The 60,948-nt window shown below is 41.0% G+C and overlaps 1 protein-coding gene across 1 annotated transcript; it reads left to right on the top strand.

Annotated features, from left to right (window-relative positions):
* The first annotated feature begins 6,570 nt into the window (after positions 1-6,570).
* On the top strand, positions 6,571-54,106 carry SHC3 (SHC adaptor protein 3). Its single transcript, XM_063128585.1, has 12 exons — positions 6,571-7,176; positions 21,954-22,024; positions 27,776-27,839; positions 31,277-31,396; positions 34,320-34,373; positions 37,996-38,047; positions 40,796-40,922; positions 43,835-43,988; positions 47,153-47,249; positions 48,097-48,291; positions 50,275-50,570; positions 53,800-54,106. Exons 1-12 carry the CDS (start codon positions 6,655-6,657, stop codon positions 53,926-53,928), a joined length of 1,881 nt encoding a protein of 626 aa, XP_062984655.1. The 5' UTR covers positions 6,571-6,654; the 3' UTR covers positions 53,929-54,106.
* The last annotated feature ends 6,842 nt before the right edge of the window (positions 54,107-60,948 follow it).

The raw sequence follows: 60,948 nt of genomic DNA, 5'->3' as shown, positions 1-60,948 counted from the left end.
GAACAAGCACACAGGAAGCAGTGGAGATTGGATGTACGTAGGTGTGGAAGGCATGCATTTTTATCCAATCACTGAATAAAGAGCACATTATTCATGCAATCTGGTTCATTCAGTGCTACGTGACCTGAACCACAATGGGAGACTGCAGCATCCAGGGCTGAAATGAACTGCATAAAGAGGAAAAGAGGAAAGGACTCTAACAGTAACCAGCCCGGTGCTTCAGACAGAACAAAACACAACACTGTAGATGTGCACAAAGCCTGTTGTTAATAGTATGCTGATACAAGCTCTTGAAAATATATATTGTTTGTTAATGAGCGTTTCCCCCACCCCATTGCAGTTCGAATAAAGCCAGCAAGTTTACCAGAAAAAGAAATCTCACTTTCTCTTTTCCTCATGTTTACAATTCTCTCGTATTCTTTAATTATTATTTTTTACATTTATATTCCACTTTTGATATAATCTCACTAGGAGCCTTTAAAGTTGTTGACATCATCAGTCAGTCTGAGAGGGGGCAAATAAATAAAATAAAAAAGAGATGGTATCTTCTGACAGAATTGAATAAATTGTGTTAGCCTGGAAGTATTGATCCCTCACCCCCAACAAACCAGAAATGCTCTGGACCTCCTACTGCATTTCTTCATATTAAATTGTTTCCTTACCCTTGCTGGGTTTCTCTCCTCTCTTTTTCTCCCCCGCATTCACTGAAACTGTCCACAGTACATCATCATACAACATAAAACACTATAAAGTAGTATTTATATTTATTTAAATTAATTTGAGCATTTAACATCCCAAAACATTATGATAAATAACGTATTTGTGACTGTTTAAAAGTGATGATGATGATGATGATGATGATGATGATGATGATGATGGAAATGCTAAAGGAGAAGACTGCCACTTGTCTATGTAATTCACACAAAAATGAACCAATGCTAGCCAGTGTTGAATAACCAAAGTAGTAACTATAAAATCATATGAATGCTTCAAACATCATTTTCATAAAGCCTCTCCCCTTCAGCTGCTATTCGTGTTACTCCAAGCTCAAGGCATACCGGCTGGTAAGATAACGTTGTTGTTTTCCAAAGAAGCTACTGCACAAACAGGACAAACAAATCGGAGGCCTGTTAATAAAGTTTACAATGCTGATAAGAACAAGAAAACAATAAACATAACCTCATATTATAAACTTAGTTTACACGGTTACTATACTGATGTCATCACCAGCACTGTTTTGTGTCTATAAACTGTGACTGTGGTTTTGATTGATGTATATCATGCATTAGAAATTATTTATTGTAAAAAGGTGTATATGATTGCATCAGGAGTAATTTTCATGTACAGTTTTGTTAAGCAACCAGTAGTTTGCCATTGATGACCGTGCAGGTGGATGCATCAGTTTTATCTGTGAATAAACAAGGTTAATTATCACTATCCATCCCTGAATGTATACCTCGTAGTTGTATGCTTTGGGCACTCTGTATATATCAGATCATTCAACTACTGCCTTCCTTTTTTTTGAATTCAAAGATGGCAACTGCCATTGAAGCCCTCTGCCGGTGCTGTGCTTAAGAGACCTTATTGTGTCAGGTGGTGGCAGGGAGGATAGTGGTGGTTGGTACCTGCCCCAGGTGGCATCAACTCTTTTTGCTCTCCCCCCTACCCAGGGGCAGCAGACATTATCTCTTGTCCTTGTCCAAGTACTATTGCTTCCAGCATGCAGCTACAGGATCCAGTGCAGCCCTTGTGTTCCCAACCAGAAGGTTCAGAAGGGAGCAACTAAAATGATCCAGCGCCTGGAGCAAGTACTCTGTGTGGAAAGGTTACAACATCTGGAACTGTTTAGCTTAGAAAAAAGGGGAGTGTAGGGAGACATGTGATAAAGGTGTACAACATTATGCACTGTGTGGAGAAAGCGGACAGGGAGGGGTTTTTCTCCCTTTCTTCTAATACTAGAATCCAGTGGGGTCATCCCATGAAGCTGATCGGTAGGAGATTCAGGACAGGTAAAAGGAGGCACTTCTTCTCACACAGCAGAGTTAAACTATGGAATTCACTACCACAAGATGTGGCGATGGTCACTAATTTGGATGGCTTTAAAAGGGGATTAGACAAATTCATGGAGGATAATGCTATTCATGGCTACTAGTCATGACAGCAACTATCATACTCTATTAGTAACTTGAGAGAGAGGATGCTATTGCACTCATGTTCTACTTGTGGGCTTCCCATGAGCAATTGACTGGCCACTGTGTGAACAGAATGCTGGGCTAGATAAATCCTTAGTCTGATTCACCAGGGCTCCTCTTATATTCTTAACCACCAGTCCCTTCCTGCTCTCCTCTAGCTCCTAAAATATGGCCTGGCAGGTCATGACCCCTGTGGGACTGCAGGTATCCCTAATTCATTCAGTTGCAATCTCAGACACCCCCTTGCAAAGGCTTTCTTCCCCATATGTACTCAATGAGCTCACGTGTGCCCATCTACATGGCCCATTCCTTGCCTTGCTGTTAGAAACGGTGTTTGAAATGGCAGGAGAAGAGGATCCACACATGCTTTGTTTCTGGGGGCTGGATCAGGGGGATGCATGCAGTCGTTAGGTGCCTCCATATAGTGGAAGCCAGTAAAGGAGCAGACTGAATATGACCTCAACCCATATTTTCCCTGAGAAAACAGGGCATATGTGGAACCTTTGTACCATACTGTGTGCAAATATAATGCATAAGAACTTTGGTGGATCAAATCAGAAGTTCATCTAGTCCAGCTTCCTGTATCCCACAGTTCTTGTCTTCGTAACAACTTCTTTATTCAGCCTTTCAGTATTTTCTTTACCGCAGTGTGTAGTGTTCTTTATTGACCCCTCTGGTAGGTTGAGGGAATGCATCCATGACTATTCCTACATAAGTATCATCACACAGGGAAAAATCGTGTTTGCTTACCATCACTTCTCTGTCCGCACGTTTGTCCCTCATTACTTCCTCTTTTGTAAACAACTTCCACGTGGCCCATTCAGTGGGCCGTTTTGATCCCACTGCTTCTCCTGCACACAGCAGGAGAAAGAGGCAACATCCGTCTTTAAAAATAATTCAGACTTACTGGGGTTTTTTTGTCGCGTGAAGAAGGCTAGAAGGGGTGGGAACGACATTGTGAGAGGGACCCGCAAAAATCTGTGAGTGCCCAGTAACGAGCATGCAATAAAATGCTCATCTGATGGAGCTCTATATTACAACAGTGACCAACCAGCTTCCACTTGGGCAGCCCACAAGCAGAACGTGAGGGCAATACCCTTCTTCTGCTGTTGTTCCCCAACAACCAGTACTAAGAGACACAGCACTTTGGGCTCCGGAGGTAGCATATAGCCATTCTGACTAATACCCATTGATAGCCTTATCCTCCACCAATCCTTTTAAAGTCACCTGAGTTGGTGGACGTTATCACATTGTGGCAGTGGCATCCATAAGATAAAGATGTGCTGTGTGAAGAACGTCCTTTTGTCTGTCTTAAATCTCCCACCAATCAGCTTCATAGGATGACCTGGGTCCTAGTATTATGAGAAAGAGAGAGAGAGAGAGAGGTCTCTCTATCTGCCTTCTCCACATTAGGCATAATTCATAACTCTTGATTGTGTCCCCCCCCCTTAGTAACCATTTTACTAAACTAAAAACTACATTTTTAGAACTACATTTTTCTAAATGTAGAAAATGTAGTTCTAAATGCAGAACTACATTTTTAGTTAATCTATTCTAAATAGTGAAGGCTGATGGCTCCAATGTCAGTGGGGCAGTGAGTCTGCTCCAGGTTTCAGCAAGAACCTGTCAGAACTCCAAAGGAGCCATCCAAGGTGCTATCCAAGGTACTTCACAATCAGAACTCACAGTCAGCACTCAAAGCGCTTCACACCTTGAAGAGTTTTGACTGGTTCTGACTGAGAGCGTCATCAGACAAGTGTTTTATCGCACGCTCGCTACTGCCCGCTTATGGACGTTTGTGTGTCCTTTAGATGTCGACGTCCGCCTCCCATGTGTCTCCCGCTCCTTCTGCTCATTTTTCCATTGCAAAATAGACCCCTTTTAATCTGACTTTTGTTTTTTAAATGGAATGTGCCACCATTTCCTGCTGTGTGCAGGAAAGGTGGAGCAATATAAACGCCCCCTGAATGGGCAACGTGGTCGTTTGCTGCTTCCTCTTTCTCTCCCCGTGTAAAGAGACTGTTGCTATTGTGGGACAACAGCAGGAGGCCATAGCGACAATAGAGAATCACGAAAATCCACTTGTCTAATGATGCTCTGAAACCCAGAGCAGATTCACCACTCCACTGACATCAGAGCCACCAGCCCTGACTGCTTCTAAATGAAAAAGGCCCAGCATAGAAGCCATGCGGCTTGTAAACCCTGGATTGGGCCCAATGTACCTGCCCATGTGAATTCACAAGCATCAAGTTATGTATGCGCATGTTCCTATCCTCAGTATGCATAAACCAACTCAATGAATATTTGGGGGTTGAAATGCATCATCATTCAAACAGCTCAAACACACACACACACACACACACACACACACACACACACACACACACACACACACACACACACACACTTGCTTTGGAGACTCTGTATTTATCTTTGGTAGTTTCTGTGCATATATAAAACCCACCTGTGTGTGAAATGGAATCTTCCACTATTTAGCAAGCCTTTGTTGAATGAGTCATCCAGGCTGCATCTTATTGGTTCAGATAGTTAGCATCCAAGGGATTGCCTGGCAGAGGCTGCAAGGCCCTGCTTCATTCACAGAAATGCTGGTATGTTAGCCAGCTCTTTCATTCACATATACAGAATTCCATTCACATTTTTTCTGTTCTTTTTTTTTTTTTAATCAACTTCTAATGCAGGGAATCATTTCTGAATGACAGAGATTTTGGCTTATTATTGAACACAAGAACAGAAATGATCTATACTATGTATATTTGCTGTTGCTAGGGTAGCAGGAGGAAGGAAAAAATGAATGCAGCGTGGACGCTGTAGCAGGTTCGCAGTGTGATGAAAGGCTATTCTGCAGATCACTAGAAACCCGCTTTTACAATGAATAGGACATTTTCATTCATCACTACTGGGATCAGAGGTGCTGCCTTCATTTATATGTCAACAGTTCTTCTCATTAAATACCTGAAATGAAAGATGCTATTGTGTGATTGCTTTTTTATACTTCAGCTTTTAGTAGTGGGGGAGAAGTCTGGGATACCCTCCAGAAAATTTATTGACTTGTATATTGCAGTTTTATTTGCTTTTTTAAAAAGTTGCAGTACCATTATTCTTAATCTGTCTTCTCATAGTATAGTTACTCAAATTCATAATTTGCAGTGTACATCGACCTCAGTCATTCAGTATCATTAGGATTGGATTTCTAGGCAAATAACGAATTTTGCATGCTTGCAACAAATAGGTGATGTATTATCTATTTTTATTTGTTTGTATGTTAGTTGCTACATCTTTAGATCAGAAATTGTTAGTGTATTTTATGATTATTGTGAACTGAAGTATTTATTAGTGGATTTATTTTCATTTTTGAATCTTAGACATCAGCACAGTGCCTCTAGTGCTTTTAATAGCTCTCTTGCATTTCTTAGATTTCAAGATTTAAATCAAGAATTGAGTCTTCAAGTTAAGATCTCTTTTGCTGTGGATTGTTGGAGTGAAAGGGATGTGGTTTCAGGAGCTTCTAACCATTGCCATATATCAAACAAGTTTGCTCCCCACACTCACCAGCCATAAGTTCCTCATGGAATGCAGCATTAGAAAAAAAAAACTTTGGCAGTGGATAAAGGAGACATACATGGGCATCATGAATTTCAAAGCAAAACTGTAATGTGGTGATTTTGATGAGGAACAGCTTTGCAGTGAAAAGCGCTATTTGAATGGACGTTCAATTTTCTTTAAATAAATACTAGATTCTTTACTGTATCGTTTTCTCACCCCACATTGGATTTTATAATGCTCCTGTGCATTTTGGTTATCTGAAAGGTATTTGTATGATGGGTCTTGTCTGGATTTATTCATTAAATTGTTACTGTATTCTTCCTGCCTACCCATGGCAGATTTTATAGAATCAAAGGATTAGGATAGAAATAGTAGTGTGTGTGTGTGTGTGTGTGTGTGTGTGTGTGTGTGTGAAGTTAGCGCAGTTACTTACAGCTATTGCAGGCACTCACCTATGGCTGAAAAAAAAGATAGAAAAAAAACCCTGTGAATTAAATATCTGTTTAAGATAGGAAAAGGAAATTTGAGAATTGATTGGTGGTGGTGTGCTGTAAGTGGGTGGATTTTTCCCCCCTACAGGAAGTGATTTGCAGCGTTCACTGAGCCTTTTGTTGAAAAGGGTCCTTCTCATTTGTGTGAGTCATGCTTTTGCTGTGAGAGACTTGGCAGCGCTGAGCAGGACTGGGATCTTTCTCTTCCACAGAAAACTGTCGCTTCACCTAGCCTAACCATGGAACCTTAAGCAAAATTCCTTTGAATTTCTTTTCTTAAAAAAAATATCTTCCCCCATAGCCATTTTTTAAATAGTGCCCATCTATGATATTCTGAATCGCTTGCTATGTTAGCACAGGAGTATCCTGATTTGCCAGAACATATGCAAGGTTCCAGATAGAAGGGCATGCGTCAACGTACCAAGTATAACCGCTTCAGGAATGATTCGGTGACATCGGTTGATGATCTGATCCATAATTTTTCCATGAACAACAAGGTCTCATCAATTGGTACAACTCCAACGCCATCACCGTACCTGGTCTCGCCCGAGATTCTTCAGAAGGACCAAGATGGACCCACCACCCTTTGCACTCTCATGCATAAAGTGTCCCACTTGAAACTTTCCCACCCAGGCAGCCTTTTGGCGATCAAGAACCTCTCCTCTGCAGTGAAGGAGCTTGCTGTCTCCAAGTTGCAGGGGAGCTCAGCAGCAGAGGCTTCAGACAACATATGTAACCTTGTCTCTGCCACTCCGTCTTCTCAGCAGGACAAGAGCAAGATGAACACAGGCAAAAAAACATGGTCGGAGGAAATGCACCTGGGAGGGGAAGACTGGAATCAAGGTAACAGTATTGCCAACAAAGTCTCCCAAGGGTGGCTGCATTCAAATGAGAAGATCTTGGGACCTGGAGTGACGTACATTGTGAAGGTTGGTCTGCTTTCTTTCCCATTCTCTAATCAATGGAAACAATCTTTCCATTTCAGCAGCTGGCTAGAAAGATTTCTATTTGAGCATTTCATTTCTGAGAGTCTTATGAAGACTGTTAAGTATAAAAAGGCAATGTCAGAAATCCATGTTAATTTGTTTTAATTAAGGAAACATGTATGCTGGCTCATCAGTTAATATGATTTAAAACAGTGGAAAAGGAATATTTCTAAAACAAATGGCTTAGGTCCCCATCCCCCCCGGAATAGTGCATGTATTTTGTACCTATTTCTACTGTGTCTGGTGCATCCTATAATATACAAGGTAAGAGTAACACCTTTATGTGTGATGAAACTGTGTTTATCCATCGCCATATTTCAAGCTTCAAATATCTCCAATGATGTGTGTGTGTGTGTGTGTGTGTGTGTGTGTGTGTGTGTGTTCGTTCTCTGGTGGGCAAAAGCACAGCTTTAAGAATTTGTCTTATTTGGCAAACACAAATATTCTTTCTCCAAGCGGTGCAGACAAAATGCAGTCTTGTTTTACATAACAACCTTTAAGCCACTTTAACAGTTTTTTTTTCTGTACACAGATAGTTTAGGTACAGAGCAAAAAACCTTATGTATTTCTAGGTCAATATGGCTAAGACACATTTCAGTGCTCTTAAGGTAGATTCTGACCAGGTGAACGTAAGGCTTAAAGGTGAGCTTTATTTTGTAGCAATGAGAGTTTTCAATGTGTGCTCAGCTACCTGGTTCAAGAATTATGCTGCTGACAATAAAGGCTTAGTCCCCTAACTGAAAAGATGTTTTAGCTACATTAATCTGCTGTATCATAAATGGTAAAGCAGAAGTAAGGTACATTTTAATTTATTGATAAAAAAAATAGGCTTGGTGGTTTTAAAGGGGTGGGTGGGTTTGGATTTACAGTGTTCCAAGTAGTGCAACAGTGAGCAAACCTTGAATCCTCACTTAGTTCAAGTTCCATTGGCTATTATTTCATTTTAAATATCTTGTTAAATATCTGTTTTTAAAAGGGTGCTTTTGGCAGATGCGAGAGACATTGTGATTGTATAATGATGGTAATTACAACAGGTGGTTTAGTTCAAGGACTATGGGTTTTTTATCAAGTGGACCATGGCATGTAAAGTGAAATAAGATCTTCATTGCTACCTTCCAGAACATAGTATGTGCTACTTGACAATGAAAGAGCCATTTAAGTTGACGTTGAATCTTAGAGTAGCTGCTCTCTGTCATTATCTTATTAATATTCTGGTTAAGAAAATGTTGCCCACAAAATTTATCCAACACTGGAAACTTGCCAAATATTTGTATTGTGAGATTAAAATACTATTGCTGGTAGATAAATGGTAGGGTGGTAGCCCTTGATAAGTTGACTTCTGGTTTTATTATCTATGGTTACTGTATATTCTAAGCTTGCGAATTGATATGTAGCAGTTTGGTTCGCAGCTGTACTTCAAAAGGGCGATGGATGCCACTATAGGCAAACAGAAGACAACATCAATAGAGGAGCTTTAGTGATTATTACACGGACCCTTAAGGACTGAAAAGTAAACAAGAAATATACAAATATGGCACCATATAGTCTAGTGACATATACAATGTCAGGTCAAATCTAAGTCATGCAATGAAGACCTATTAAAACACAATTTACTAGCTGGCTAAGAGCTGTGGCCCCAAGTGGATGGACGGAAATGTTTGCATTGGTCATCTGCTAATTCTAAACACTTAAACATGATCCTTCTTAAGTCATAAATGGACTTCATTAAGTCTTTCTGAAATTTCAGCAGTAAGTGTAAATTAACAAACATGAGAGTAGAAGTGCAGTTCTCACATTAAAAAGATGTTTATACTTTAGGGATGATGTGAAAGCCGTACATTGACAATGCAAACTAAAAAGGTTAGATATGTCATGCCAATATTGAATATTAGAGGCTCTTTCATCGTGGTTAGACTGGCGTGCCTTGCAGTGTATTCATTATGCACAAAATTATGTTCATTATTAACCATCAAAGCTGCTGTAATTTTACATGTGAGAAAAGAATAAAGTAATTTATCAGAAAGATATAAATTCTGTCCAGAAGATGGTAAACTCTTTATCAGTGACAGAATGGAAGAGAATGCAATATGACGCAAAGTCAAATAAGCATTCATGATTGCACCCTCTCCAGTCCACCATGCTGAATCGATATAATCACAGTACAAAAAATGTGGCCATTTTCTAAAAGGTGCTGGTTGTTTTGGTCATATTTTCTTGTTTTTGAAAAACTTTGTCAAATAGATTTGGAATTTGATATTGGTTTGTGACGAATGAGAGTTGTATTCCCCATGCATATATATGAGGAAATGCTAAAATAAAAGTGTTCTCTCTCTCTTTCCTAACCATTTTCGAGGAAAGATGTACTCACGAGCATGTTAACAAGATAGTGTAATAATGTAACACCGTTTCCTAGATATTAACTCTAGGGATTCATGGGCTGCTGTTCCATTGACTTTAGTTGGTCTGCTAAGTAAATTGCATCAAGGCTATCAACATTTCTCTGAAATGGTGATGTTCTCTTATCATCTGTGTTGAATATTTTGTATGTGTGTATGTGTTGGTGGGTGTTTTAAAGAAAAGCACAAAGAATGATACAGCTTGTATCAGTCCATAACAATTTTGAATCGTTTCTTGCTTGCCTACCTTGGTATTTTTTTTGTCACTGGAGGAAGGGTGTGGTGTGCAGATGATCTAGGCATAGGACAAATTGGGGAAGAGAAAATTGAATGTGACTACTCTTCTGGTTCTTCGAGCTCATTGAGCCTGTGAAATGGAAGCATTGTTTTATATAGTTTCGACACTCTCTGCTTTCTACTTTTCCAAGAAAACCGCCATTTGTTTCCAATGCATACTGATTAGTTTTATTATTAACCAATAAGGGTCAATGCTAATAAGGGGGAGCAACTAGACAGTTTTTCATAAATTTATAATGCCATAGCTCCCAACAATTCTATAGTAGGGGTAAACAAAAAGCTATATTCTAGGATTTTCTGGTCAGGCCTCTAGAATGCTTTGTGCAATACAAGGTACTAGTTCATATGATACGCAGGGGCGAATGCCGTACTCCAACAATAGCAATCTATTTGTGGAACCAGCCTTCCACACTCATTGCCAATATGGAAGTGGATTCACATTTGGATGTATATCTCCATCCACATCACAGTGCTTATATAGATCCCATTGAACTGGATGTGCCTTTTGATAAAAATGGCAATGTGTGTTTCCATCCAAGACAACCCATTTTTATGTTGTGACTAGTTGCCTATAATTAGCTCTGATCTAGGGACAAAGAGTTTCGCCGAAAATGCACACAGACATAGTACATCTTTTTTTTCCCTTATCTTTTTTTTTTTTTTTTTTGCAAATATGGAGTGTGTGGGGGGAAATAGCTTAGATACCAGCCCCCAAATATTATTTTTTTAAAAAAGTTTACACTCTGCTTTTGTTCTTTCTTTTTGTACAAATATGTCAAGCTAGAGATATTTTAAACATTTTGCCTCCAAAACTGCACCCAGTTAGATGTGCATACATCCTGCTGATTTCAGTGGTCCTGATGTGAATGTAGGTTGCTTGTTTTTTTAATTAAAAAAATGGTTAAAAACAAATCTAATAATCAACAAATAAAGTAAATGATCAAGTAACTTTACCAACCTGCAGAGTAATGCTGGAATATGTAACTTTTAAGAAATATGGCTGTAACCTAGGGGGGTGTCTTCATTGTGCCGAGTTGGTGATGCCTTGCCCCCAAATCCTGCAGGTTCACTTACTTGGGGTGGCATCAGGTAATCCCAACACCAAGGACAGATTGTGGGTTTCTGGCAGTCATCCAGGTACTGGAGCCATCCCCACCCTCTTCCTGGATTCTGGCGACCAATCCCTGATTTTCTTCCACCAGGGCCACCCCCCAGATAAGCCACAGAGCAAGGTCAGATGGCAGAAGAGCCAGGGTGACCTCGCTCCCACCAAAAAAGTCCCCAACTTTTTTTCTGCGCAGCTTCGCAGGAAAGCCCCATCTGAGAATCTGTAGCTGTGTCATATAACTGATGCAGCGCAGATTCACAGCCACCACAGGGCTTTGACCACATTTAGCCAGCCCCCTATACACACACTTACCTGAAAGAAAACCTCATTGAACTTAGTGGGACTTTCTTCTGAGTAGGTATGCATAGGATTGCAGGTAACGCTGTAAGTAGTCTGGCACTTATTGTTGAGACACAATAACATTTCTGAGATGCGATATATTTAAAGTAGATGTAAATGAGGGAGATGCATATTAAAATCCATTAAAAACCATCTTAGAGAAGAAGAAGAAGAAGAAGAAGAAGAAGAAGAAGAAGAAGAAGAAGAAGAAGAAGAAGAAGAAGAAGAAGTGCAATACCTGATTTGCAAAGTTAATTGCTGAACGTTAGCATCCAGCCTAGGTCTGAAGGGAAGCCAATTATCTTTCATTATCACTGTCTTTGATAAAGGCAGGTATCTTTTCATAATGGACAGGAATATGTTGATCAGATGCTATACATACATATTTAATGATGCTCATCATCACTAAATATGCCTTATATGAGTAACTTTACATGTATTACAAATTACAGAATTAGTATACTAAACGAGGTCCATATAATTTTCCAGTATTTCAGTGCATGTATTTTGGGTTGCAAGCGGGCTGTAGATTTTGTATTGGCTCTTGTAGTGAGGAAGCCTGGTGATACTTTTTAGACCCAGACTTAACCAAGCTGGAAATATTAATTTAGATGCTGTTTTATTTTGCTGCTTATAATTGGGAATTTATTGTTGGCACATCTATTCTTTTAACTTAAGGTTTATTTTTGGTCGGTTTGCTGTGGTGAAAACGTTGATGTCTTTGTGTACTTATTTATTTATTGCATTTCTATGCCATCCAATTGCCAGAGCTCTATCAACACGTCAGATCAACACACACACTCACTCACACATTTGTCATTACCCTGAAATCTGTGCATGCCAGAACCACACGCATATACAGTTCTTTGAATCTACTGCAGAAGCTTCTACCTCACCAAAATAAAGCCATTCCCTGTATACGAGATATCAAAAGCAATTCGTTGATCAGCACAGGGGTTGCTGCAGTGAGAATTAAGAAAACTGCTGTTTTGTATGTTATGCATCCAGTATATGTACTTGTTGAACTATAAGTAAGGTAAAAGCCTTAACTGAATTATTTTTCTCCTTCAAAAGTTATGAGCAAAATGTGAGTGTTAACATCCATTTTATTTATATATTGGTGCCTTCCCATTTATTATTTTTACAGTGGTTTAAATAAAACTGACAAAAGTCTAAAAAAAAAAAAACTTTGTTTAGTAGCACTCAGATTTTTGCATATAGTTAGAGAGGGTACTGTGAAATGCTCCTCTACACAGACCAGTAAGGTCTGAATGGAATTTTAAATAGAAATGTTGAAGCAGTAAGCATTACTGAGATTACCATTCACATTCAGGCAAAAATATCTCCACTGTTAGTCTCCATGCTGTTCTCCAACCCTAGGGCCCCTTTAAGATAAAAGGCCATAGTCAGCGTGGAGCTGGGGCAAAGTAGCCTAAATGAACCCAAACATCATACCCTGAGACTTCAAGGAAAACTCCTACTTAAAGCTCATGGCTGATCTGCTCCTTGTTGGAGCAACATACAGACAAGCTTGTCAAGCTTCTAGCCCCAGCATCACTCTGGGCTCTTCGTTGTGCTATCCTCTTCTTCTTCTTCTTCTTGCCTTTCTGGGAAACCTGGCTTGCTGAAAACTCTGTACAGACGCAATCCATTGTGGAATCCTGTAACTCAGGCCCAACAATGCTCAGTCCTCAACATGATAGGGACAGAACAGAACACCAAGTTATTTTGGCAGCTGAGACAGAAAATCCCTCAAGTGCCTCTCCCTGGAGTAAAACTGTAATTATAATCACAATAAAGTAAAATGTAACAATTTTATGGAACTTAAAACAAGCTGTGAATTGGCAAGTCCCACCCCCTCCAGAGAGACTTGGGGGTACACAAATGGCTGGAGGGGGATGAGGGGACAGGAAACTGAAGTGAACATTATCTTAGGATCCAAGCCAAAGCAACCTTGTGTTGATATAATTATATGTGCTTTTGTGGCCTCTCTCTCCCTCTGTGTACATATTTGTATAGTAAGGGGTTTCCTGTTAAAAACAGCCTATACATTTTGAAAATAAATCACATCAAATAAATCATCAACTTCCGACGAAATCTGAACAGTGAAATCTTAAGATCTGTTTGAAGTGCAAAGCTTCGTGTTCCAGCCACAGACATCGATCAGGAAATTAATTGCAAACAGTTTTGAGCTATTTAAACAAGAGCCTAAAATAAAATGCACTGATTCACAGCCACACGGTGGAATTCTAAAACATACTGTGATCTCTGAGGATATATGCACAGCGTATACACACAAATATATATCACTTCTCAGTGTTTCTATATGGAAACTTGTTTTTCATATTCTCTTGAGATAGTTGAAGTAAAACATTAAGACCAGATTTAAACATGTCTGTGCATGTGTTTTTAAAATCTCCTTTATGGGTGCAATGTTTAGTGAAGTCATTGCATATTTCTATCATGATATTCAAATCCAAAGCTTCTGGAATTCCTCTGTTTTCCAAAAAGGCGTTTGAGGTTACTGCAAACCATTCACATGCCACTTTGTATTGTACATATTATATTACTTTGTAGTCTTTTTCTAGGGTTACTTCTCACCACAATCCTGTAATAAAGCAGGCCAAAGCATGCCCAGTGAGTCTGTGGTTAAGTGGAGATCTGATGTGATGTCTTCTGGGTCCTATATTTGAGCCACCAGATCATGCTCATTTTAGCCATGATTTGAGCAGTGACCCAATTAGTTAAAAGCTGTATTGTTTAAAAGAACAAAGTGCACAAAGGGCTGATTACAAGCTGTGCAAAAAATTAGAAACAAAGCTCTAATGCACTGTGGAGGCAGACAAACAAAGTCTGTGCACAGTGGGGATTGATTTTTTAAAAAGTGATTTCTGGAATGGAACTCATCCATTAAAGATTAGCATCTGTGCCTTCAGTCCATTTTAGGGCTAGTGTTCTCCCTAAATGTACTTGTTAACCAACAAGGGTGAAATAGTAATATGGATGTGTACAAGATCCAATGATTGATAACTCCTGGGACAACAATCCCTGTACTTTTCTGAACCTAGCCTGTTGATCATATGAAGCTGCTTTATTGTGAATCAGACCATAGGTTTATCTAGCCCAGTACTACCTGCATTGCCTAACTGGCGGTGGCTCTCAGAGCTCCATCACACCTACTTTTTTTTTTCCTGGTATGCACCCCTGATTTTGACTTCCGTTTCATTAGTGTGACAAGTGCTGGTCCCTTTCATGTTTGTAGCTATACTGGGGGACTCTCTTTTCACTTGTTTGCTCTCCCGTTATTGTGCCCGCCCCGCCTCGCCACATCTCCTTCCCCCTCCTCTTCATTCGTTCTTGTTGGGTGATGGATGTGGGAGCCTCCCGCCTCCCCCTACTCTGGCTTTGTTGTCTAGCATTTTACCAATTCAACATTTAATCAGCTGGGTGCCATTTCTGCAGGCAAGGAGGCAAGGAGGGTGGGGTTGGAGCAGTAAAAGCCTGTTCGACTGGCTTAGTTTCTTCGACACGGTGTGCTGGAGGAGGAGAACCGCCCTATCCTCCTCTTTCGCCAGCAAGCACACGTTCAAAGCACTCATCCCCAACAAAAGAAAAAAATGTGAGGACAGCAATACACAGGGGTGGAAGGGCGCTTTAATCCCACATGGAGGAAATGAACCAGACCTTCCCTCTCCAAAATAAGATGGAAAAGGAAGGGGAAGAGGCGAGATGAGTGCAGGATAGTGCAAATGTCATGTGAGTACTGCGTTGCAAAGCCACAAACCAGGCATGACGAGAGTGTGATAAAACGCTGGTGTGATGGAGTTCTCAGAGTCATGGGGAGAGATGTTTCCCATCACCTGCTACATTATCCTTTTAGCTGAAGATGCCAGGGACTAAACCTGGGAGTTTCTGTATGTGACGCATGCCCTCTACCACTGAGCTTTGGGCCTTCCCTGTTGTTTGTTCGTTCAGTGGGTTGATCAGAAGAACCATTTAGGATACAATCAATGGGCAGCTGGAGTCAGAATGCATTACTGACTCTCCATCTCATCTGAAATTAAGGTTGCTCATATGCTTTAGAGATGTGGAGACTAGGACGAGGCTCTTTTCTATGGTGGCACCCTGTTTATACCCCACAGTCTGAAACAGATTTGCAATCTGGTTTGGAGAACAAATGTGAACTAGCAACTATAGTTGGTCTGCACCATATGGGTAACAGGAAGCACAAGTCAATTGTACACCCTACTCCCCCTGCTTTTAATAATCACTGACATAGTCTACTAGAGGCAAAGTTTTCTTGAAGAAGTTTAAAAGAAAACAGATAATATAAGAGTGCAAGTTGCACCAAACAAACTGAAATGTTTATTCTAATTATTTATTCTAAATTGCCACTGTTTCTTTTTTTTCCAGTGTGCCTTCTCACAATAGAACACAACCCACAGTAAAAGCCTACGTCTTTTCCATAATCAGTTTATTCATGAACACTTATGGCCTACACATGTTATTTTTAAAGTCTAGACACTGTATAATATTTTAGATGTAGATCTGAAAACATAGTGGTAATGTTTATGAGCAGGGTGCTGGGGTTGGCTGCAGCTCTACACGGCATGTGGGAAAACTAATAATAATAATAATAATAATAATAATAATAATAATAATAATAATAATAATATTTCTTACCTGCCTCTCCCTCTGGATCGAAGCGGGAAACAACATCAAATACAAAAATACTATAAAATACATAAAACTGATTAAAATATATAAAACTAAAACATTATTAAAATAACAGCCAGACTTCTTAAAATTCGACTGGGTAGGCCTGCCGGAAGATATCAGTCTTTATACCTTTTTTAAATTCAGAAAGACTCTTAAGTTAACAAATCCTTCCCAGCAGGCCATTCCAGTCTGGGAGCAGCAGAAGAAAAGGTCCTCTGGGTAACGGTTGTCAGCCTAGTTTCTGCTGACTGAAGTAAATTCTTCCCAGGCGACCTGAGTGTGCGGGGTACATTGTACGGGAGAAGGCGATCCCGCAGGTAAACCCAAACCATGTAGGGCTTTGAAGGTAATAACCAACACTTTATACTTCGCCTGGAAACTAACTGGCATCCAGTGAAGTGATTTTAATGTTGGGGCAATATGTTCACCCCTAAGTATACCGGTGACCAACCTGGCTGCCATATTTTGAACTAGCTGAAGTTTTTGAACTAGGTAGTGTGTTTTCTGCAGTATGGTTTATCAAGTTGTCTGGATGCAGCATGTTTTCAATAGGGTGACTTGTTAACCATCCAGTGGGTTTATTTTTTCTCAAACAAGCCAGCTTGTTGTTGGGTTGTTCATAGTGGTTAACAAGCCACGCTGCATGGTTAATGAGCCACCTTGTGGAAGATACACTACATTCAGACAACATGATAAGCACCCTGCAGAAAAGTGCTGTGTTCAGACAACATGATTAGTCACCCTCTAGAAAATGTGATATGTTCAGACAACATGATAACCCATGGTGGGTTAGTGGGATGTGTGAACCCAGCCCATGTGTACAAACAGTGAAGTACCTGTAGGCAGTCCCAGCTTCTTGTTGCAAATACCTGTATGAAACAGGTATTTATTATACAGGTATTTGTAAGTAGGGGATGGGACTGGCTATGGCTACTTTACTGCATGCACGCATGGTAGTAAGCATGCTCTTGCCACCATGAAATGGGTGCAGTGTCTCTTAGCATTTTAAAATGTTTTGCATATCCATTGTTGTTTTATAAATTAATTACAAAGGTTAACTTGTGGCATGTAATTTGAAGTGTTATATCGAGCACTTACTCCATGGCTTAAGAAATAAACAGATTTTTTATGTGTCACCCTTGCTTTTCTTATTATCTGTTTGAATCAATTCACTAAATTTAGTAGCTTGTACTTAGCCTTCCAGTTTTTATTGTGCCAAATTAGGGAAGTACACAAGTGTGTGTGTGTGTGTGTGTGTGTTAAAAAGTACTTCTTATCAAAATATGTTTTATTGCCAGATCATAAAGGGCATCTTCCTTTTGTTCAAGTACCTTTGGTATCTTTAAAAGGAAGCAGTAAAGGAATTCTGGATTTCAAGTGTGGGTTGCTTCTGAAAATTGAGTTGTAAATGGGTAATTGTAATGGACTTGTCCAATTAGCGTAGGACAAATTCTAAGACCATTTCTTCCCCCTTCTCTGAAGATGAAGGGAATCTGTTCACTGTAAGCAGGAACTAGAAGAACACAACTACATCTAATGGAAACCACCAGAAGTGAACTTTTGTAGCAGAGGAGGACCCAGCTTCAGAAACGCTAAATTTCAGGGCATGGTTTGAAGGCACATGATGTGGTGATTAGGAATGCTTGATTAATTTGCTATTTGCAAATACCAAAACTAACTTCACTGATCCACACTTTTCAGATGAATGCATGAATCAGAATGTGTGAATCAGAACGAATGTGTGAATTGGAAAATTTCACACTTCTCAAAATGTTGTGATGCAGTTCTCAGCTTAAAATATAACCTATCAGAATGCTTTAAAATGAGCATTTTGACATAAAAGACATTTATAAATTCGTATTTTGAGATAAATATGTTTAGAAATGTATATGTTGAGAGAAAATATAAATTTTAAAAATGTATTTAAGTATGTATATAATACAAACTTTTGTGTAGATTTCCAGGAAGTGTGGATCAGTTCAGTTAGTATTGGTGTTTGCAGAGATCAAATTCCTGAAGTATTCCTAATTGCTGCATCATGTGCAGAAATGGGACAGAATGGACTTAAGGATGAACACATGCGAAAGTATCATGGACCAGAAATAGATGAACTCATCTATCTATAACAACAATGTTTTTGAAGCAAAGCCAGCCTCTGATCAGTTCCTGAATGGGAGGCTGCTACAGAACCTTATATATACTGCTTTAGGCTACATGGATGAAATGTTTAAATATAATAAATAAATGCTCCATGAATAAGGACTGTTCCCAGGTTTCTTTTGCCTTTGCTTTGCCATTCACTCATAATTATTTATTTAATTAAATTTATTTATTTTAATTTTTTTTATCCTGTTCCCCAGCCAAAAAGGCTCCCAGAGTGGTTTGCAAACAATCAGTTAAACAAGATGCTTGCTTACACACTAAAAGGTCACAACATAAAAGGAAAGGAGGACAGGGAGGGAAGAGGGAAAAAGTCTTTCAGCCCCTCTTTCCCTCTCATTTCCCTTTGTTACAACCTGCTGGAATGGCCACTACTAGTGACAGCTGAGGGAAGAGAAGCCTTCGTGGAGGTGAATTTTAAAGGAGCAGTGCCTATAGTATGTTTAGACGAAAACTATAAATGTTTATGCTCACTAGCTTCTTGTTGTTTGACTTTCTATAATAGCTAGATGTCCAGATATGTTCCTGCAAGTAGTTTCTTTTCTTTTCTCTAAGAGGCTAGGGTTGTATCTGGCAATCGTATCGTTGCTCAAGCTTAGGGTGACCATATGAAAAGGAGGACAGGGCTCCTGTATCTTTAACAGTTGCATAGAAAAGGAAATTTCAGCAGGTGTCATTTGTATATACGGAGAACCTGGTCAAATTCCTTCTTCATCACAACAGGTAAAGTGCAAGAGCTATACTAGAGTGACCAAATTTAAAAGAGGGTAGGGAACCTGCAGCTTTAACTGTTGTGATGAAGAGGGAATTTCACCAGGTTCTCCATATATACAAATGACACCTGCTGAAATTCACTTTTCAACACAACTGTTAAAGATACAGGAGCCCTGTCTTCCTTTTCATATGGTCACCCTACTCAAGCTGCCATGTGACCTAGAAAGATCATAATGAATCCTAGTCAGACCATGGTAACTAGATAAAAGCAAGATGGCATACATGTTTCCAAAGACTTTGTGCCAAGGTACAATAGGCATCCAGGGTTGATGGGACTTGAAACATTTGACCTCTGAGCAATTGCACTTGTGTTCCTTCAATAGCTGCTTAATACAGCCATCCCCACACCTGGTGCCTTCCAGATGTGTTGTACTACAATTACAATCATCAATGGTCAGAAGCCATTGGCCATTCTGGCTGGTAATGATGGAAGTTGTACAACTCAGTCAATACCTAACCCCCTTTCTTCTTATTTTAATTTAAACAATCCTGTAACCCCTAAAGGAATTTAATGCATTTCTCCTGTTCATAGTTCTATTGTTTCTGCGGTCTAATAACAGGAAATAGTAACCTTGCATTTGTATGACTAGTTGGATAAAGTTCTGCTATGTTTACGCCTCATCCATCAGAACGTAATTCAGATATGGGGCTTGTTTTAAGTGATCTTTCACACATGGAAATATTTGAAACAATACATATTTATATACTTCCCTTGTGTACAATTAACACCATGGATATTTTTTTCTAATAAAACCATTTCTACGTTATCACATTACTGTACAAGTAATCAGTTCAACATGAATAAATCTTGGCATGTTTTTGAAGACGGGCTTCTTTTCCTCCAGCTAAAACAATAATAATGCAACAGCAAGACAGATTGTATTTCAACAGCCAGAAATTCAAATGTGCCTAAGTAAGAAATTTCTAATTTTGTAGTCTTATTTTTAGAATAGTGGATAGATGGTTGGCTGACAACCAGCCTTTTCAGGGATTTTCTGTGCCAAGGTTAGAAACAGATCTGAGCACGCTGTTTGCATCATCAAAAATCTTTGACCCAAAGTTTCTTATAATGTTAGAATTATGGTTTATTACTTTTTCATGCATTGAAATGTCTAAAACCATACTGCAACCACTTATCCTATACTTTACCCAGGATGCCATTTCAGATTTCAGCGTGTGTGTGTGTGTGTGTGTGTGTGTGTGTGTGTGTGTGTGTAATTCTTATGAAAGGTTTAAAGGCTCTTCTTGGATATATTCAACATTAACAGTGCAATCGAATGCGTGTCTACTCAGAAGTAAGTGATATTTAGTTCAACGAGACTTACTCCCAGGTAAATATGTGTAGGATTGCAGCCAAAATTGCAAGAAAAGTACAGTAGCTTAGAAGATTTAACCCTTATCTGCTATGCATGTACCCAAAGGGGGACTGTATGTTTTTTTTCTTCTGGGTGCACTCACTGCTGTTGTATCATACCCTATACTGGGTGATCCCCCAAACCTCAAAGTCAGAAGGCATGTGTGTGTGCAGGTGGGGTGGATGGGAAGCCTACTGTGGGGGCAGACAGCCCAAAACATTCTGATGGAAGCAACTTTGCAGTTCTTTTGTTCCCAGGCATTTTAAGATCATTTGTTGTCTGTATTTACTACATCAGAACTATAGAATTGTTATGCTCCTGTACCCCAGTCCTGAGTGGTGTGAACCTTCAGGGGCTTCAGCACCCACACAGAATTCGGTTTCCTAGAAGGATGGCAGTGGAGACTTGTGGCGTTCCTTTTATTTGAAAAAAGGGTTTATTTACACTGTGCTTAGGATGAATCCTTGGTCTCTTTGTATGCAGAGGGACTGAATTGTAAGGTATCCCTGGAGGTAACTTAGACTGACCCTAAACACATAACAATATCTTCATTGATTCAAATCTAATAATTATTTTTATAAATGTACAGATTTGTGCCTTCAGCACGCATACTTAGTAGACAGGCCCACTTGGTTGTTTAGAATGTCATAATAGTTCCCAGCATGTAGATCCAATGAGTTAACTAGAAATATAGATGTTCTTGAGGAATAATCACAAATGATCTGAAACCTGGTGGGCATGAGGTAGGGAGCAGAAGGGATAGGGAGAAAAAACAAGATTGACACATCACTCTGCTCCTCCAAAGAGCTGCATATGCTCTTTGAGCTTTTCTTAATGAGGCTGTTCAATCCACTGTTTTGACTTCCTGTTCATTGCAGAATTAAGATCAGAGAACTGCATGAATTATTTTCCTTTTCTGCCTTTACTTACATAACTTTTAGGTGGCGCTGTGGTATCATGGTATAAGACAACTACACTAGTGGGGACTAGCACTTTGTTTCACTTTCACAAATAATACTGGATTTCCCCTGCTCCAAAACCCTCCATGAAATTACTTTTGAAATCTGGAAGTGAAATTGGATGGTGACAACATCATCTAAGGCACCCATATACAAGCATCAGTGAGGATTTATGAGTACACAATAAAGGCATCTAGAAAAGCTCTTTGTGTGCATAACGTGAATGAGAAGTCTGGAGAGATGCAAGTCAGTTGATCTCTTTGTGTAGAATGTGGAAGTGTCACCATTGTTCAAGTAAAAGCCAGTGGTAGGGGGCAGAGGAAGGACTCAATAGAAGCTCCCAATTGGGATTTTTGTTTCTGCAGTTCTGTGATTTTAATATTGATTGTCTATTCGGAGGGGGTATTATACTGCACATTTACTTGTTTTGGAAGTTCTTCTTTGGTGGGAATGTGTCAATATAAATATAAATCCATATGGAAGTTCCATCCTCCACCCGATGAGCTGTATTTGAGGGAAAGGATGGATTGTGCCTTTGTTTTGTATTTTTAACTTCTGCTGTAAAGTTTCTTATAATTATGCTTATATACACATTTCCCTCCCCTCTTTGTAGTACTTAGGATGTATAGAGGTCTTACGCTCCATGAGATCCCTTGACTTCAACACTAGAACACAGATTACAAGGTAAGATATTGACGGACAACCCTCCCTCCCTGCACCCAGCCACTGAAATAAAGAGCCTGCCTGTGCCTGACTCAGGTGTAGAAGCTTTCTCACTCACCATGCTAGCCAGCTAGCCAGCCCAGCAGCACTTTCACACTGTGGAAATGTGGATGATTGACTTCTATGAGTCAGGGCAGAAACACTCTCCTTCCTTCCCCCACCCCACAGCCAAAATCAGCAGCCAGTTAGTGTTTCCCACTCCCCCAAACACTGAGATTGGAAGAGAACATGGTCAGGGACAGCGCTGTGGCTATTCCTAATTTGTTAGCCACAGAAGTCAATATCAAAGCTACCCCTCACCCCACTCAGCATCTTCCAAATACGGAGATATTCAATTTAGACACACAGACACACACAGCAGGATAATTCTGGAGACTTTAGAAGCTCCAATTGGGCACGTCTCTGCTCTGATATTACTTGATGGGTTTGGAAACGGCCAATCTCTGCTCTGGAAGATCGAATGCTCCATGGATGTTCACGGTTATCAGATAATTCCAGGGCGGAGTGCACACCCCTAGTTGCAACCCACCATAGGTCAGGCTGTGACCCAGTAGTGGGTCCTATCTCAGCAGCTGAAGATCAATCCTGTATGCCTTACAATAGAATTGGCTATGGAAAATTATTGTGTAAGTATATAATGCATTTTATACCAACAAAATAATAACTATGCCATGTTACGGGATGATAATAATATCATCTACTAGACAGAAACAGACTAGGCAACATTTGAAATTCAGCATGTGGCTCAATCTAGAGTTTACCCTATAGCTATTTTTTGCTAAGTAAATTTAGCATTAAACAGTGCTCAGCTGGGATCGGGCTAATGACATTATGTAGGATGTAAAATGATTTCCTGATATTCTTGTAAATCACTTTCTCATATCAAGCAAAACCCGCTTTTGATGAAGCGAGCCATCCAGAGCATATTCAGAAAGGTGCCACAGTGCATCACAAATTAGGGGAGCATCCTTTCCTTATTGAATATATAGCAGTTGTGTTGAAGTGGCCAGCATACCTGCACTATCAAAATGGATGGGATGGTCCTAGCTCTTGAACCTGGCCCCATTTTGAATGACCAGCCATCTTCTTCCTAACTGTCAAGCTTGACAGTGGTCATGATTGATTTTATATGACCTCTTTTGCAGGGGGTTTTTTTAAAGCAAATTTTCCAACTGCACAAATGCCCTGTCAGACCCCCTCCCCCTGCCCAAGCCAAACACATTATTTCTCGTTCATAACTGAACAGATTATCACCAACACTAGTAACACCTTAAACTTAAACACAGATTGACAGGGCCGTAAGGATACCCAGGAAGGCCAACAGACCAAGAGAAGTACACCACTGGTTGTCACCTACAGCCCGCAGTTGAAACCACTACAAGGATCATCAGTGAACTCCAACCCAGCAGCACAGACACTTCTCTCTCACAAGCCTTGGGAGGCAGACCAGTCCTGGCCTACAGACAACTTCCCAACCTGAAGCAGATGCTAACCAGCAACAGTACACAGGACAGAGACAAGACAGAGGGACCAGACCATGCAATAGACCCAAGTGCCAACTCTGCCCCCACATCTATTCAGTAGGGGTGTGCACGGACCCCCTGATCCGCTTCTCTTCCAGATCCGCAACTTCCGGATTGGGTCCGCTCCACTTGACCTATAGTCCACTCTGGTTCGCTGCAAAGCTCCGGATCCGGATTGGAGCTCCGCTTTCCCCCACCATAGGCTTGCATTGAAATCCAAAAAAGCCTACAACTTTTTTTCTGTTAAAGTTAGAAACCTCAAATTCGGCACCATGACACCTCATGCGTGTATACACATGCATGCCAAGACTCAAGCCAATTCAAGCCTCCCCTGATTTTTGGGGAATTTATGAACATCGGACACCCCATTTTCAGACATGGACTGTTCTCCGACATTTTGAAAGATAAAAACTTGGAAGCAGGCACATCCGCATTCATGGCAAGTTTCAAGCAGATTCCATCATCCCCTGATTTTGGGGGGGGGCTTTAACCTCCAACGCAGCACCCCTAACCCCAATTCACACACCCCTTAATATATCTGTCAATTTTCACATTAGAAACCTCAAATTCGGCACCATGACACCTCATGCGTGTATACACATGCATGCCAAGACTCAAGCCAATCCAAGCCTCCCCTGATTTTTTGGGAATTTATGAACATCGGACACCCCATTTTCAGACATGGACTGTTCTCCGACATTTTGAAAGATAAAAACTTGGAAGCAGGCACATCTGCATTCATGGCAAGTTTCAAGCAGATTCCATCATCCCCTGATTTTTTGGGGGGGCTTTAACCTCCAACGTAGCACCCCTAACCCCAATTCAAACACCCCTTTCTATATCTCTGTCAATTTTCACGTTAGAAACCTCAAATTCGGCACCATGACACCTCATGCGTGTATACACATGCATGCCAAGACTCAAGCCAATCCAAGCCTCCCCTGATTTTTGGGGAATTTTTGAAAATCGGACACCCCAGTATCTCATGGATTTAAAGCTGCAGACAGCTCAATGGGGCCATTTCAAAGGAAATCCCAACATGCCATGAATTGGGGAGTAGATAAACCTAAATATGAATCTTCTTCCACACTTGAAAAATTGATTTGGAACTTCAAAAAGTCTAAGTGAGCGCAGGAAGGACTTATCCCCTGAGTCAAAGCAAGACACACACAAACCATCCCTGCAAGGCGGGCAGGGGAGGAGGGAGGGAAGGCAGGCAGGCAGCAGACATTTCTGGGGGCACAAGGAAGTGCGGCAAGGATGGCTTGTTTCTTTCTAAGCCAGCAGTAACACATTGCAAACCAACCCTGCGAGGTGGACACAAGGAGTGAGCAAAGGATGGATTGTTTCTTTCTAAACCAGCAATAATGCATTGCAAACCAACCCTGCAAGGCGGGCGCAAGGAGTGAGCAAAGGATGGATTGTTTCTTTCTAAGCCAGCAGTAACACATTGCAAACCAACCCTGCGAGGTGGGCACAAGGAGTAATCCAAGGATGGCTTGTTTCTTTCTAAGCCAGCAGTAACGCATTGCAAACCATCCCTGCGAGGCGGTCACAGAGGAGGAGGACAGGCGGGCAGAGAGCCAGGCAGAGATATGCCATAGATCTAGTATGGGGGAGTCAGTCCCGGCAGATGCCCCACCACAGCAGCACCCCGGGGGGAAGGCAGGCAGGCAGCAGACATTTCTGGGGGCACAAGGAAGTGAGCCAAGGATAGTTTCAAAGCCAGTAATGCAAACCATCCCTGTGAGGCGGGAGCAGCACAGAGAGATGCCTTTTCTTTTGAATCCCATAACTAGGAGGCTAGGAGGATAAGAGTAAAGCTTTGTGATCCTTGCTTCAGAGTTGATTGACTGCACTGTGATCACAGCCATTATTAAACAACAACAACAATAGTAACGTTAATAATAGCAGTACTAATTAATATTAATAGCAATAATAATAATAATAATAATAATAATAATAACAACAACAACAACAGCAACAACAACAATAAGGAGTTGAACCACAATGAAAGCCTGCCTGACTTCACTGAAGAGGAAAAGCCAGGAGAGCTTGGGCTATGGGGTGTAAATATAAAATGGAATAAATAAATAAATAAATAAAGGAGGGGTGGAATTAAAAGCAGTAGTGTTGCTGAATAAACAACAACAAGAATTTTTTTTAAAAGGCTATGTCTGTCTTTTACCAGAAAGAGGAAAGTGGACGTGCCTAGGGGGAGGGGGATATGCCAATTTTTGACTGGCCCTAAGTAAGTAAGTATGCCAATTTTTGACTGTCCCTAAGTAAGACTGGCCCTAAGTAAGAAGCTACCTGTCACTTCAACTCATGACAGGCATTAGCTTCAGTCTCTCCACTGGGTTACTCTTTGGAGGGCTCTGATTACCCTCCAAGGGCAGGACACAGTGTGTGTGCACTGGGCACGTCCACATGCCCTAGGGGACCTCATCCCCTTGCACCACATCTATTCAGTTGTTCACCAAGGTTAGGATGGGTAGCAGTGCTGTGTTTCCTATCTGTTATTTATTTGCTTAGTATATGATTTCAGGTTGTGTTTGTGCATTTGGTGGGGCTACTGTTTTAAAAAACACTGGGAAAAGTCTGTTCAGACTAAGAAAGAGAAGTTTCCCAGTATCCCAAGTTACTAAGTCTCCCGTTTTGCCTATCCCCTCCTCCAACTTTGGGATTGGAGGATGCTTCATCAGGTGATCATGACTGGGAGTTGAATCTGCCTCTCAGCACAAAAAGGTACCTCTCCTGCTTTTTTACCCGATTTTTAAAAAAATTATAGCAAGCGAACCGCACCACGCAGAGTGCTGAGAGTAGGCTCAAAATGACCCCCAGCCACAACTCTCTAAGCACAAGAAATTTCAGAAAAATAGCTTTAAAAACAACACAGTTATGCCCTAATCTTTTCCGCAATACAATCCTATGGGCGAAATTATCCAAAATGGCGGGCGGATCGCTCCTCGAAAAGAGAAGTACTTCTCCTATGGCCGCTTCTCTTCGCCATGCTTTTAAGGGTCCCCGGTTCGCTTCTACTTCGCCTCTGGGCAAGGCGGAGCAGGTCAATTCACTTCTGATTCTCCGATTCTAAGCAGAGCGGAGCACATCCCTACTATTCAGGCAACACTGTCACAGGACCCAACATCAGTCACACCATCAAGGGCTCTTTCACTTGCATCCTTATATAATTTGTGTTACCTGCCATCCCTGACTTTGTCTATTGTTAAGTTCTTAATAAACACATACACATAACACGTGTCTTTTTTTTCACCACTTTTTTCAACTGCACATTATCAGATTTCCAACTGCACTTTTTTCCCCCCAACTGCACATTTTGTGTCCAACTGCACTCTAAAAAAATCCCTGTCTAACTATAGTTATCCCTAGCTAACTATAATGTCTTATTGGCAATGAATGCTGACCAAGCAACCAAGGTCTATAACAAAGCACTCCAATCATCACTTCACCCTGCAGCCACATTCAGTAAGGACCTATTTGACCTACATGTTACAATTTCACAGGGACTGTTAATTAGCCTACATAGTCTATAATGTTTAAAGATGGCATTTGAGTATATCTTTGGATCTTGCCATATCAACCAACTGCTATTAGAGGGAGCTGGCTGAAATAAGGTAGTATTCATTGCAGCGTGTGAAAAATCTTGCTTTGGCTATGAAAGATGGTGCCTTTGTGTATTCTGAAAAAAGTGAAATAAAAAAACAGACAGATGAGAAAATGAAAATAAAGAAATGACAGATCTGGCTGCATATTCATTCATATATTGTAGGATTATTGCAGATTAAATGTTCCTATATGCTCTCTCTGCATTGAAGTTGCTGTTAAATCAAGTTTGAACTTAAGTAAACCTTATCAAATGCCTGGTCGCATAGAAGTGTAACCCATTTACTAACAATCTATTTGGCTTAAAGCTTGCAATTCCCTAGGAAACTCAGCAATGTTGCTTGCCCACACTTTCTTGCTGTTGGCCCATTTGATTCAATCTATGAAATTGTCAAGTAATGTAATGTTTCGAGTGCATGAGTATCATAAGGTTCTAATTTTATTGCAGACTTCCCAGTAGAATGAGAAACCAAACCAGGCTTTTCTAGTACCATTCCTAAAAATAATGAAGGAACAAGCATAACTATTTGCTATAGACATATTTTTTTTCCTGTCTCTCCAGGGAAGCAATCAGCCTTGTTTGTGAAGTGGTGCCAGGAGCCAAAGGAGCCTTTAAAAAAAGAAAGGTATTTTTCTTGTTTGCTTGTTAATATTACCTCAGCTCAGATCATAAAAACATAATAAGAGCCATCCTGGATCAGACCAAGGGCCTTTCTAGTCCTGCATTTCCACAGTAGCAAATCAGATAGCCATAGAAAACCCCAAAAGATGACAGGATTGTAACTGCACCCTCCCGTTCATGTTCCCCAGCACCTGGCATACAGAAGGATACCTCCTCTAACTCTGAAGGTAATGCATAGCCATCATGGACTAGTAGCATTTGAAAGCCTTATCTTCCTGAATTTGTCTAATGGCCATCCAAGCTGGTTGGCATTGCTACTTCTTGTGGTCATGAGTTCCATAGTTTAACTATGAGTAAGCATTGAACATGTGCAATATTTGTTCTTCAAATAACTGCAGGGGGACATAACATGAGACCATAAGAAGAGCCATGCTGGATCAGACCAAGGGCCCAACTAATCCAGGACTCCGTTCACACAGTGGCCAACCTACAAGCAGGATTGGGACCATGGGGATGGGACTAACCTTTTACACAGTCCTACCAAAACACCCCATGAAGCTGCTATGAGTTCCAGGAGGAAAGCTTCTGGGGCGTTTTTGCTAGGACCATGGCATATAGTGAAAAAGTTAAAGCAAGTCTTATAAATAAGCCAGCAAAAGTTGCATGCCTGCTATTTACTATTCCTACAGCTATTCCTACAATTGCTAATTGTGCAGATGGCATCACATCTAGTTTGGTCCTTAGGGCATCTTGGCACATGAGGCAGAATAGCACCTAAATACATCAGTATGGTAAGATCCATGAAAATTTACCACCCTTTAATTGCTCCCAAACCTGCTACCTGAGCTGGTCACCTCACTCTGCCTCATGATGAAGTTGGCCTTGGATAGTCTACATGGAGTCAGCATGTCTGCTGTGATTTAAACAGTAAAGTTTGGCTTTTCTCAGATAGGACTTGCTCTAGAGAATGGAGGGGAAGCCAAGCACTACTGTCAGATAGATGAACAGGAGCAGACATATGCCAGATTCTACTGACCTATAATAGGATAAATGTGGTCATTTATGCTAGTGTTTATCTTACTGTTGGGCACATTTTTTAATAAGATCAACTCCAAAGAAACTCCTTTTGCATTCTGTGCCATTTTATAACACATTGAGTATGCTGAGTGTTTACAAGCCATGTACTATTCGTCATTCTAATAACCTGTATGGGGCAAGGAATTCAGACTCTGCCTTTAGAGATGTCAAACTGAAGCTTAAGAATTGTGACTTACCCTCATAGGGTCCTTCATTGATTAAGGATCTCATTTTAATCCAGATATTACCAGTTGGAGCCCTACTCTAAACACCAGTTGATGTTTAGGACACACCTTGACAAATTAGGAAAGAGATTTTCCTCTCTGAGAAAGATATTAGTTAGAGGGGAAGGATCAGTCATGCTCCTTCTCAACAATTAAGAGAAAGCAGAGCTCTGCACTCAGATGCCTTGTTTTTAAATGCTTGTTTTTCTAGATATTGCTATATTGTTTTATTATATTTTTAGCCCTCTTTACACCATTTGTGTCATTCTTGTTTTTGTATTGCACTTCCTGATTGCGACAAAACTGTTAAGGCAAGAAGCATTATCTCTGGAACAGGAACTGGCAACCTTATCCCTATTCCACCCAGTGGATATGCTATTATTGTCTAACAGCATTTTCCCCACAGGTATATCTCTATCCAATAATTTCAGTTTCAAGCTTATAATCCATAACACAGTGGGAGGGTATTTCTCTTCCCCTGGAGACTCTTTATCTCCAACCTGCTGTATTTGAACAGAAATATTTCTTTTGGAGGGCAATTGCAGTGAGAGGCTGAGGGCTGGAATTTATTAGCAAATGTGACTTACATCAAGGCTTGTGTGAGGTTCTCCCAATATAAAAGGGAATCTTCTTCTATTTGTCTATGCATTGTGTTGAAATTAAGATCCCAGCAGTTGTTTAGTATTGGGGTGTTTAATTGCTTAGCAAAGGTTGCATTTGTTATCTAGCATCTTACATTCCTATCATCATTAGTATTTGCCTTGTTAAACAGGTTTATCTTCTAACAAAACTCAACCCAGCTGGGTTCATCTTTTAACAAAACTCAACCCAAGTCACTGTTACCTTCATGATGCTGAGTAGCAGCATCAAAACCCATGGTATTGCTGCTGCAGGGTGGTGGTAAGCAATCTTGACAAAGGCAGGCCCACTCTTTCCTCCTTGCCTGGCTTCTGGTGGTTGCCTTCTGCCAAGGTTGCCTTCTGCCCGAGAAGAGCCATGCTGTCTTCGCTCCTGCAGGAAAAGTTAGGGTAAATGCCCAATTTTTCCCCGTGCATCTTTGCCTCATGGTGGCTCCGAATCAGTGGCTGCATCATATTAACTGATGCAGCGTTGATTCAGAGCCACTGCAGGGCAAAGATGACATTTAGATAGCCCCATCTCTTCAATATTTTTCAGACACTTGTGAAAGCTCGTGCCTTTGAAATCTCATGCCTGTTATCTTTTCAATACATTTATATCCCACTTTTCACAGATATACTTTCAAAAGTGTCTGACAAACTATAAAGAGTTTGGACACAAACACCTATAAATATACAAGGGGCAGTATCCAATACAGCCTCTACAGCAGGACCTAACAGTAATGCAATGGCAATCTAATACTCCCCAAAGCAATCAGAAATGAGCAGAACCACTACTTTGTGCCTTGCTTTTATTCTCATAACTCTGTGGATGGGTTAGGCTGAAGATGGTGACTGGCCCAAGGCTACCCAGTAGGCATTATGCAGTTTTTCCATCTTTTTCTCCTTAATGGAGTTTTTTTTCCTGGTAAGAAAAAAATACAAAGAAGCAGTTGGAAAACAGAGATGGTTTACAAATGGAAGATGACTAAGGCCTCATCTACACCAAGCAGGATATTGTGGTATGAAAGTGGTATATAAAAGGCAGGAGCCACACTACTGCTTTATAGCGGTATTGAAGTGTACTGACAACTGTTGGGGCCCATTGACACATACCATATACTGCTTTCATACCACTATATCCTGCTTGGTGTGGCTCCTGCCTTTTATATACTGCTTTCATAATGCAGTATCCTGCTTGGTGTAGATGAGGCCTAAGTCTCAAGTGCATGTTAAATTCTGTGAATGAAGCTGGGCAATTGCACAATAAAAGGTTCATCTGGAAGCACCCTTAATTTTCTCTAGTTGCCTTGAAATGACCTACATTTTCTTCCTTGTAGTTCTTTCCCTTCCTTTCAAACCGACTGTTTCTTACTAACTTCAGATAAAAGCGTCTGCGCATAGTTGATTAAAACATCATGCTCTTGACTAGTAAACTGTGGAGACTTCAATTTATCCTACGTGGAAACATTCGTCATCAAATGTCAATAGAGTGCTGAGATGTATTATTTTTGCTTTTTCAGCCACCAAGTAAAGCTCTTTCTAGTATCTTGGGGAAGAGCAATCTCCAGTTTGCAGGAATGAATATAACCCTGAATATATCCACCACCAGCTTAAACTTGATGACTCCTGATTCCAAACAGGTCTGTATATTCTCATTCCTTCCTGCTCTTATTAAAGTTTCAAGATACTTGTTGATTGCTATCTGTGAATTGATTTCCATTTGTAATGCTCATGTAATTCTGTAATACTTACATTTGAGTAGTCTAATTCAAGTCAATCAAGCAACATGCCCACTGGTATATCTGAAGGAGCAACATCTCTCATTTGACCCTGCCCATATATAATCTTCCAAGCACCCTGCTGTTCCAGTTGCTCCCAACATTGGAGATAAAGTGGGTTATGACCGCAGGTAGGGCTTTCTTGGTTGTGGCAAGCAGACACTGTTTTATCATTTAGGGGCCAGGCAAAAACCATGCTATATCCCACAGCATTTCGTTAATATTAGCGCTGTGCCGAACCCCCACCTGTCCTTTCGCAGCTTCTTCATTTCCCTGCAAAAGAGGAAGTTGTTTTTATACCTCTTTTGTCAGGATGTTGAGAATTTCGGGGAAAAATCTCTGGGTGCAGGGACTTCCTCTCTTGCCTGTTTTCAGAACAATCAGGGGACAATCTGGGAGCAGCAGCCACACCGCCCACACTCCTTGGGATGGTCCTGGGACCGTAGAAATATTGGGAAATCCACGGTCCCAGATGCCCCGGGGAACGTCCCTGGTCATCATGGATTGCCCCCGGAATCCCCTGTGCATCATGTGGATGCGCAGGGACGACCTGGTGATGGCCCCAGAATATAGGCACGGTGCAGTTATGCCCCAGGTCCTCTAGAGGGCATAGTTGTGCTGCTGCTTGCTCAGTGCCTGAAAGCTCAGAGAGGAGTTGTTGTTATTGTTGTTATTAAAAGGATTTTTTTAATAGCAACAGAACAAAACCAAAAGGCCTCTCTCAGCTTTCAGGCACTGAGCAGGCAGCTGTATTGTAGAGCCCCAAGAGAAGGAGTCCTGACTTAAGGGCATGTCTACACCTATGGGAGTAGAGGGAGGGGGAGGATCACGGACTTAATTGCTTCCGCAATCTTCCCCCAGTGACTTGACGTCCATGCAACATCCTGAAAGGGAAGAGGGCCGTCGCAACCGCTATTTCCCCCCCTGGAACGGAGATGGCATGCAATTGTGCTCCAGCACATGTAAGGTTGTTTAAAAAAAAAAAAAAGACACAACCTTGCAGCTGCTCCACCCCACCCCCAAAGGGCACGGACTGCCCCCACGCAGCTCCTTGCCTGTTTTCAGAACAATCCGGGGACAATCTGGGAGCAGCAGCCACACTGCCCACACTCCTTGGGATGGTCCTGGGACTGTAGAAATATTGGGAAATCCACGGTCCCAGATATCCCAGGGAATGTCCCTGGTCATCATGGATTGCCCCCGGAATCCCCTGTGCATCAAGTGGATGCGCAGGGATGACCTGGTGATGGCCCCAGAATATAGGCACGGTGCAGATATGCCCCAGGTCCTCTAGAGGGCGTTCCAAGAAGCTCAAGAAGCTGTAGAGGCTGCAAGGACAGAAAAATGGTAAAAGAAAGAGCCCACAGCCACCTCTTTACAGTAAGGCAACCACTGAAGCCCTGAACCCAGAACATTTTCTCAGAAATTCTCATCCCTTCCCACAAATTTCAGGTGCAGTTTCGTCCTCACCAACAACTGGTCAAAAACAAAAAAGTCGCAACATTCAGCACCGTGCTAGTTAATATACAATATTATCCTCTGATATTTACTGCTATTTTTAGTGTGTGAATTTGCTTTGTTTTAAGATCCATTGTTTTTATGCATTTTTATTGTCATGATATGAATGTCTTAAATAATTGAATAAACACATATTTTCTGGAAATTCATCTTAAAGCTTTAAAGATAAAATAAAATGCACTAGGCCATGGCTAGACAAGGGGGGTTGAGGGCGATGATCTTGTGATTTTATGATTGCGAGATCGTTGCCTTCATCCACACATGGCGCGTGACAGCACGGCCTCCATTTCAGATTTATTTTTTTAAAAGGAAAATGAGCGCACAAGCACTCCACCGAAATTGTAAGGTGGTTTTTCTTTTTCTTTTCTTTCTTTTTTTTTTAAAAAAACACCTTGTGCTGCCCCCACCCAACCCCTGATGGGCACAGAACTCCTGAGGACATCTGTGCCCAGTTCCTGGCTCCTCGCATTACTTGCAAGGAGCCAAGAAAAAACCGCAACGGGCCACATGGTCTTGGGATGATCCCGAGACCATGGAAAAATCAAAATTAATGGGTAGGGCGATATCTCGGGGAAAGGGAGGGATAATCCTTCCCTGCTCCCAGGATGCCCTGTGGCGCCTGAAACACCTCTCTTCCCTCTGGCTGCCTAATCCTTCCCCCATTTTTTTTTACTATTATCTGTATCTGTGCAGCTTCACAGATACAGATAAAAAAAATGTGGGGGGGAGGAATGGCCCTGTTCCTCTCCTCCCCACCCCTGTTTTTACTTTTATTTTATTTACCACGAGGCACTCCTAAGCTCTTGGAGGACCACCTCCTTCCCTGTCCAGCCGATGACAACCAATCAGGGGATGCCATCGGCTGTAACACACCTCCGCAAACAAAAATGTCAGGGTAAGTGCCCGACTTTTTTTCAGCGGAGTTTCTGGGGTTTTCCCCTGGATGGCTTCGCAATGGCAGCTGCATCATGTAGATGACCTGCCACTACTGCAAATCCACCCCAAAGCAAACCCATCATCTAGACAAGCCCCAGGACTTCCAGTTTATCATTTAAGCACCAGTCTGAGATCCTAGGGCATTGTCGTCTAGATGTGCTGTCACTGAAGGTTCGGGAATATGCAACATTTACTGTTGATCTCTGCTTTGGGCTTCTGTTTTTGCTTTATATAATGTGCACACTCCAGAACACACTTGTAAAAGAAAGGAAAGCTAGATAGACAGACTTCATATCATACTCATGTTGATCTTTTCCTGAACTCTCTACAGATTATAGCAAATCATCATATGCAGTCTATTTCCTTTGCATCCGGAGTAGATGTGGTAAGTTTTGGGGCGGGTTGTTTAGTATCTCTCCCGTATGGCGTTGATACTCGAAAATCTTTGCCATTCAATTCCAATGGAAGCCACTGCAAATTCAAAGCAGATAATTGTCACTCATTTTAACTTGAGCACACTTGTGATACAGGAAGTTGTCAATGTTTTCTAATAATAACTACATGATAAAAAAACCCAACAACCCCAGCTTATTGATAGCACAGTAGTCTGAGCATTAACTGATTGTATTGTATGTTGTAGATCAGAGGTAAGCAACCTATTGGGGCACATTTGGACATTTGAAATACTGTCCTGGGCACTACCACAAAATGGCTGCATGGGAGGAGTAGCTAGTCAAAAGGGTTAGTCCATTTAACCCAGAGGCATTACTTAGAAGTGATTCTAGCTGCTGGTTAGAAAATGGTGGTTTTTTAAAGTGGGAGAGGTAAGGCACCTTGATGCCAAGAAAGATGTCGGGTGGTGCCTGTGGGCACTACGTTGGCTGCCCCTCTTGTAGATTAATCATTGGAGCTGTGCCAAATGAAAAGTTCCTAGGGCTAAACTAAATGTATATTGAATCATGCATAGTGTAGCTATACATCATAGATTTACTTACACTTGATTGAGTCCACTGCGCTTTGGGAGGGAGGATTAAAATCTTTCCCCTTTGTCCATTTTTGTCCTGAAATTCCACCCACCCCACAGTGATGGCGAGGGTTTAAACAAAAGAAAATCAATAGTATTTTGATCAATAGTCCTCAATCAATAGTCCAGTATGTAGTCCGGGAAAGGGGCCTCAGAAGGCTGCAGAGCATTCCACACCATTGCTTGCAGGTCCCAAATAGCCTGGGCTCCTGCTTTTCCTCATTTAATGCCAGAACCTCGCTAGCTTGAGGTACTCACTGTGGCTGCTTGTCTCCAACTGAGAGCTCTTCCAGTGGCCTTCTATTAGGGATGCCATAGAAATCTGCAGCAGAATCAAATGAGTTCAGATTTCTATGAATCTGAACCATGGATTCCTCAGCAGACCAGCTTTGCATAAATTCGGCAAATGGGGAAAAAATCTGATCAGATGACACACTAAGCCATTGTGGTTAAGCATTTTGAGCTAAACATTATGGCAGAGAGTTGTGTAAACCAATCCTAACTATGGTGTCTACATAACCATGGTTTAAACATGCTCACTAACCATTTGCTGCAAAATGGTTAGTGGTTTAGCCATGGCTTAGTGTGTCATCTGAACAGGCCCATTAAGAATAGTTAACCATCACAAGAACAACAGGAACTCAAAATTGTGAACCGCCCAGAGAGCTCCGGCTATTGGGCGGTATAGAAATGTAATAAATAAATAAAATAAATAAAATGCATTTCTATATTAGCATTCAAATCCTGCACAACTGTATTTGATCTTTTCCAAAATACTCCTATAAAGGTGCAATCCTATGCATGTTTAGAAAGAAAAAAGCCCTAAAACTCCCAGCATGCCCCAGCCAGCCAGCCAGCCAGCCTAAGTGGCTTTTTTTAAAAAAAGCAACATAGTATCCCATCTGCTCAAACCCATAGTGTGATACACCATCTGACTTTTACTGATTGGCACTGTAAAAAAAAGAAGAAGAAAAGAAAACCCCTCCCCTGAAACCTCTGGATTTATGCGGTTTGGCTCAAATAGTAATGACCTCCAAACATCTTTGAAGGAAGATCATTGAATCATAGAATTATTGAGTTGGAAGGGACAACAAAGATCATCTAGTTCAATCCTTTGCAATGTGCAGGAAAACCAATTAAACCAGCCATGAGAGGTCGCTGTCCAGCCTCCTCTTAAAAACCTCCAGAGATGGAGAACCCACAACCTCTGTAGGTAGACTGTTCCACTGATCCAAATGGTCCAGGTGGCTTTTGAGCATGGAGGAAGAAAGGGTGATAATGGTCCTCAGTAATGATAGCTTGTACCCACTGAAAGCCCATGATGCCCTGATTTCATTCTATGCAGAACTTACAGAAGCGCTGAATGCACTTTCTAGAGAAAATATTACGTTTCCCCAGTTACAAAATATTGGCCCATTTCATGTGGAATGAAAAAATCAGGCATTCATTCAAAATATGAGCAAACCTGAGCCTTGGACTTGTGCGTTCTTCTTCTCTCCCCACCCTGCCCCTGCCTACTGCTTTGGCTGGGAAGAAATGATATGTGAAGCACATGGTCACAATTTATAACAAACTATACACAGCATCAAATGCATTGCCTGCAGCATCGCATGGGTGTTTTTTTTAATAATAATGATAATGATAATGATGATGATAATCATCATCATCATCATCATGGGTGTGGGGTGGGCTTTTTGAATCAGGACCACAGTGCATGAAGAGGGAAGGTTTAACCCTTCGTTCCCCGCCATAATCCTGATAAAAAATGAATGCAATTAGTGACAGAAAAAAGCTCCTGTTGATGCTATGGATAACATATTTAACATTGCATATAATTAGGCAATTTCCTGTTTTATCACTATGGGGAACTCTGATGTGTATAAACAATAGTTAACAAATCAGGATACCAAACCATGGCTTGGCCTTGGTTTGCTATCCTGGTTTGTTAGCCATAGTTTATATAAACTACAGTTTCCTGCATTCAGACAACAGAGGAACAGTTTGTTAGAAGCCATGAAGTTAGAAGTTTGTTGTTTCTCCTCTCATGTGCGGGGGAGGGAGGAGTACATGAGCCTGAGGATTGCGCTTGTTCATGGTTTTACATTATAACTCAATTGGGCCATTGTGTTCTGAGCGGTTAGAAATAAAAGTGCAATAAAAGCACAGCACTGAGCTGTTAACATGCAAAACTGATGTTGCAGGAAGAGTCAACATGCAACCTTCAGCTATATTTATTTATTTATTTAAAACATTTATATCCCGCCCTATATCATTAAGATCTCAGAGCAGTGTATAATGATATCATTATATCTATATAATGTTATCTGCCTGTCATACTTCCCAAGGAAAATTGGGCTTTGTTATTTTTTGCCCCTTTTGAATAAGGAGTGGCAGGCCTGTGTGCCCCACAAAGCAAATAGCTTGATACCCCATCCTTCTTTAAGCACATGTTTTACAGATAATCCTTCTGATGCCCACTGAGGTTCTGCCAGTGTAATTTCATAAAGCCTTGTGTTACCATTATTTAGAAGTAAGTCCAATTTAACACCGTTGGACTTTTTCCTGAGTAGAAAAACCTACAGGGTTGGGCCATAGAAAAGAACATCCCCTTAATGGGGTGGCGTGGAGGGTGATTTTAATTATACACTGAACACCATCATTCGCTAGCTATTGTAAACAATAGCCCAGTTTTATAGTATTTTAGCCCTTGAATTGATTGTTCCATAGTGAGGATTTGCTCTATTATTTTGCAAGGTTGGCTGTGCAGGGGTTTCTGCCTGACTGCCTGACTAATTTATCTACCCTAGATATAATCTCTCTATCTGGTTGATATTTATAACACACTTGTCACCATGGTATCCAAGAACGGGCAGCCAGTTGCAACCACTCAGGCGGAAAGCAATGCACCTTTGTTTCAGCATAAAAAGAAAACTCACATATTCCTTTCTCTCCCCACCCCATTCCTCCCTCCTCCTGCCAACAGGATACAACAGATTATGTTGCATATGTAGCTAAGGACCCTGTAAATCGTAGAGGTAAAGTATTGCTTAACGTTCAGTTTCTTCTTTTTGAAAGTGTAAAGGTGCAATCCTATGCATGTTTAGACAGAAAAAAAACTCCTACAACTTCCAGCATTCCCCAGCCAGACTCCCCCTGTATTTTTCCTGACATAGAACATCATACAGAATGACTAGGGCAGGATCTACACCAGTGCTTTATAATGGTATTGAAGTGCATTGATAACTGTTGGGGCCCATGACACATTCCACATACCCTTTTCAAACCTCTTTCAAGGTGTTGCATCCTGCTTGGTGTAGATGTGGCCCAAGGCTGTTTCTGTGCAAAAACCTGGCCCGAACCCCAACTGAAATGGATCCAGATAATAAGACTCATCCAAGAGTGTCTGGAGCTGGTTGGCTACCACCCGCTCAAGGACCTTTCCCAGGAAAGGAACATTTGCCACCAGACTAAAGTTCTAGTCCTGAGGATATCTAGTCCTGGGACCACACCTTCCCACAAGGAGGCATAAATTACCTCCCTGGCCCAGCTGGCTGTTCCCCCCTTGCTGTTTTTTATAAGCTAAGAGGGGCACAGACCCATTACATAAGTGGTCACATGAACCTGTGCAAGCACCTTGTCAGTGTCCTGGATCTGTACCAACTGAAACTCATCCAAGAAAACTGGACCAGGCGGTGCTCTCGGAACATCACCTAATTAGAATACTTTGTATAGTTTTGGTCACCACATCTAAAAAAAGATATTGTGGACCTGGAAAATGTGCAGAAAAGGGCAACTAAAATTATCAAGGGGCTGGAGCATCTCTCCTGTGAGGGAAGGTTACAACAGTTGGGATTGTTCAGCTTAGAAAAAGGGAAGCTAAGGGGAGACTTGATAGAGGTGTAGAAAATTATGCCTGGCGTGGAGAATGTGGATAGGGAGATATTTTTCTTCTTCTCTCAAAATACTAGAACCCGGGGTCATTCCATGAAGCTGATTGGTGGGAGATTTAAGACAGATAAAAGGGAGTGCTTCATGCAGTGCATTGTTAAACTATGAAATTCACAAGATGTGGTGATAGCCACCAATTTGGATGGCTTTAAAAAGGGCTTGGATAAATTACTGGAGGAGAAGGCTCTCAATAGCTACTAGTCCTGATGGCTAAGTGCAACCTCCAGTATCAGAGGCAGTAGGCCTGTATACACTAGTTGTGGGGGAGCATGAGTGGGAGGGTGCTCTTGCACCATGTCCTGCTTGTGGTTCCTTGTTTGAGGGCCCTTTGGCCACTGTGTGGGCAGAGTGTTGGACTGGATGGACCCTTGGTTTGATTCAGCATAGCTCTTCTTATGGTCTTAATTCCCCTGTGGTAACACTGGAGTCTAAATCTTGGCAGATGCAAGAGATTTTATTTTGGAAGTGCCTAGCCAGTGCATTACAGCAAGCCTCAGATGGGTCCATGGTATCATTAGGGCCCAGATGACCCTAAAAAGCTCTGCTGGGACTATTAAGATAAGCCCAAATGCTCTTTTGTTGGTACGTCAAGTACTATGGGACCAGCATCACTTGCTCAAAGCTCTTGCAAGTCTCTTCCAGTGGTATTAACTAGTCATAGTAAGAGTTTACTAGTAATCGTAAATCAGAAAGCCTAAAGAAGGGATCATTCTCAAGGGGATAGCCACGTTAATCTGCTCCACGACCTTTGGGATAAGCAATCCCATTTATGCCTACATTTTTACTGGGTGGTTGTTTATAGTATGGGAATGAGTTGGATCTTAACAACTAGGTGCCTTTAGCTCTTCCCCTCCCTCACAAAGCAGCAACAGCAGACATTCTGTCAGGCCATAGTAGAGAAAGAGAAGGGAATCAGGGCCACTCCATTGGTACGGCTGAGAGACCAGCTCCTTTTGACACATCCTCTCTCTCAACTGTTTCCATCCCAGCTGGTCCTCGTAAGAACTTTGTAACTTTAAGAAATGGTCCCTGGGTTGGCTTTTCCCCTTTCCCCTTCCCATTCCCCTTTTCTTTTGTGTTCTGTCTTTTAGAGGGCAGGTATTATCTTGTGTTTTATTTGTCTGTAAGCATTTCTGTGAGCCTTATTGGCTGAACAGGGGATAAAAACACTTTAAATCAAACTCTTGCAGTCTTTGAACCGAAGAGCCTTTAACCCAAAGTCTTTAAACCTAAGAATTTTAAGATGCTGTGATTGTTATTTTAATATTTTATTGGTTTTATATGCTCTTTTAACTAATTTTATGTATTATATTGTGTTTGGTGTTGTTCCCTGCCTATTCCTATTATTATTATTATTATTATTATTATTATTATTATTATTATTATTATTATTATTATTGGAATATCTTAAGGACTAGCAAATTGATTAGTCTTAAATAAGGAAGTCAATCATTTGTTGCCTCTTAGGTGATATAGACCAGTGAAATGTACAAGACAGCTAGAGAAGTTTCATAAGGATTAGAGTAGAAAGTAGATGAGCCAGTAGCCTACTTCGGCATGAGGTACAGATGAATTGATGGCTCTGTTTTAAAAAAAGAAGTTTCATATAGAATCATAGAACAGAATCATAGAATAGTAGAGTTGGAAGGAGCCTAAAAGGCCATCGAGTCCAACCAGATCTGTCCAACCAGATCTGTGATTTTAAATTTTATTCCTGCCATAGATGATGATGATGATGATGATGATGATGATGATTTAAACTTCATAGAGTGTAAAGGTGTATTTTCCCAGGAATATACTCTTGAATATTTTTCTTGTTTTTCTCCCACTTCCAGCATGTCATATCCTGGAATGCTGTGACGGCCTGGCCCAGGATATTATCAGCACCATAGGACAAGCATTTGAGCTCCGCTTTAAGCAATACCTGCAGTGCCCTTCTAAGATTCCTGCTCTTCATGATAGGTGAGCACTACAACAAGCTTTGTTCTCATTATTTTTAATGAGAATGCTGTTTCTTGAAGAATTGGTGAAACAAAGGATGAGTTCATTTGCACAAGAGAACAACTGGCTGCAAAGATTTAAAATTGATTCTGCTGATGCCATCAGCCAACAGAACGTGGCCTATATATGTGGAGCTCAACACGTGCCAGTCAGTAACAGTGAACACTATAGTGACTGATGCCATTGCACTGTGGTCAATCTTTTCATGGCTTGTTTCTCGTCTACCTCTTCCTTTCTGCACATGAGAGGGGGAAGAGGAGGAAAGATTGCCCTTTAGTGAGTCAGGTTAATGGCAATACTTCCTCCCACAGGAGGTTAGAGGGCAAAGATGGCATGCCCCAGTTCTCAAGAAAACTGAGTCTTCTCAGTTTTGACCTATCAGTGCAGTGGTGGTATCCCACACATGGGCCAGATCTACACCAAGCAGGATATTGCGCTATGGTATGAAAGTGGTATATGGAGGAAGGAGCCACACTACTGCTTTGTAGCAGTATTGAAGTACACTGACAACTGTTGGGGCCCATGACATGCCATATACTGCTTTCATAAGCCTAATCTACACCAGTCAGTTATCTCGGGGTCAGCTCAAGATCGTCCCTCTGCATCCAAACGCTGCACATATGATCCTGGGATCAACCAGGGATGAGCTCTCAGTTGTCCCGGGATAACTGGGACTGGGTTTTACCTGCAGTCCTGGGACAACCATGAGGTCCGTGGGCAGTGTGGCACTCGCTCAAGGGGTTGTTCCTCGTCCCCGCGAGTAGCGGGCTCAACAAACAGGCATGGAGCTCTGCGGAGGGAGTCTGTGCCCATCGGGGGTGAGGAGGGAAGCATTTTCACCATCCCTGGGATAGCTTTCAGTAGTTTTCAGCTCTGAGTTTCCAGTTTGTTTAATTTTAAAAAACTTATTTTGGCCGCAGGATCGTTCCTGCGCAATTGCGCAACATCGCCTTCTTTTTTAAAAACAAAACAAAACCCCACACCATGCAGGAATGTCCCTTTTCACTTGTGTGATGATGTGCTGGCATTTGGACCCTGGCGGACGATCCTGGAAGCTGGAAAGCCCAAGATCCTCCGCCCCCCGTCCCAAGAGGCCTGCAGGTGTATATTAGGCCATAGTGTTATATCCTGCTTAGTGTAGATGTGTCATGGGCTCCAACAGTAGTCAGTGCACTACAATACCACTATAAAGCAGTAGTGTAGGTCCTGCCAGGGTGTATAACTGGAAGAAGTATTATGAAACTGTATGCAAAAAGGATCTAGGCATTTGACTGAGATATTTGAGGGGAGATGTAATAATAATGATGATGATGATGATGATGTTTCTTACCAGCCTCTCCATTTTGATCGAGGCGGGGAACAACAATAAATGGTAAAATGCATAAAACTGAATTAAAACATACATTGTTAAAACATTCTAAAAACATCTTAAAATTCCACTGGATAGGCCTGCCAGAAGAGATAATTCTTTATAGCTTTCTTGAATGCTAGTAGACTGTTAAGTTGATGAGTCTCCTCTGACAGGCCATTCCACAGTCTGGGAGCAGCAGAAGAGAAGGTCCTCTGGGTAACAGTTGTTAATCTAATTTTTGCTAGCTGAAGTAGATTTTTTCCAGAGGACCTGAGTGTGTGGGGCAGATTGTATGGGAGAAGGCGATCCCGCAGGTAGCCTGGACCCAAACCATGTAGAGCTTTAAAGGTGATAACCAACACTTTATACTTCACCTGGAAACTAATTGGCAGCCAGTGAAGAGATTTTAAAACTGGTGTAATGTGGTCACCCCTAGGTGTACCAGTGACCAGCCTGGCTGCCATATTTTGAACTAGTTGAAGTAATAGCAGTTTTCAGTGAAAGAGCAGCATTCAAGATAGGCTTTATATATTTGTATTATATAAGAGATGCAGACTTCAGGAGATGAGAAGTATACAGAAGACAGAAATGAAAACAGAGGCATGAAGATCAAAAGGTACCTCAAAAAGACAACCCTAAGGATTAATGAAATAACCATCATCATGATAAATATAAGTGCCTAAGGACATAGTTAGCAGTAGTGACTATTGTTAGAGTGTTAAAATATATTGGTCAAGTGGAAATCTATTGAGCCAACTCACTTACTCCCTTTAGACCATGGTCAAACATTTAGGTCATGTCCAACTCATGATCAAACCTTTAGAACATGTCCTTAAAAAAAATTCTAAAGTTGATATTAAAATTTTAAAATCACTTCACTGGCTGCCAATTAGTTTCCAGGCGAAGTATAAAGTGTTGGTCATTACCTTTAAAGCCCTACATGGTTTGGGTCCAGGTTACCTGTGGGATCGCCTTCCCCCATACAATCCGCCCTGCACATTCAGGTCCTCTGGGAAGAATTTACTTCAGCCAGCCAAAACTAGATTGACTGTTACCCAGAGGACCTTTTCTTCTTCTGCTCCCAGACTGTGGAATAGCTTGTCGGGAGAGATTTGACAACTCAACAGTCTTTCTGAATATAAAAAAGCTATAAAGACTGATCTCTTCCAGCAAGCCTACCTAGTCGAATTTTAAGAAGTCTGGCTGTTATTTTAACAATGTATTAGTTTTATATGTTTTAATCAGATTTTTGTATTTTATAACATTTTTGTTTTTTATGTTGTTCCCCACCTCGATCCAGAGGGAGAAGTGGGTTATAAATAAATGCATTATTATTATTATTATTATTATTATTATTATTATTATTATTATTATTATTATTTTATTGATATGAGAGAGGAACATAATTGTTAAGGAACAGGATATATTTGTCTCATTTTAAATGTTGTTACAGTATGGCAATGAAGTAGACAACAGAAGAATATTTTAAAAAACCCAAAGTAACTGAGCTTGTTTCTGACAGGATGCAAAGTCTGGATGAACTTTGGATGGAAGAAGATGGTGAGGCAGCAGAACATCCCTATTACAACAGCATTCCGAACAAAATACCTCCCACTGGGGGTCTTGTTGATACAAGACTCAAAGCCAAGCTCCCCTCCATTTCAGATTCAGCTCAGGTAGGCAAACCAATCCTTACTTGGTTCCCTTAGTTATTATTTTAATGGTCTGAAAATAGCTTGTTAATATATCTTGATTCCTTTGAGCAAAAGGTTATGTTGTACCAGCATCAGGAGGGAATTCAATATGGTAAGGCCACCACTGAGGAGGACCTATTGCTAATTACTACCAACCTTACTGATCTTAGAGGCAGGGCTAGCCAGTGAGTAGGGCCTCCGAAGATGATCTTAAAGCATGGCCAGGTTCATGCAAGTGTAGATGATCTGTCGAATACCATAAACCACAATTGTTTAGGACTTCAAGGTCAAAACAAGCACTTTGAATTGGGCTCAGAATGCACTGGCAGCCATGAGGGAGACTGATCCCCTTTTAAAGACACCTAACCTAGTGATATAGCAGCTGATTCCATAAATTAATTGTGTGCGGTATGAAGAAATGGGGTTTTTTTTTGTCGGCCCTGATTCTCCGAACAACCAGTTCTCGTCTCATGAGGGAGAAAAAATTCTCTCTACTTACTTTCTCCAAACCAGGAATAATTCTATAAACCTTTATCATGTTCATCCAACCCCTGCTCCAGTCACCCTTTTTTCTAAACTAAAAAGTCCCAAACAATGCAGTCTTTTCTTGTTGAGGAAGGTGCCCAACCTCCTGATCATTTTGACTGGGCCCATCCTGTACCTTTTCCTGCTCTCCAATACCACACAGTATTCCAGTGTGGCCACACCATAGATTTCTTTAGGGGTATTATGATACTGGTAGTTTTAGTTTTAATCCTTTTCCTATTATAATTCCTAGCATGTCACAGACTTTAAAAAAAAAAAAAAAAAAAAAGCTGTTGCATGCAGGGCCAGCATTTTCATTGAGCTATCCACCATGACCACAAGATCTCTTTCCTGGTTTGTCACTGCCAGTTCAGACTCCATCATATGAGAAGTCATGAATTCCCCCCCCCCCATGTGCATTTTTAAATTTACATGGAATATAGGACATCCATCTCGACTTGTATTGGTCCATCTTGACTAGTATTGTTGACACTGACTGGCAGCAACTCTCTAGGTTTCAGTTAGGAGCTTTTCCAGCCTAACTGGAGACACCGGGGATTGAACCTGGGACCTTCTGCATGCAAAGCATAAGAACATAAGAAGTGCCATGCTGGATCAGACCAAGGGTCCATCTAGTTCAGCCCTCTGTTTACACTGTGGCCAACCAGCCATCAGCCAGGGATGAACAAGCAGGACATGGTGCAACAGCACCCTCCCACCCATGTTCCCCAGCAACTGGTGCACACAGGCTTATTGCCTCAAATACTGAAGATAGCACACAACCATCAGGGATGGTAGCCATTGATAGCCTTTGCCTACAGGAATTTATCCAACTCCCTTTTAAAGCCATCCAGATTGGTGGCCATCACTACATCTTGTGGTAGTGAGTCCCATATTTTAACTATGCACTATGTGAAGAAGTACTTCCTTTTATTTGTCCTGGATCTCCCACCAATCAGCTTCATGGGATGACCTTGGGTTCTAGTATTTTGAGAGAGGGAGAAAAATGGGTCCCTATCCACATTCTCCATACCATGCATAATTTTGTACACCTCTGTCATGTTTCCCCTTAGTCTCCTCTTCTTCAAGCTAAACAATCCCAGTTGATGTAACCTTCCCTGTAGGGGAGATGCTCCAGCCCCTTAATCGTTTTAGTTGCCCTTTTCTGCACTTTTTCCAGTTCTTAATTCCTTTTCTTATATGCCTAACATGGACTTTGCCTTCTTTTCAGCGGCCACACACTGGGCGGACATTTTCATCAAGCTGTCCACCACAATCCCAAGATCTCTTTCTTCTTTGGTCACCACCAGCTCAGATCCCATTACGTTATACTTGAAGTTGGGGCTTTTTCCCCCAACATGCATCACCTTACACTTGCTTACATTGAACTACATCTGCCATGTGGATGCCCACTCTCCCAGCTTGGAGAGTTCCCTTTGGTGCTCTTCACAATCCCTTTGTATTTTAACAACCTTAAACAATTTGGTGTCATCAGCAAACTTGACCACTTCACTGCTCACTCCTAATTCCAGATCATTTATGAATAAGTTGAAAAGAATTGGTCCCAATACCAATCCCTGTGGGAGCCCACTATTTACTTCCCTCCATCGGGAGAATTGACCATTTATTCCTACTCTCTGCTTTCTGATCTTTAACCAGTTACTGATCCATAAGAGGACCTCTCCTCTTATTCCATGTCTACTAAGTTCATTCAAGAGTCTTTTGTGGGGGACTTTATCAAAAGCCTTTTGGAAATCCAAGTAAACAATGTCCACCGGATCACCCCTGCCTACATGTTTGTTGACACTCTCAAAGAATTCTAGTAGATTAGTGCTCTACCACTGAGCTACGGCCTCTCCTTCTGAAAGTAATACTGAGTTTCTGAAATTTATCATAATATACCTCTGTCGCCATATAATTGAATGTACAAAATGTGTATTTCATATGCATTGCTTTCCTTCGTCTCTTGTGATAGTTCTTTATGTAATCTTGCATTGACTAATCAAATAAATCTATTAAAAAGATGAAAGGGGGAAGCAAAAGTGCTGTGGTGACCTTTGTTTTTTTCTATGGTGCTTTGTGTCCATCTTCCTGTGAGTTTAACTAAAGTAGTGAATTACTTTGAGAAGCAAAGTGATGAGTTTTATCACTATAACACAAATGAGTAAAGATGCCTAAATCTGGCATCAGTTATAATATATCATATAAGTAAGAATCACTGTGAAGATACTTACGTTCATGGTGCAGCATGTTTTGTTTTGTTTTATTTGGTAAGAGCTTGATTGGGATTATTAGGCTGTCATGTTTATTCCAGGAAAGGGTGGTTAAACTGGGGGAGTTCCTTTTATAGATGTAATATACCTACTTTGTTATTTAGAATTACAGGGGTTAATAAAACAGGAAAGGAGTGCAATTTCCCTGAAGGTCATCATTACTCTCATCCTCCTACGCAAACTCATTCATAAAAGAATGCTCAGTCATAGTGTCATACATGATGAATGAAAGAAGACTGGGTTTGGGTAGAATTGCACCTGGACCAATCATAAAAAAGACCCACTGAAAATGCATTACAGTTTTTAAAGGTAGAGTTTGCATGAAGAATATTTTTACTACCACCTTAGTCCGCATCAGCAATGGGAAGAGAGCAAACATACTACCAGAGCCAGCACATAAGAGACCTATTTGATGAAGACTGGCAACAGGGACCTAGTAGGCAAGGTAAGGTGCACTCTAAAACAGTTGGTTTTTACATGACTACAGTTGCAAATACAATAGCGTGGATTGATAGAGAACTGAAAGGAGCTTTTCTACATGAGGCATTTATTGTGTGCTCGTGGTTGATTAAGGGCTCTTTAGATAATGTCATGATCCTCAAGTTTTGGTTCTGGTTTTTTTTTTTTCAGAGCACATCCCCAGTCTTCACCAACCTAATGTATTATAGAAGATACTTCTATAATATTTACTTGAAGACAGTCTTATTCAACAAATGTCCTTTCCAACATTAATTAAAAGCTTCCTGCTTCTGCCCCTTTTATTGCTTTCTGTTGAGTGTAGTAGTGCAATTACCGTTGAATAGGTAGTAATTGTCCTCTGAATTACATATAATAACTACCCCTTAATGTGGAGGGCAGGAGGCTTTAATTACTGATTTCCTTCGGTTATTTTTTTCTTGCTTATTTATACTGCTATTCTGCTATATGAAATGAAAAGGAAAAAATAACGAGAGGAAATTGGTAATGCACCTGTGTGTGCACATATTCTATCTCTCTCTGTGTATATATATATATATATATATATATATATATATATATATATATATATACATATACATACACACACACACACACACCAGACCAATAAACAGGTGGGTGGAAGGAGGGCAGAACAGAAAATAGAGGAATTCAATGGACTGACAATGATGCAGTCTGGATTCTCCATAAAAATGAAAGAAAAAAAGGATGGCAGTTCCCAATTAAACTGTGTAGAAGCAATCTAAGGCAACAAGGTGATCTTTTGTATAGTTGTATTGCAGATTGGGACAAAAAGGCTGCATTGGTTTTCACAGGGTCTTTGGACATCTACAGCATGCCAGAAGGAAAGTCTAATGTAACCCCACCAGGAGAAGTGCCGACTTATGTGAATACACAACATATAAATATGGAAACTCTGCAGGCTCTTCAGGCAGATGCTGAAAACCTGTTCACTGGAACAATAGAAAGTACCAAAGACAGCAGCCCAGAAAAAGATCTTTTTGACATGAGTAAGTTCCTCTTTAAAAAAATCACACTTGAGTGAGGAACTACCCTACATTTCATAATTCAGTGTGTATTGTCAACAGTTATTGTCTTAATAACCATAGAGAAAAAGAAATGTTGCTCTAGCTGTTACATTTTTCATTAAAAAGTACTTTTATCAGTTGCTTGAAAACGGCAGTCCTGGAGGGAGATTGAAAACAGCCCCTTATTCGCTGACAGGGTTATGATATCACAGTTCAGCTTTCCCAGCTACTGCTAGGGATGTCTGTTGCTGGGAAATCCCGCCCTTTTTGAGCTTGCCAGATTTCTGCGGTGCACCTGACTTAGTTTGCATTTGTGAGATGAGCCTGGGGCTTTCCCGGAAAACTAGGAACTTTCTCGCGGTTTTGTTTTGTTTTGCGTAAATAGACATTTGTGCAAATTGTGGACATTTGTGCAAATTCTGGGCATTTGTGCAAATTGTGGACATTTGTGCAAATAGACATTTGTGCAAGTTGAGTAAATAGATATTTGTGCAAACTTGGTCAGCCGCGAGTTCAGCCAGCTGACAGATTTTCCAACTTGTTTATTTGTGTAAATACATATTTGCAGGTGCAACTTGCGGAAATTATGCAATTTGCACCAATGTCTATTTACACAAATTTAAAAAAAAGTTGGAAAATCTGTCAGCTGGCCCAGCTCACTGCTGGCCAAGTTGAGCCAGCTGACAAAAGTTGGAACAAAGTCTGGGAGGCTTTGCTAATGAAAGCTCCTTACCCTGCAACTGCATCTCTCCCGCATCCCTAGCTATTGTCCAAACATTCTATAGCTTTTGTATGAGATTTTTGCGCTCTCCCCTGCCTTTTTGAAAGCGCTACTGTCTCTCCCCTTTGCACAGTGGGCAAAGCAGATGAGAGCAGACTAAAACGGCTGTCTGTGAACTGTGGAAAGAGGGAGATGATGGGTGGCTTGAAGTTCTTTTCACTTGCTGGCTTAAATCTGCTGACGAAGGGGGCAGTCCTCATCTTTGGGCACTTGAGTTAGCATCCAAAGAGATAAAGAAAGAGAAAGGAATGGTAGATAGTTATATTTTATAATATTGTATATTATGTTGTATTTTATATTATGGTTTTATACTGTTGTTTTATACTTTGAATGTTTTTAATTTTTGTGAACCGCCCAGAGAGCTCCGGCTATTGGGCGGTATAGAAATGTAATAAATAAATAAATAAATAAATTTTTGAAATCAGTCTGCTGCAGGTATGAAACAGAAAATGGAGTAATCCAGCTGAAGTCAAGCAGATTTAAGACCCATTAATTATGGTGGATGCCAAACACTGAGGCTTTAGCTAGACCTATCTGTTGCTGCGTGACGGAGGAGTGAAGATCTTGGGATGTTTTTATCGTGAGATTCCCCCCTCTGTTTATGCGTGGCAAGCTACGACCTCAGAGGGAGAGGCATCGCACCCGCCATTTTGTTTTTTTCTTAAAGGGGAAGATGCGCACTAGCACTTGTGCACAAAACGTACTTTGTTAAAAAAATATTTCCCCGCTCCCCCCATCCCACCCCCGATGGGCGCAGTGCTCCTGAGGAGCTCTACACTTTGTGCGCAGGTCCCGGCTCCTCGCAAGGAACTGTGAGGAACCAGGACAAATTGCGGCGCCTGGCCACACATTCTGCGGTCTTGGGCTCAGCTCAGGACCGCGGAAAAACCAGGCTTAAATGGTAGGGTGAGATCCTGGGGCAAGGGAGGGATCATCCCTCCCTGATCCTGGGATCCCCTGTGCATCATGTGGATGCACAGGGACGATCCTGGGGATCGCCCGGGATTTCGCCCCATCATGCTAAGGCCTGAATCTTTTCTCAGTTGTTGCAGGATTCCCCAATGTCTTTCTTTAACTTAGTGCTTTTTTGGAAAGGAAATTAAGGAGCCAGGCCTACACCGAATTGCTATTGTGCTGTTTATATTCTTCACTAATTTGTATCTGTTCTCCACTCTTATTACCAGGCCCATTTGAAGATGCTCTCAAGAACCAAATGCCAGGGCCCGTTTTGAACAAGGCTACCTCAGTTGAATGTACCAGTCCTCTTCTGTCCAGAGCAGCTGGTGTGGCAGTAGCTGCAGAACTGAGCACAGAGCCCTGGTATCAAGGGGAAATGACCAGGAAAGAAGCAGAACAACTTTTAAAGAAATGTGGAGACTTCCTTGTGAGGAAAAGTACCTCCAACCCAGGCTCCTATGTCCTGACTGGTCTACACAATGGACAAGCCAAACATCTCCTCTTGGTGGATCCTGAAGGAACTGTAAGCATCTGAACCTAATGTTAAGGGAAGATACCTCTTACTTAAGATTCTGTTAGCACAGAAAACAAATCTCTTCCCTTAACACTGTTTCACAGTGGCCCTTGCCTTCACAGTGGCCCTTGCAATCTCTGTAAAACCAACAAAGACTCTTGTGGCACCTTAAAGACTAACACATTGATTATGGCATAAGCCATAATAAATGTGTTAGCCTTTCAGGTCTTTGTTGCTTTTTCAGGAACGACTAACACAGCTACCCCTTTGTATACAGAAGTAGTTTCCTTTTAAGAGGTAGAGCACTGGAGGCTTAAAGCATATTTGCAGTAATCTGTTCCTCCCCAAATGTAGCAACTTCCCAGGCCAGTCTTTTCAACCAGATATCCTTGCAGGTGTATAACTCCCAGGTGTTTTGGGTCAAGGTAATGCTTGCTGTAGGTATTTGTTCCCCCTTTGTCAGGAGAGAAGAACATTCTTGCACTTTGCATAAAAGAAACCTACCGTCCTAATACTACTTCATGGTAGTGCTGATAATCAGCTACACTTTATTATTAGCATCATCATCATCATCGTCGTCGTCGTCATCATCATTTATATACCGCCCCATAGCCGAAGCTCTCTGGGAGGTTTACAAAGATTACCTCATGTTGTTTAACCAAACGGCTGCTGCAGTGCAAAATAAGCTCTGATTAGATACAACAGCCTTTTTATGGGCCTTAGATTTCAATGCTGGCTCACAGCCTGGCTTCTGGCATCAGCTAAAAAAAAAAGAAACAATGGATACAATTCTCACATGTAACACTAGAGGACAGTCAAAGATTATTTTCATAATGATTTCCAACAAAGCTGAAATAGGTTGAAGCTGCTCCTGCCGGAGACAGGCCAAATGCTTCATGGAAAAAGAAAGGACTTTACATTCTCTCTGCCTCACTGGTCCAAAAGGTTGCCAGACTTGCATCAAGGCTTGTTTATTTAAAGCACAAGAAAAAAGAGTCCTACAACTCCCAGCATTCCCCATGCTGGCTGGGGAATGCTGGGAGTTGTAGGACTTTTTTTCCTGCCTAAACATACATAGGATTGATTTGATTTGATTTATTACATTTATATATCAGCCCATAGGCGAAGCTCTCTGGGTGGTTTACAAAAGTTAAAAACAGTGAACATTAAAAAGTATACAAAATTTAAAACCATCAAAAACATAAACAGTATAAAAACAATGGTATTCATTTAAAAACAACAGTTCTGGGGTCCGTTAACAAACAAACTTAGCGTTGTTAAATGCTGTTAAATGCCTTGGAAAAGAGAAAAGTCGAACTGGCACCGAAAAGATAATGTTGGCGCCAGGAGAGCCTCATCTGGGAGATCATTCCATAATTGGGGGGCCACCACTGAAAAGGCCCTCTCCCTTGTTGCACCCTTAGACATTTTATTTATTTATTTATTTATTTATTTATTACATTTCTATACCGCCCAATAGCCGGAGCTCTCTGGGCAGTTCACAAAAATTAAAAACATTCAAAGTATAAAACAACAATGTAAAACCATAATATAAGATACAATTTAAAAGCTCAACCAGATATTTAGACAATCCTATGCCTACCTAAACATGCACAGGACTGTGCCTTTAAAAACTGGCAACTAACTCGAAGCACACCCCTGCATCGACACTGAAGCTAAGTTCTACTGTCCCTATTCACAATATTATTTATGTATTTACTCATTTATTTATAAATTATTTTGATTGGTTTTGTATTTAAAAGGCCAGGGTGGATTGATTTAAATCAAAGAAATTTAAATCAGCATGGATAAAAAAATGATTTAACTGCCTGATTTAAATCAATTTTTCCATTTGATATGGAAATCAAATATTTCCAATATTTCCTGAATAATGGTACATATCTGAAAAAATATTTGAAATCAAATATTTCAAATATTTCCTGAATAACGGTACATATCTGACAACCATGTTAATTTACAAGTAACAACGCAATCCTATACAAGTCTACTCAGGAGTATTTCCCATTGAGTGTAGTGGAACTTACTCACAGGTATGTTGGTATAGGATTGCAGCCTAAGTAGAATATTATTTTACATTGTTTCATTTTTACAAGCTGGCATTGCATCTGTTTATCTCACTGTTTATATTTTGCAGGCTTTCTTTACCTACAGTGGAATGTCTTTAAAATATTTCCTTATAGTGCATTTCTTATGACAGTTTGAGGATAGCACTGCAATCCTATACATGTCTAGTCAGAAATATGTTCCATTGTGTTCAGTAGAGCTTACTCCCAGGCAAGTAGTTATATAGTTGCAGCCTATGTTTTCAGGAAGATACACACTGGATAACTGAGAAATGACCCGATTGGTTCTTCACGTCTGTTTAGAGATTAACTATATGGCTAACATGTTGATATCCAGAATATGTAATGTTGAGTTAGTTATTATTTAAATTACTTAGTATTTACATTTTTAAAAAGTCATAAGAACATAAGAAGTGCCCTGATGCTGGATCAGACCAAGGGTCCATCTAGTCCAGCACTCTGATCACACAGTGGCCAACCAGCCATCGGCCAGGGATGAACAGCAGGACATGGTGCAACAGCACCCTTCTGCCCATGTTCCCCAACAACTGGTGCACACAGGCTTACTGCCTCGAATACTGGAGATAGCACACAACCATCAGGGCTAGTAGCCATTGATAGCCTTCGCCTCCAGGAATTTATCCAACCCCCTTTTAAAGCCATCCAAATTGGTGGCCATCAGTACATCTTGTGGTAGTGAATACCATAATTTAACTATGCACTGTGTGAAGAATTACTTCCTCTTATCTGTCCTGGATCTCCCACAAATCAGCTTCATGGGAAGACCCTGGGTTCTAGTATTTTGAAAGAAGGAGAAAAAATGTCTCCCTATCCACATTCTCCATACCATGCATAATTTTGTACACCTCTATCATGACTCCGTTTAGCCTCCTTTTTTCCAAGCTAAACAATCCCAGTTGATGTAACCTTCTCTCATAGGGGAGATGGCTCCAGCCCCTTAATCATTTTAGTTGCCCTTTTCTGCATTTTTTTCCAGCTCTATAATATCCTTTTTTAGGTGTGGTGACCAGAACTGTACAGAATTTGATTTTTTTAAAAAATATCAGATTTTTCCAAACAAATAATTTCTGGTGAATATGTGTCTGTATGCACAATCACACACACTCTTTCTAATTGCATGTTCTTCTTTTTAGGTTCGTACAAAGGACCGCGTATTTGACAGCATTAGCCACCTCATCAACCACCACCTTGAGAACAATTTGCCAATTGTCTCTTCTGGGAGTGAACTCTGCCTCCATCAGCCAGCAGAGAAAAAACAGTGATGCCTCTCCTCCTCCTCCCACAATGAAACATGCAACTGTTGTCTCTCATGAGCAACAACCAGAAAGGAATGGCAAATCTATGTCCAGAGAAATAGAATATCATGTATTACACTTACCGTAGGTTACAGAAATGCCATTCCATGTGGTACCAAGAGAAAGAAAATTATTCTGGCTCTCTGAGGGCAGAATGTTTTTCTTGAACAACAACTTTAATCAAAATGTTCTGATTCCTTAATATGAATATTGACCGTGTACATACACACATATTCTATATAAATACGGTAGATATTTATATTTTTGAAGTCAGTTTGTTGAAGATCTGGAACAAAAAAAATGTTCTGTTCCATACATTTTTAACTGAAGAAAAGATGTTTTGTGTGTGTGTGTGTGTGTGTGTGTGTGTGTGACTGTGATGATTAAAATATAAATATAAAGTCTTGTTTCCTTGAGAAAATTGATACTGGAAATCTAAAGGGTAGGTTTATAATATAATAAGCACAATAGTAGAGAAAAAACAGACAAAATGCAATGATTAAATACCATATGAGGGGAAATGAGCTAGCATTCCAATGGGGAAAGTTAGCTTGAAGGAACTTTTGAAAACATTAATCGTTTTAAGTAAAAGACCTTTTTTCTCTCTCTTTCTGATGTCCCACTTAAATTCTTATATAATGCTACTCCCAGTTGTTTGTAACTTGCTTTGACTTTGACTTGATGTGATTTCTCTATGTATGAGGTATATGCGTTGTTGTTTTTCTAATAATATAACTTATGATACAACTTTGATTTATTAAAATAGTATTCGATATTAAGATTCTTATACTTGTTCTTTACTTCTTGCAGCAAGGGATATAATTATCACTGGCCATCTTTTTCTATGAAGTTGCCAGGAAAGTTTGCACGAGTGTGAGTTCTAAACAAATTGGCCCCCAATAAGAGTAACATCTACAGATTATAAATAAAAAAATGGGGTGGGTGGGAGCGGAACAGGGCAGCCAGAGCAAGCTCAGATGGAGGAGAGCCGGCTGCCCCATTTCTCTTCTCCCACCCACCCCATTTCTTTTAAATGTATTTATTTATTTACACTGTGGAGCCTGGAGCTCCCTGTCCACCCTCTTCCAACACACCCTTTAAATTTTATTTATTTATTCTTAAAAAGGCTCCGCAGAGATGCGGAGCCTGGCTCCAAGCTAAAAAAAGTCAGGGCAAGTACCTGACCTTTTTAGCGTGGATCTTTGGGGCTTTGCCCCAGGATCCCTTTGGAGTGGCGACTGACTTGTGTAGATGACCTACCGCCACTCCAAAGCTACCCCGGGGTAGACAAGCCCCTGCTGTTTGCAGGAGAGGTTGCGCTGTAAAAACGCCCACTGAATGGGCCATGTGGTCCTTGCTTGCTTCCTCTTTCTTCCCTGGGTGAAGAAAGAGGAAGCTGTTTCTTCCAATGGAAGCAGGAGACTTAGGTATAGACATGCCCAAAGTGATTCCCCTCCCCTGTCTGATGATCCTCATGTACTAAGGATTCTGGTAGGTGACTCCAGAGTTTTCCTGTTTCATCTCCATTGAATGATGTTCTGTCTCTTCTAATCAGTTTGTGCTGTACTGCTAAAGTCATGAGAATTCATAACCGTTTATTGCATTGTACAGTAATTTCTGGCAAGGAAAATTCCAACAGCTGGGTGATATATATTCATAAGGGAATTCAGACTGGAAAATGTTTTGTGGATATAATTAGATATGCATAAGCAGTTCTTTCCACGCATTTTAGATTCTCACATTTGCTGTAACTGGAGTGGCAAAACTCACTTCAATGGAAGGAGATTCCAGTCCTAACAATGAACACTTTCATGTAAACAGAGAGCTAAATGATCCTTTTCACTGTAGTCCAATTAAAGTAAATGATAAGTGGGAATATTAAATGAAAATGTCCTTTGCCACTGAATATGTAAGTTGTTACTGTCAGTCAGTCAGTCCTTTACTGAAACCAAAGGTAATGAGTAAAAAAAGGAAAATTTAACATGCAAAATAAAATCTAAGCTTCAGCACAATAAATCGAAGATGAATAATAAATAGTAGATTATACTGTGAGTATAATCCTATGAGTGTCATTAAAGTAGGGATAGTATGAGACTGAAAATGTTGCTAAAGTGTGTGGCAGTTTTGTTTTCCATCACTTCAGGATTTTCAAAAGGATGTTTACCTCAGAAGCTCCTGTTTGGATTAGTGGTAATATTGTTTGCTAAATAATATATTATTTGGTGAAAGTTGTGCTATCAGTTCTCCTGAACCTGCAGCTGTTATGCTGCTAAAATTCTACATGAAGTATTATGATCAACCACAGAATTATACCCTGGTTGAAAGGGTTAATGAATCCTCACATTTCCCTTGCACCTCTTCTAACACTTTACTACCAAAATGTTCAGAAGACATTTCATATGCAGTCACTGGGGGTGAGAGCATGGGTTGGTGTAGGGGTGGAGGAGGAATGTGGGTGCAAGCTGTACTGGCCCTGCTATGATCCTTGTCCACTGTGATGCAAATGGGCAAGGGAACACAAGCAGCAGCTCAGCTCACTCAGCATGCGCAGAATCCAACAGGGCCAAATATACCAGCATATTTTAGCTTAAACCTCTTACTGCCAGTAACTAAGCCTTGGGAGAAGCATTTCAACCTTTTAGAATGGGAAAACACTACAGAGGGGAAAGGGGTTGTGGCTGTCTGTGGAACCTGAAGGGGTGGATTTGGCCCCTGGGCCTAAGGTTCCATACCCCCATTATAGAACACGATCCACAGCCAAGCCGTGTGATGCAAGCAGGGCCAGCCTAAGAAATGTTGCTGCCTGAGACAGAACAACAAAGTGAATGTTCATACTGCATAGTACTCCAAAGTGAATGTGTATAGTACCCCAAAGCTGCAGCTCAAGTTAATTTGGCACCTAAAGCAGAAAATCTCACATGCATCTCTCATTCCTGACAGTAAAAATACAACAGTAATAAATTAAACAACGAATCATTTGCTGCCCTTTCACAGCACCCCAAATCAACTGCCTGGGGTTGCTGTCTCACTATGCCTAAGGGTAAGACTGGTCATGGCTGCAAGGGTAGGCAAAAAGATAGAAAACTAAGCATCAGGACTAAGAAGTTGTGTAATTTGTGGAGGGAGGAATTCCTTGCCAGCATTAAATGCAGTGATGAGTCAGACTCCAAGGTATTTGGTTGTTCTGTTCTGACTCCAAGGTATTTGGTTGTTCTGTCCTTAGTTATGCCTAGCAGAGCATTTCCCTCCTCTGTTTAGATTGCAACCCAGCTAAAGTTAAGCATTTTCAGTTCCCATTTATTTCAATGGGGGAGAGTTAAGAATTAATGGAAGTCATACTGAGGTGAAATGGCCCTCCCAAATTTAGCTCCCCATTTGTAGGTTGGGGTATGTGTTTCATCTATTTTCTCCTACACTCACACACACACACACACACACACAGAGAGAGAGAGAGAGAGAGAGAGAGAGAGAGAGAGAGAGAGACTCCAGATCTACACTAAGCAGGTTACGACACTTTGAAAATGCGTTGAAAACTGTATGTGGGGTGTGTCCTGGGCCCCAACAGTTGCCGCTACTGTTATAAACCATTTTGAAGCAATAGTGTAGATCCTGCCTGAGTGGCCATGGAATGATGATAAATGTTATTCCAAGGGGACTTCTGAGGGGAAAAAATGTAGCTAGCAATGAAAGTTACTATTTTTGCCCTCCCCAAGTCCCCTCAGAATTACGATATATCATGACGCAGCTTCATGCCAGTGCCTTTCTGAGGTGAGGGGGAGAAAATGGCAGCTACTGTGAGGATCTCCACTGATGCCACCATCCTAAGCAGCAAAAGTAAGTCGGGGGTGGGGGGAGGACAAGGCGTTAATTGCTACTACAGGATGTTGGGTGCTATGGAGCAGGCCAATAAATTTTCCTTGGACTACTGTATTTAAAGAAGGGAAGGAATTCCTGACCACCTCCAGGCTAGACAATCCACTGACCCTGAAGGTTGTTTTGTTTTTTGCCTACCCTTGCAGTGTGTGGCTTGGCTAAGCTTGCAGACTAATTCAGAGCCATCTTCTCTGCAACCCTCTTTCCGGAGTGCACTGCAGCTGTTACTTGTGGCACACTGTGGGCTGTGTAGATTGATGGGTGGACGGGCCTTGGCGCTGGGCAGAGGAGTGGCCCAGACAGCCTTCTTGCTCCTTGCCAGTATTTCAAGATGTGCTGACAGCCACTTGGCTCCACTTTCTTCTTCTTCTTCTTCTTCTTCTTCTTCTTCTTCTTCTTCTTCTTCTTCTTCTTCTTCTTCTTCTTCTTCTTCTCCTCATGGCTTTAGGTCTCCTGTGATCCAATTGTGCCTTTTATTCTGAGAAGGGGAAGCCCCAGTGACACTGACCACACCCGAGGGACATTACAGCCCTTTTGCAAAAGGTTCTCCAAAGGCAAGAAAAATGTTTGCAGGAAAACTACATGCCGATATTGCTCCTGGCAAACTGCAGACAGTGCTGGTCACAGCATCATAATCATCACTGTCAATATGGCTCCACTTGCATGTCTGGTACAGGCCACATTGTAGGCAGGGTGGTCAGAGGTGGATTGCAGTGGTTTGGATCTCAGACTATGTACTGGGACAGATTTTACAGCATCAAAATGTTTTAAAAGACTATAGACTTCCATAAGGTTTTTTTTTTTAATCCCTCAACTTTACTAGAGCTTCTGCTTTTGGATTCTTTGTGGGATTAAGGCAGGCTCCTTCACACACACCTCCTGTTCTGTATGTTTCATTATCCAGCCACTAGATGCACTTCTACTTTACATGGACAAATCCAAACTGCTTATTTTTATTATCTGCATTTCAAATAAAGCTGCAGAAATAGTAGGAAAGCACGGAAGAGGCACTGGAGGTTGACAACGTTGTGTAAAGGACATGCAAACTTCCATGAGTAATCAATATCAATTGCAGGATAAAAAACACATGTGGAGAAGCCCAGGGTCAAAGAATTAATTCTGATAACAGCCAATTCTATCTCTTCTGTCATGATGATTTGTACGTGCTAGATTAATTCTGGGCCATTGCACTCCCAGTGAATAATCATGGGATATATTTAAGAGAAAGGTAGGTGTGCTTAGTCCCACTGATTTCAGCAAAGCTTAAGTTGTTGCTCCTGTTCTTTTTAGGTCTTTTATATTAACTGTATTTTATTGCCTCAATGTTGTTATATAGTGACTTTTAAAATTGTTATAAGCCATCATGTGTGTGGGGGAGGTTGTTATGGTTGAAAGGCAGGATAGAACATTAAAAAATAAATAAATATGTTCATAATTACCTACTTAAATACATTCCTATGCATTTTTACTTGGGAATATGGGCTTCTCCATACCAGGCTTTTTATCCTGCAACTTTACTGGGGCTTCTGCTTCTGGATTCTTTGTGGGATTAAGATCAGCCATTTAAATGCACTTCCCTTGGTTTCTTTTCTGGGGAGTTCGTTTATCTGTAAGTTCTATATGTTTCATTATACAGCCATTAGATTTTGCTGTAATTATACTGCAACTCTGTCATTACATGCTTAGATTCAAACCACCATTTTTAAAAGAGCTAATTATCCCTATTTCAAATAAAGCTGCAAAAAGGGTCACAAAAGGGTCACACTGGAGGGTAATGATGTCATGTAAAGGACCTGCAAACTTCTGTGAGTAACCAATCTCAATCACAGGATAAAAGGCTTGTGTAGAGAAGTTCTAAGTCCCTTTAAAATAAGTGGAGACCTGGTTTGCAGATGTTCCAGAGAAAAGTGGCAAGAATCATGTGATGGAAGAATGGCATCAGTTCTGAAAGCTCCCACATGTAGAGGGGGCATCAGTTTTGAAGGCATCCCAATGAAAATCAAAACAACAACAACCACTCCCTGCAAATAAAAATTTCCCACCAGAGAAAGAGGTTGTAGCCCTGCTCATTCCCTGCTGAGCCATGTTTCTCCACCTGGAATGCAGTTCATTATCCCATTGACTTTATCGCCTTATTACCTCTTTATTCTGATGCATGCGTAGAGGCCAAGCTTAACTTCTGGGTAAACATGGGAGAGAATTGGGCTGCATGTCTTGTAGACCACTGTAACGTGTCTGTGGTCTGTAATGTTTTTCTATAGTGGGTAGTATGCCCCATGACAAGTGCTTGTTTGTTAGCACAGCACAGCATAGCATCAAGAATGTGCCACTCATTAATAGAATCCCAAGCAGCAAGCCAGGAAGTCTAGCAAAACAATCGCTCTTAGGTTTAAAGCGGAACATGATACAATACAAAACTGTACATTAAGGGCACAGTCCTATGTACATTGAGACAGAACAAAAGTCCTGCAACTCCCAGCATTCCCCAACCAGCCCTTAATGCATTATTACATCTTACTGCAGCCCTTCCAAGTACCTGGAGATATATATCCATGACTCAATTCATATCTACAGTTCTACATTCTTGTCATGATACTTGTTGCTTAACTATTTTCATATTGATATAAGAGAGAGAGATTGTCTCTTGCTGCTTTAAGCAGGTTTTATTCAGTACGTCAGTTTACACTCTAGTTTCTTTTCACAGTTTCAGTGTATACTCTCTTGCACTTTGCACAGAGATTGAGAGGTTAATGTATTGACCTGCTTACAAGATTTTAAACTTGGAAGAACACATATGCAAATCATTTATATTCCCTTGTGCTACAGGCATTAGATAATCATTGGAGGGACAAGGGAATCCCAGACACATGCAAGTTACCTGGATTGTGACAGTATATGCAAGTAACTCCCATTGATTTTAAGGGAACGTGTTTTCACTTAAGTATGCCTAAGATCTTAGATTTTCAATGCAGTTACTTGAGGCACTGTCTGAAAAGTATGTCCCATTGTTAAAAAAAAAGCCTTTGTGAGCAGACTTCACAATCAATCACTTGAGTAAAGAATGCCACAAATAATCATGGCACGAGGCTGCACAAATCATGGCTTCAAATGAAT

This window comes from Elgaria multicarinata, chromosome 6 (assembly GCF_023053635.1).
Source record: "Elgaria multicarinata webbii isolate HBS135686 ecotype San Diego chromosome 6, rElgMul1.1.pri, whole genome shotgun sequence".
Classification (NCBI taxonomy): Eukaryota; Metazoa; Chordata; class Lepidosauria; order Squamata; family Anguidae; genus Elgaria; species Elgaria multicarinata.
Note: the sequence above shows the minus strand (reverse complement) of the source record. Positions and strands in the feature narration are given on the sequence as shown.

Bases quoted from the DNA above. Each gene is read 5' to 3' on its own strand.
- SHC3 (XM_063128585.1), top strand. From the start codon at position 6,655: ATGCGTCAACGTACCAAGTATAACCGCTTCAGGAATGATTCGGTGACA. The intron at 34,374-37,995 runs GTAAGTTTTGGG...TCCTGCCAACAG, and splicing joins TTGCATCCGGAGTAGATGTG to GATACAACAGATTATGTTGC. The intron at 47,250-48,096 runs GTAAGGTGCACT...TGGTTTTCACAG, and splicing joins ACAGGGACCTAGTAGGCAAG to GGTCTTTGGACATCTACAGC.